The sequence below is a fragment of the Apodemus sylvaticus genome, chromosome 19, assembly GCF_947179515.1.
Source record: "Apodemus sylvaticus chromosome 19, mApoSyl1.1, whole genome shotgun sequence".
Lineage (NCBI taxonomy): Eukaryota > Metazoa > Chordata > Mammalia > Rodentia > Muridae > Apodemus > Apodemus sylvaticus.
Window position 1 is genome coordinate 2,387,483 of NC_067490.1, and position 70,155 is coordinate 2,457,637.

Consider the following 70,155-nt stretch of genomic DNA (forward strand, 5'->3'; position numbering starts at 1 on the left):
AAGAGGAAAAAAATCCATGCATAATATACACACCGTTAAATTACCTTGGTAGGTATACAGGCTAATTTTGCTTTGTGTGTTCATGCATGTGTGTGTGTGCTTGTCATCTTGACCTAAGCTAGGTCATCTGTGAAGAGAGAACCTCAACTGAGAAGATGCTCCCCCATCAGTTTTCTGAGGCAAGTCTATAGGACATTTTCTTTTAACTGAGCATTGACATGGGATGGCCCCGCCCACTGCAGGAGGTATAGCCTTGGGTAGTTTAAGAAAGCAGGCTGAGCAAGCCAGGTGAAGCAAGCCAGTAAGCAGCTTCCCTCTGCTTCAGTTCCTGCCTCGAGACTCCTCCCTGAGCTCCCGCCCTGACTTCCCTCAGCGATGGAGCATAAGTTATGGAGAGAAATAAGCTCTTTCCTTCACAAGTAGTTTTGGTGTGGTGTTCATCACAACCACGGAAACCTAACTGAGGTGGCAGAGGTCGATTAATTGATTAATTTATACTTCTTTCCCCATGCATTTTTAGCACATTGTCAATTATTGTTGTTGTTGTTGTTGATGATGATGATTTTATTATATTGTTTTGAGCCAGGGTCTCACTCTGTAACTTGGGCTGCACTCGTGGTCTGGTAGCTCTGCCAGCTCGGCTCATGTGTTCGGTCGACGCCCATCCCGCCATCTTGCTGGCTTGGCCCCCCAGTGCTCCCTTCTGGTCTGTCCTTATGAATATATTTGCATTATTTTATTCTTTTGAGAATTCTGTCTCCCTGTCTGCCTTTCTGTCTTAGTTTTCCTCCTCCCTTCTCTCCTTGCTTGGCAAGGACAGCACAGCCTGTCTTCTGCTTTGGCTGACACATCTGTCCTCGACCCCTTTAAGCTACAATCCACAAACCTGCTGCTTTGTTCAGCACCCCCTGCAGTCAGTGTCAGCCTCTCTCTAGGAAGGGAGACCTGTCGGTCAGAATAATTCAGGGGCCCTACTAAGTGAGGGCAGCAGAATACACAATAAACAACCCACTTTGTTCTAGGACTTCGTACTCTGCAGACTTTCTCTCCCAATCCTGGTCCACTTTCCCACACTTAAACAACCAACACTGACTCTCCAGGTAACTTGGCTTTTATAACACAGTGTTATCAAGGTGTTCTGCCTAGCAACAACTGATGCAAACTCTTCACTCTTGATTGGATAACAGTCTGAAGACAGTTCCAATCTCAGGGAGGATGTATATTACCTTTTTTTTTTTTTTCAGTTGTATAGAAGACAGTTCCATTCTAAAGAGGTGTATCGGTCTCTTCATTGCCCCTTTGTCCCCTCCAGAATGGGTGCTGGGAGGACCCCCTGGGTGGTGGCTCTTCTGGTGAACCTCATGAGGCCGGATTCCTTCATGATTGAAGGCAGAGACTCTCCAGGTAAGAGGAGAGGGGTTTGATTCTGGGTGTTTTCTGGAATCAGCATGGGGCTAACTCTCCCCACTCCCTGTGGACCAAAGTCTCAGCCTAGAGTGACTCTGGATTTTAGAGTCGCCCCACTGACCAGGAAGCTCTCATGTCCTCCTAGCACCCATGATGAACTGCCTGGAGAGGTCTTCCCATACCTGAGACACAGATGCCAGCGGAGGGAGGGAGGGAGGGAGGGAGGGAGGAGACATTTTCCCCTGTTGGGTCCCTTGTGCATCAACATCAGACACGAGAACCTTGAAAGCTGGAGTCTGGGAGCAGCTGAGCCTCCTCTACGAGCATCTGCTCCTGTTACGGCTTTCTGGTGAAATTAGAAACAACATCTCCCGCCAACTATTAAGCTCCTGGTTAGAGTTTATTAGCATCGTACTGAGAAGTTTTGAGGTGTAAGGGAAGTTTAAAGAACTCAGACAAGTTGAGTGTATTGTTATCTCTGGCCTCAGGTTGCTGTGTGCAACTTGTTTTCTTGGGGAGATGGGCTATGCAGATGCCGGCATTGTTAGACCATGAAATGCAGGGCTGTGAGCAGAAAACAGGATGTGGTGTGCTAAGAAAAGACTCCCTCTAATGTCAGAGTCTCATTAAATACAGAAGAGGAACAAGTCTGGGAGGAGCATCATCTTCCCCCGAGAACAAAAACTGCTCTGAGTTTATCACATTTGACAAATGGGAAGAAAAAATCAGCATGGAGTTTTAAATGATGATGAAAATTCAACACGTTTTTTCCTTAGCTTGTAAAGAGGGAAAAACAGAAAAGGGTAGACACGCTGGGGGACTGGAGGCTCACCTGAACTCAGAGGCCCTCAGAGGGGCCTGAATGGTCACGGCAGTCATGCTCCGGGAGGCTGAGCGACCCCGGGGGGGGGGGGGGGGGGAGGCTGCTGAGCTTAGGAGTGAGCAGACTCATAGCTCAAGCGAAAGCATCATCCTTCAAGTCGCGGCTTAGCCGCTTCATGGAGGCTTCCTGCCTTTTCATCCTCAAGTGCACAGGACTGAGCCTCCGCACGCCATCATCACAAGAAGTCTCTCTTCCTGTCCCGCCTCCTTTCTCCTCTTTCCTCCTCATCAACACCATTCCGAGTTTGCCTTCAATATGAGTGTAGTGTTCAGAAACAGAATGGCCACAAGATTGCTTAATAGTTAAAGCCACTTGCTGCCAAACCTGATGATCTGAGTTCAATCCCCAGGAACCACATGTTGGATTAGGTGTGTGTGTGTGTGTGTGTGTGTGTGTGTGTGTGTGTGTGAATAACGGGGGATGGAGAGGGGAGGGCAGGGAGGATGGGGATTGTGGAGAAAGGAGGACAGGGACTGTGGGGGGACAGGGACAGGGATGAGGGGAACCAGGGATGGAGGGCAGACAGGGGGGAGGATGGGGAGACAGGTGGGGGAATGATGGGGAGGAAGGACAAGGGGGTTAGGATGGGGGACACTGGGGTCGGGGACACTGGGGTTGGGGACACTGGGGATGGGGACACTGGGGATGGGGAGATAGGGGTAGGGGGGTGACATGGGGACTGGGCTGTTGAATGGGGGAACAGGATGGAACAGGACAGACTCACTCCTGAATACTGTTTTCCCTGTTCACATTTTAAATAAATGCCAATAAGCATTAAATGACATTTTGTGACTTTGCCTCTTAATGTTGTGCTTTTGAGCACTCTGACTTAGTGTACCAGGCACAGGCGTTCCCAGAGGTTCCTAATCCTTTTATGGTTTCCAGAGGATTTTGTGATCCAGGCAAAGGCGGACTGTTACTTCACCAATGGTACAGAAAAGGTGCGCTTCCTGGTCAGGTTCATCTTCAACCTGGAGGAGTATTTACATTTCGACAGTGACTTGGGGTTTTTTGTGGCACTGACGGAGTTGGGGGAACCTGATGCTGATCAGTGGAACAAACGCCTGGATCTCCTGGAGACGAGCAGAGCTGCTGTGAATATGGTCTGCAGGCAGAATTACAAGCTGGGAGCCCCCTTCACCGTGGAGAGAAATGGTGGGTAAAGGTGAGGTCTAGGGGTTCTCCATGAGAACCTTATAATAGGCACTTAAAAGGTTTTAAATTACAACTATCACCTGTCTGTCTGTCTGTCTGTCTGTCTGTCTATTATTTATCTGTGTATGTTCCATGCATGTCACAGTGCACATATGGAGGTCAGAGGACAATTTGAGGCAGTTGGTTCTCTCCTTCCATCATGAGGGTCTTAGAGATCAAACTCAGGTCATCAGACTTGGGGGCCTGTGACTACATTCTTGACTGTGAATTTTTGGCTTGGATTTTTCAAAACCTACTTTAATAAGGGTTCTTAAATGCTTCAACCTCCCTTCTAGCCACCAGAAGTCATGGAAAGGAAAGGTTAATAGGAAACAGAGGTTGTGGACCTGCTTAGAAATAGTTCTTTGGGGGTGATTCTAATCTTCATTGTCAGCAGTCCAGCCCTCTAGCAAACACCAACAGGAATCAACAGCCGCAGTCCCGTCCACTTGGCAATCACCACTCATAAATCAGCAGTGGCAGTTTGATCCAGAAGAAACCACAAGGCTCCGCCAATTGGCTGGAGTCTGTGGAAACAGGAAGAAGCTGCCGGAATATCACAAGAATATCTTGCAAGTTGCTCTCTATAAAGTCATGACAAGCAAAGACAAGCTATGCGATGCAAGGCAAACCAATACTAGGGTATACTCTAGATAATATTAGTCATTCTTGGATTTCTGACAGTGTTGCAGACTAGTAGTCTCATAGCCAGTCCAAGCTGTTTAGCTTTTAGAAAGATGATACAGACTTGAGAGTATGGCTTTTAGATGGCTTACAATATAAAGCCAGGACATTTGTCAGATGTAGGATTATAAGTCTTTTAAGTTTGGATAGATGACAGAGATACTATTTAATTGATAAAAATTGATGGACTGGGTGTTAGGTCTATCCTATACGCTATAAATTACAAAATGGTAATAGTTGCACTGAATTGATGCCTGAGATAAGAGCCTTTTAATTGGACAGAAAGGCGAAAGTGTTGTGGATAGCCCTGGGCTTGTATTTTGATGCTAATTCCACTCTTGGGAGGAGCTGCAGACTAGGAGTTAATCATGTATACTTGTGAACCTTCTCCCCACCTTAACTTCAAATAAAGGCTAGAGCCAATGATTGGGCAGGAGGAAGGAGGAGGAGCTGAGGGTTTGGGGAGGAGAAAAGGATAGAAGGGAAGGAGGAGGAGATATGGAGGATCGACACAGAGGATGGAGAAACCGTAAGTTTTGTGGCCTGGAGAAACCTCAGGTTAGATGGGATAATATAGATGGGAATAGAGTAGTGTAGGCTTGTATTGATGTTGATTGAGTTGAGATTTCTTTTACCGGGTAATTGGGTTGGAAAAATACCACAACAGGGTGTCGTCAGGAAAGACTAGTGCGGCGCGGCAAGGCAAACCAATGCCAGAGCCTCCTCCCACTGTCTCTGGGGTCATATTTATATTCTTTCCAGAACATCATACTTTCTCTCACTAGTTTGTTTCAGCAAAACAGTCTCTCACCCGTGTCAGCTTCACCCTATCACCTGTCTGTCCTGGCAAAACATCGTCTGACATAACTGAGTTTCCAAAGAAACCAGAAATTTCCTCTTCCTTTTAGAACCTCAGAGTTCTCAGGGTCTTTGAGAACTAGTGTACCCTTGAATACAGTGTGTGACTGTGGGGTGACCTGGCAGCATCTAAATCCTCCTTGTGGGCATCCACCCACACATGTTTCTCAGTCTATGGTGTTAGGTCCCCCACATTTCCAGCTTCTAGTTGGCTGGCCTGGGAGATGGGTCAGGGTGGCCACAGCCCCTATAGAATCTCTTGTCCTTCCTGTGCTTTTTGTTTCTTCTCTTGCCAGTGGCTCCGGAGGTGACAGTGTACCCAGAGAGGACCCCGTTGCCGCAGCAGCACAACCTGCTGCTCTGCTCTGTGACAGGCTTCTACCCTGGGGACATAAGTGTCCGGTGGTTCCGGAATGGACAGGAGGAGCGGTCTGGAGTCCTGTCCACTGGCCTTATTAGGAATGGAGACTGGACCTTCCAGACGACAGTAATGCTGGAAATGATCCCAGAACTTGGGGATGTCTACAGCTGCCTCGTGGAGCACCCCGGCCTCCCAAGACCTGTTTCTGTGATATGGAGTGAGCTTTATTTAGTTTTCTGTCTTCTGGGCCTTGGCCTGTATGGACTGTCACGTCTGTGTTCATCTTGATGACAAGTTCCCCTGCTCTAAGTGATAGGGCAGGAGAAAACAGGACAGACAACCATGTTTAGAATGTCCAGGAGATAGATAAGGAGGCTGTTAACTCCTAACATGCTTCTAACCCCAGGACTTGGTATCCTTTAGCACTTTAATCTCTAGGGACACTGTCGTGGGCTATACATGAGGGGTGGGCCTGAGAAGGGACACTGTCGTGGGCTATACATGAGGGGTGGGCCTGGAGAAGGGACACTGTCGTGGGCTATACATGAGGGGTGGGCCTGCAGAAGTGGCCTGGTGTATAACTGAGAGGACCTAAGTCTGATTCCCCGGTCTATGTAAAAAATCTAGGTGCTCTGATCCACGCTTGTAGTCCCAGGGCCTGGAAGGTAGAGGCAAGCAGATTCCCAGGGCTCACAGGCCAGCCAGCCTAGCCTACTTAGTGAGTTCTAGGTCAGTGAGGGACACTGAACTGCAGCAAAAACAGCAAAGAGGATGGCACATGAGGAAGGACACCAGAAGTTGACCTCTGGTATATGGGAGTATGTGCAAGCATGAGCGCGTGTACATGCGTGTGCACACACATACATGCATATGCTCATACATACATAAACTCATACACATACATACATAGATATACACACATTCATATAAACATAGACATAAACATTCACACACACACACACAGAATCAGTGGCAGATGGGAGGCAACTCCATTTCCTGACTTAACCCTGCCCTGAGCAGCACTGGGCTTTGGTGTAGGAGGTGGGGTCCAGCACTGAGAGCATCACACGGACTTTAAGTCTCGCTTTCCCACAGCGGCTCAGTCTGAATATTCCTGGATAAGGATCCTGAGTGGAGCTGCGGCGTTCCTGTTTGGACTAACTGTCTTCCTGGTGGGGGCTGTGGTCCATCTCAAGGCTCAGAAAGGTAGCGGCCTCTGGAGAGAGCCTTCCCACCTGCCCTGCGCTTCTCCACCTCCAGCTTCCTTTGTAAAGATCTGAGGGAGGGAGGGAGGGAGGGAGGGAGGGAGGGAGGGAGGGAGGGCAGGCTGGCTGCGCTCAGGCATCCCTGAGACAGGGTTTCCTAAAGCCAGGGGAGTGCAGGGTAAGCAAAGACAAGTGCTGACACTGAGGGCCACAACCTCCCCGCCCCCGCCCCACCCCAGGAAAACCACATTTGCTCCTGACTGGGGACCCCATTCCCTCTCTCTCCAGCGTCTGTGGAGACTCGGCCTGGTGATGAGGTGAGCACTCTGGTCCCTTGTCTCTGGCAGATCGTGGCCTTGTTCTTCAGTCAGAGCAAGCATCATGGAGTAGGAGAGGCAGAGGCGCCTCTGGCTGGGGGATCGTCTCCTGAGTGTCTGGAACTGGAGTGTGAAGCCTCCTGAGACCCTCCCTCTCTTCCTGCAGGCCTCAAGAGTGCTTCTCCCACCTCACACCTGGAAAGTTCCTAATGCAAGCTCCTCCCCCAGAGCCTGAAGTGTGACAAGGCTGGGGCCAGCCTTGGGTAAAGGATGCTGGCTCTGCAGCACGTGACATGTGGCCCTGGGTCTTCCCCTCCCTTCCTGTACCTCAGTGGTCCCTCGTTTCCAGGACACGGTCCAGAAATGTCCGTAGGACATAATTCATTCCAGACCCAAGTTGCTTTGGTCTCTGTGGCCCAATCCTAACCCTGTGACTGAGGAACCCTCAGCTTTTCTATCTTCCAACCACAGCTTCTAGTTTTCCATACAGTCACCTTAAAAATCCTTATTGTAAAAATAAAACAGTCACAGGTAACTACAGTGAATGTGCAAATCAATGAAGTGTTCAAGGCAAAACCCATGTAAGTCCCTGCTCAGGTTAAAATACAGACAGCGGCGGTCTCTGTAGAATTCCTCAGGCGCCTCAGAAATACACAACCACAGCACACACTATCCACGTGTGGTGATTGGACGCAGCCAAGCATATATCTCTGTATACAGCAGTCCATGGGCTCACACCCACAACACACACTATCCACGTGTGGTGATTGGACACAGCCAAGCATATATCTCTGTATACAGCAGTCCGTGGTCTTTCCTGTCTCCCAGACTTTCAGATGTTTTACCTCATCTTTCTTTCTGTCAGGATTAAAGCTGTTGAGAAGCCTCAGCCACCAAGCTGAAGAGTTTCCACCCTCAGATTTTGTTGTCTGCACACACCTGGTGCCACCTGACACACTCTCATGCGCTTTATGTTTTCTGTGAGTTAGCATCTGATGCATGGTAGGTTTGATTCTTTTGGAGTCTGGAGGAGGCCATGACTTTTTCTTGAGTCACAGTATATTCCTTTGCTTCTCTCTCTCTCTCTCTCTCTCTCTCTCTCTCTCTCTCTCTCTCTCTCTCTCTCTCTCTCTTTGTTTTTGTTTTTGTTTTTGTTTTTTTTTGAGACAGGGTTTCTCTGTGTATCCCTGGCTGTCCTGGAACTTACTCTTGTAGACCAGGCTGGCCTCAAACTCAGAAATTCTCCTGCCTCTGCCTCCCTGAGTGCTGGGATTACAGGCGTGGGTCACCACCGACTGGCTTGTTTTTCTTTTTACAATGTTACAACAACCATTGATACTAATCGCCCCATCTGCTCATTTCCGGGAATTGCTACATTGTGACAGTCTATTTCTAGGAATCTGTGTTTATTTATGGTACATTGTTGGCTCTGCTGCTATTACCTGCATTAGAAGTTCCAAGTGGATTATAGTGCAGTGATTCCAGCCTGCACAGTGCCACTGCTGCAGGATTTCTATACTTGCATTTCCCCTTTGTTAGCTTTTAAAACTTATCTGGATGTTTATGCACATATGCACACCACAGTGTGATATTTGTTGAAAAGAATTGAAGTCCTTTATTTACCTGGAATATACTGCACAGAATTGAAGTTGACTTAAAGAAATTGGCAGTAACTACAATTCATTACCATTTTTTTATGTTAGAAGCCCATTTTTTAAAAAGATATATTTATTATTATATCTAAGTACACTGTAGCTCTCTTCAGACACTCCAGAAGAGGGCGTCAGATCTCATTACGGATGGTTGTGAGCCACCATGTGGTTGCTGGGAATTGAACTCAGGACCTTCGGAGGAGCAGTCCACTGAAGTGGCTCTTAACCACTGGGACATCTCTCCAGCCCGAGGCCCATTTTTTTTTTTTTTGAAAAGGAACTTGGAATAAAATGCTATTACCATGATTGATCATTGCACATTGCACACAAATATTATTTTCACACTATACATACCTCATCCAAAGAACAGATAGTGAGGAATGCTTCAGATTAGCATTAAGTAGAACCCAGGTTAGGAAATTGCTCATTGTCAACCAAGCTGATTGATTGACAGGGGACATAGATGGAGGAGGGAGATGGGGTACCAGGGTCGCCAGGATTCAGGAGACACAGATGTGTCAGGAACATCTACAGTGAGGACATCTAGGACAATCACCTCTGGATATATCTCTGAGGGAGTTTGTAGGCAGGGGTTGAAGCTGCACCCTCTTAAATGTGGGTAGCACCCTTCCGTGGACTGGGGCCATGACTACACCAAAAGGAGAAAACTACCTAAGCAGAAATATTCTTCCCTCCTGCTTCCTCCCTGCTACCTCGAGGTCCTGATGTCATGACATTCCTCCCAACTGTGAACCAAATTAACCCCTCCTTTCCCAAAGGTTATGTCTGTCCATCTGGTTTTTGGTCAGGTGTTTTATCACCGCAACAGGAAAATTAACTAATCCAGTCAGAAGCAGAGGTGTAAGATCCTTACCAGGAGACTAAAGACAGTGAAGATGATCTTATCCCTGAAGTCAGTTTGTAAGATCCTTCTGGAAATGTCAATAAACAACCATCCTGTCCTTTTAGTTAATGTGAATTTCACAAGAAATGTGATTTATCTGGACTGAGCTACTGAAGCCATAGCTCAGTATTCCTGCATTCCTTTCTGTCTCTCTGTTTCTGTCTGTTTGTCTGTCCCCCTCTCTCCCTTCCCCTGTCTCTCACTCTCTTTCTCTCTTTCTGAAACAGGGTCTTACCATGTATCACTGGCTGTCCTGGAGCTCACAGAGATCGTACTGTCTACGAAGGAAATCTTCAGTGTCACACAGGATGCACACTATTTCCCACACAGTCTCTGTGGCTTTGGGAACAGTCAATGGTCTTACTTGACCACAGCTGTCCAGGTCTTCATTTCTGTCTCCATCTCCTGCTGAGTGGTTGGCATGAAGGGGTTGTGACCCATCTTAGCCACCTGGTGTCTGAATGACTGTGGTGGCCGACGCCTTCCCCCGTCTCACTGGCAGCATTTGTTTCCTATGTCACAGGAGTTTATAATGTTTATTCGTCTCTCTAAGGAACCATTTCTAGTTTTGATTCTTATTTTTCTATTTGTCAATTTTCCTTTATAATAATGTTTGCTCTACTTTTTTAATAATCTTTTTGTCTTCCTGTGCCTTCTTTTTATTTAATTTATTTCCTTTGTTAGTGCTCTCATGGTAAAAGTGCATATTACTAATTTTACATGCCTTTCCTGTAACAATGTATACATTTATAGGAACAAATTTCTTACTAAGGACTACTTTAACCAGATTCTGATCATTTCTACTTGTTGTTCACCTAACCTTGTCATCATTTCCTCTGTACTCTCAGGGCTTCTGTTTGAGTCAGACAAAACCTGAAGACTGTTAGGGACATCGTAGGTGGAAGAATACGATGGTGTCTGACAACACATCCACAAGACGACAGATACCTAACCCCAGCAAAGTCACACAGGTCTGTGATAGAATTGGCCTGGAGAAGAGACTCGAGGGTTCTTGGATCAATGGGCAGGGAAAAGCATCTTTGCAAAGTAATCATCCAGCTTGTTGTGTTCTTCACAACTTTAATTCCAGAACCTGGGAGGCAAAGACAGGTGGATGGATGTGTGAGTCAGAGGACAGCCTGGTCTACGTGGTGAATTCCGGGACAGTCAGAGCTGTCTCAAAAGTTGTTTTAAATTACACACACACACACACACACACACACATATATACACATATATATTATGCACATACACACTCACATATATGTATGCATATGTATATATATCTGATACATATAAACATACATATGCATATACAACAGTAAATATACATATACATCAATACATATACATATACGTATACATATAGCTATGTATGTACATTCCTTCTTGAGCTGGGTCATTATTTAGAAGTCTGTGTCTTTCCACACAGGTGCACTGTGTTCCACTGTTGCTGAGGGGTCTGATGAGGGAAACAGGAGGGGAAGGTCTTGAGGAAGCATTAATCTAGGGAGTGAAGCAGAGGCTTCAATGGTGGAAACTCCCAATATCACGGTTTTAAAGAGAAAAAGGAAGTGGGTAAAATTAATATTTTCAGAAACAGGAGTCATAAAATCAGACATCAAGGTCCCCCACATTGTTAATGAAACGGCACTGTGCCGTGTTAACACTAGAGGGCGACCTTGAGCTGAGAAATCCAGAAAGCCTTCAAGGTTCTTGTCCTGATAAGCTCACCTATTCTTGGAGTAACAGAAAATAGAAACAAATCGAACACAAAGCTATAGATGTGATCCCTCAAAGCTGATATTAACTATCATATATTGTCTCCAGACTAAGGACCAGAACAGAAGCAGCAGGTGCCAGCAGTGAGGATGGAGTGAATCGTACATTCACCACATGAAGGAAAATCCAAATTAAGACCTAGAATTTCAATTGATTGATTGAATTGATAGGAAACAAGAAGATGCAGAATGAGAAAAAAGATGCAGAATGAGTGTTTAAATGAGATCAAAGGAAAAGAAAATGACAGGTCTGCTCCTGCCCTTCTTCATGTGAGGAAGCCTGCCTGTCTGCAGATGGGAGCCTCACCTGGTTTCTTCCTCTCTCTGGGAGCCGAGAAGGCGATGGCCCCCTGTTGTTTCTTTTCCTCAGCTACTGCTAGAAAGTTTGCTTTCTTTAGAAATACTGTGTCCATTCTTTCCCCCAGTGTTGGGCATTGTCTAAGTTAGGGTTACTATTGCTGTGGTGAAACACCATGACCTAGTAATTTGGGAGAAAAATATTTATCTTATGCTTCTACATCACTGTTCATTAAAGGATGTTAGGACAGGAATTCAAACAGTGGAGAGGCCTGAAGAAGTGTTGCTTACTGGCTTGCTCTCCAAGGCATATTTTGACTGCTTTTTTTTTTTTTTTATAGAACCTAGGACCACCAGTCAGGGGTGGCTCCATCTCCAATCAATCACTAAGTAAGAAAATGCCTTATAGCCAGGATCTAGGAAGGCTTTTCCTAAATTGAAGTTCCCTCCTCTTAGATGACCCCAGCCCATGTCAGGTTAACACAAAATTAACCAGGAATCACAGCTGGTGGACAGGTAGGTAAAGAAACAAAGAACAACAAATAAGTAACTGGCCTTGATGGAGCTTGCCTTTAATCAATGCCAATTTTAGGCAGGGGCAGGCATATATATGTTTGAAATTAGTCTGGTATACAGAGCAAATTTCAGGACAGCCATGGTTTCACAGAGAAATGGGGATCCAAGGGGCGGAGGAGAGAAAAAAATATTGTGGGTGTTTAGTAAATATTATATTTTCTTGGGGAGACAGAAGGGATGAGACAGAGCACCCTGAGCAGAGAAAACTGTGGAAGGCAGGCGGGGAGGACAGAACCGCTAAAGAGATGCTTTCCTAACCTCCAGAATCCTCAGTGCCACAGGGTCAGAGACACAAGTCCTATTAGGTCTTTGTTTTCAAGTCCAGCTGTGACAAAATCCGTTGCCCCATGACAGTCCCAGGACATAACAGTTTTGAGTGTGATATGGGCCACAGGCCAGCAGGCGGCCACAGTGAACTTCCTACAGTCAGGGAAGGGTTGGGTCCCCTGTCCAGAGGCTGGCGGCCAGGTGACTCCCATCTCACCTAGTGCTTCCTCAGGGTTCCAGTGGTGATGCTGCCAGCTTGAGAGGAGGTTTTGGATGCCAGAGAAGCAAAGAAGCGCGAGACGGAGGAGCTTGAGTCCGCGTGACAGCACTGAGTAAAGTTACATGCTTAAAACTGAAGCCCGAGAAAGCGCTGAAGAGGCCACGGACTCTTGCGCTTGCTGAGAACCTGGGTTCACTTCCCAGCTGCACGCAGTGGCCCACGGTCTCCTGTAACTCCAGTCCCAGGAGATCTTCTGGGCTCCCCAGGCACTACACACTTGCATATGCAGGCACACATACACACCCACACACCCACTCACATACATATACACAACACACACACAACAAAACAAACATACATACATGCACAACACACACACAACACACACATACACCCCTACCACCACACTACACACACAGACACTCACACACACAACCCCCCCCCCCCACAGTGCAGAGACATATGTGCAGCCAAACAGTAATACAGGTGAGAGAATAATTCTAAACAAGCAAACACACAAACAACTCTATAAAAACAAACACTTCTGGACTGTCACTCAGTGACTCTCTTTCCACATAAGTTTTTCATAGTTTTTTGTCAAATATATTCTTGATATTTTAGTAAACCTGCCTGATATTTTATCATCTATATTTTAAAATTGTATAAGACTTAAAAATAAAACAATAGATACATGGTTTAAGGAAAGCAAGAGCCCTTCCTACATTTAGTGTTAAGAAAATATGTCTACACTCCTGTTTTATTGTAATTTAAACATGAATGGAACCTAAATTATGTCAAATGTTTTTGATTTTTTTTTTGTGGGGGAGGAGGGATAGCCAAGGATTGATGAGTTTGAAAGAATTGAAAATCACAGTTTTCTGTGCTGGTCAGATTTTTGTCAACTTGACACAAATTGAAGTCACCTGGGAAGAAGATGACTCAGCTGAGGAATTCTGATTGATGGAAGAGGGCCCAGCCTCTGTGGGTTGCACCACGAGGGTAGGTGGTCCTGGGTTCTACAAGAGGGCAGGCTGAGCAAGTCACCAGGAGCAAGGCAGTAGCAGAGTTCCTCATGGCTGCTGCTTCAGTTCCTGCCGTCAGGTTCCTGCCTTGAGTTCCTGCCCTGACTTCCTTCAGGATGGATTGAAGTCTGGGAGGTGAAATAAACCTTTCCTTCTCTAGTTGGTTTTGGCCAGAGTTTTATTACAGTGACAGAAAGCAAGCTAGGATATTTGTTTGCTCAAAAAGTGAAATTAAATTAGATGTTAATGCAAAATATATCACCAAAATTTTTTTTGTTTGTTTTTTGGATTTGTTTTTTTTCAAAGAGACAGGGTTTCTCTGTATAGCCCTGGTTGTCCTGGAACTCACTCTGTAGACCAGGCTGGCCTCTAACTCAGAAATTCACCTGCCTCTGCCTCCCAGAATGCTGGGTTTACAGGTGTGCACTACCACTGCCTGGCTCGTCACTAAATATTTGTAAGTGAAAAACTGGATTTCTTTTGAAAAAGGCACAGGAGAAATCAGTAGAGGAATTTAAAAGTGGTGGTGCACACCTTCAATCCCAGCACTCGGAGGCAGAGGCAGGAGGATCTCTGAGTTCCAGGCCAGCCTGGTCTACAGAGTGAGTTCCAGGACAGCCAGGGCTATGCAGAGAAACCCTGTCCTGAAAAAACAAAACACAAACAAAGAAACAAACAAACAAACTGAATGCAGCCTTTCTATTAACAGTGTCCACAGGCCAGAAATGAAGAGAAGGCTCAGGCCAGTGAGCTTAAGATTTTATCTTCAGAAATCAGGACAGGTAATATTAGCTTTAGCCCAAATGAACAGAAGAAAGGGATAACAAACAACATGAATAACTGCGGAAATCAGAGGCATCAGAGGGACAGTCAGTAAGGTTTGTGACCTCTGGTGAGACTGAGAGACAAGGCATTAGACAGACCGGGGAAGGGACCAAGGCTAGGTAATGAATGTTGGAATGTCCATGCTGGCTGGCTGCTTCCTCTGGCTTGAGCCTTTGTGTCCCAGTGACCTCCTGATGATGGAGTGGCTCACCAAGTTTAAGGCTGGATCAAGGACATGTCACCTGAGAGCTGTGGTCCAATCAACAGCCTGTCTGTCTTCAAACTGACCACGCCTATAGCAGAGGAGGAAAAACACTCCAGAACATTTAAAGAAGAGCCTGGATTTTCAGCCTCTGGAGTGTGTGTCCCAGTCCTCTACGCCCTGCTTTGCAGAGTCTTCTTCTCTGTGTGCCCTGTGTGTGTCTCCTCACTCCCAGCAACCACCGCCCTTTACCTGTCGATTCTGTGTGCCGTGGGTGAGGTTTCACAGAGCAGCACCTACCCTGCTGCCCTGTTCCACTTCAGACTTTTCTTGCCTTTTAATAATTCTTTAACTGGCTGAGAATTGAACTTAATCCAGACACTTAGATTGTATCATTTCAAGGCCTCTAGACTGTATCAAGACACACCAGGATAAAAGACAAACACAGTAATATCAAGAACAAGAGTAGGGACATAAATATATAGCTCTCAGAGATGTATGTTTAACAGTCTATGAAAAACTTTCTGTCTGTACATCAGACCACTCGGATGAAATGAAAACACTGTCTGTAAAATACAAAAGGCCGATGCCACGGCCACCCAAGATCACAGAATATGAGAACACGGTCGTGTCGCTAACAGGCTGAGCTTGTACTTAAAGCATTTCTGCAGAGTCAGCTCTGGTTCAGATGTTTGCACTGACAGAGTCTACTGGGTGTCTAAGGAAAGCATGACATCACTACAGATGGAAGAGAATTGTGTCCTGCTCACTGTATGGCTTAAATATTATTATTAATGGAAGTTTAATAAATAACATCAAATAAATAGACAAACAAACAAGTAAATAAATAAATAAATAAAGCTGGCTTGGTGACACATCTGTAATTTCAGTACTGGAAAGTCTGAATCAGGGCTGTTAAAGCCATTCTCAGAGCTCAGACACTACAAAGCGCGTGGTTGACTGGATTTGGTCATCTGCCCACCACTTGTCAGTCTCCTATGTAAAGCGACTTACAGACTCCACAGTGAGAAAAAGCCAAGGAAAGTCAACAACTTTATATCTATGTATTCATAATAAAAGACCAAAACTTTAAATGTATAATTTTTTTCTGATAATGCATCAAAAGTTTTTGATTGCAATACCACTCAAGATATTTTTTTAAAAGTCATAAATTTGACAAAAAAACAAATACAATCCGTATCCTAAAAACTATAAAACAGGGGTGAGGTAAATCATTGGACATTAAATGGTAGAAAGATGAGCCTTGTCTGTAGAGAAGACCAAGTGTTGGTGATAATCAGTTCTCTCTTAATTCGTATGTAGATTGGACACAGTTTCAATCTAAAAGTGTGTGACTTGTGACTTTATTGAAGAAATTGATATTTACATGGGAAATGCAAAAGATGGGATAGAAAGAACAATTTGCAAACAGAAGAACAATTTGCAAACAGAACAAAATGCAAAAGATGGGATAGAAAGAACAATTTGCAAACAGAAGCTAGATGGAGGTTGACGCTTGATTTTAAAGCTCTTTATACAGTTACATCAAGACAATGTGGTATGTATGTGTGTATGTATATATATATATATATACATATATATATATGCATGTATATGTATACATATATATGGTATATATTACATGTATTTAAAATACAAGTAATAATATAATCATCCTTTGATAATAGTACCCAGTGGGGAAATATTTTCTAAATAGTTGGTGTGGAAATAATTGAGTATCTACACACAAAACCGGCATCTATACCCTATCTCCAATGACAGCCCCAGGTGGATCACAGACGCCCAGGCTCCACTGTGAAATGTCCCCCACAGGAGCGCTTGCTTGGGCTTTTTGTCACCAGCTGGGGGCGCTGTTTTGAGAGGCTGTGGAACCTTAAGTGCAGTGGCCTAGCGAGCAGAAGTGGGTGTTGGACCTTGAAGGTGACATCCACTTCCGGTTCCAGTTCACTTCCTGCTCGGTGAAGACGTGACGAGCTGCCCAGGAAGTGGGAGCTGCTACAGAGGAAACTGCCATGAACGGCTCTGCCTTGTCTTCCCCGCCATGATGGACTGAGTCTCTCCTAATGATGAACAAAAATGAGCCTTTCCAACCTTGTTTCTGCCAGGCGTTCCTGACGTGAGAAGCGATATGGTAGTTTTAAACACAATAGAGAACACATAAAAGGAAAAAAAAAATCAAGAAAACAAGAGGAGAACACCGCGAGCCGATGGGGTGGTGGGTAATCAAGACCGGAAGTAGGCAAGGGACTGAGGAGGGCCTGGTGCGCAGGCCCAGCATCGTGTTCTTGTGAGAGCATGGAAAGCAGTGATAACGAAGCGATCTGTCTGCCTTCAGGTAAAAGCTAGAGGTGAGAATCAATGACACCAGAGGGAACTCGGGTGCTCCAGGGGACGCAGGGGAATTTGTAGATCATGGCGGGGATGGTGAAATGCGTCACTGATAGAATACGGTGTATAATGATGACCGCAGGAAGAGAGGATGGATCCAAGGGACAGAAAACAAAGGTTAGGATTTTTGTAGGATGAGTGTCCAAACCATCTGAAAGGTGTTCAGCGTGGAAACCGGATATGAGCTCACAGATGAACAAGTAGGCAATCTATGAACTGAACACAATTGTGCTACGAGGAAGACGGTGAAGAGATACAGGAAGCAGTGGGGAAGGAAGGGAGCCCTCTTCTGGCCTCCATGAGCATCTACACACCCGTGACATTCACTCACACAGACACACATACATGCACATAGATAAAAATGTTTTAAAAAATCCAGTCTACAAACGTCTTTGTTTGTTTGTTTTGTTTTTAACATTCTGGGGACTTTGTTTGTTTCTTTAGATTTTAGAATATGACCCCTCGTCCTTTACTGCACAATCCCACCTGTCTGTGATTTCCTAATAATCTCGTGTATCACTGCTTTTATGTAGGTTTCCTCCAGTTGCACTTCTTTCTTGCAGACCTTCTTGGTGACTTAGTCTGCCGGAGACTGGTGATGCTGCCGCACACTCCCTCCTCATTGGCTGGATCAGAAACCAACATCTGTGAAGCCTCTTTGTCATCGATGTCTTTATTTCTGCTTTAGTGGTAAGTGTGAGGTTTAAATTTTAGCGTTTTGGGGAAGGGAAACCTGTGTGGGAAGTTCCCCTTGTACGGGCGCATGCCTCCTGGAGTGTCCTGCTCCTGTGTCTACAGAATCATATGATTTCAAAGGGAGACCATGGGGTCCTCAATAGGACATAGAGCACTCTAAGCCTCAGTCAGACCATGGGTGCTCTAGAACTAGCTGTTGTGGAAGTATTCAGTGTTATCATCTTAATGTATGTCCCTTCCTGGAAATCTAGGAGACAGGTCCATGGGACAGGACTGACTCCGAGTCATCAGTGTGCATGCTCCTGGTTCATCTCTATCAATGGAATGGGATGGCTGTAGACCCATCAGGCAGTAGCTGGTTCTCACAGCTTCTTAGTCAACATTACTTCATGGTTTGCTAGGGTTGAGGAGAGAGCTGGGGGTAGGGGAAACAGCTAAAGGTTCTATTACCCCGTGGAGTTTAGAAGGGTGTAGAACTCTAGGAAAAAAAAAAAAACCGGCATCTGGTCCAGTCTTTCACCTCACTGAATATTAAAAACAAAACCCCAGGTCAAACTTGGTATCTTTCTGTCTTGTGCTGTTGGAACTGGGATCCTGTTCCCAAATCCACACGTGTCCTTTGGGGTCAGACACAGGAGCAGGTGCATGACCAGGTCCCCTGCAGTCGTAATAGTGTCTGCAGTGTCTCCTGTTGCTATCTCTCTGCTCTGCGGTTTCTCTGCGTTTACTGTGGAGAGAGAACCTCTTACCAAGTGCATCGCTGTGTACTCGGTGACTCACAGTTATCACTCTGATCCCCCGAGGTGGTGTTACGACAATCACTATTCATGTTTAGGGACGAGGAAGCTGGTGCAGAATCTCTAAGCAACTTGTGTGAAGTCTCAGGAGTCACAGATGATGCCGCAGGCGGCGTCCAAGCAGTCTGGTCTCAGAGGAGCGTGATGTAAGCGTCTGCCCCACGCCTCTCATTGCTGGTGGGCCGGCCTTTCATACAACCACTGTCACGACCCACATGGGACAACGGGACGAGCCTGCCTGGACTTTCCCCTCATTCTGCGTGGACCCTGTCTAAGGGATGGAAATCTGCTGCTGTTACTGAGTGTGCCCTTTCCTCTCAGGGCCTGAGGGGTGACGTCTGTGCAGACAGTTGTGTGGACTGCCCAGGTCCACAGGTGTTATGTCTGGTGTTGGCTTGAGTAGCTGTCTGACCAATAAAATCAAACCCTTTAGCTGTAACATCAGATGCACACGATGCAGGTGGGGCCATGGATGTACACAGTGACCCCTGCACAGGCTGTGGAATCAGAGGCTGTCCTTACAGTTTTCTTTTAGGTAGGGTCTTATTGTGTAGCCCAGGCTGACTTGTTACTTGCTATGTAGACCAGGCTGGCCTGGAACTCACAGAGATCCACCTGCCTCTGCCTCTGGATTGGGGGGATTAAAGGAATGTCCTGGCAGGTGGAGCTACACTCACCTTATGTAGACATTTAAAGATTAGACAGATATGTATGATTAGTAAACATTGTGTTTTTACATAACTAGTTAACCACAGTTGATTTAAACTGGAGATGCAGGGCCTAGAAGGCTGTAGTTTTGGTCAGAAGGGCCACAGGTGTTACCAGATGGCTCCCTCTGGCCAGTCACCAGGCCTGTCACCACTCTGATTTGTATCAATTCTCCCTCATGGCTGATACATTTGCTGATTTTACCAGGTCCTTGAAGCTATTTTATAATATTGTTGCCTTAAATTTTTTATGCAATTCTACAAGAGTTCAGATATTGCTTAGAATTCAGGGTTAGATTTAAATTTATTTTAACATGTGCTATCTTTTAGTTAGCATATATGGTGTCATATTGGACTTTTAGTATTATTTTCCTTATATATATTTTTAATTACACTGGGTTTTTCTATGTAGTTCTTCATGGCCTGACATGTGCTGTTAGACCAGAATAACTCCAAACTCATGGTAATCCTCCTCTTTCAACTTTGTAAGTGCTGGATCACAGGTGCAAACCACCACACCTGGCAATCATCATCATCATCATCATCATCATCATCATCATCATTAAAGTTTCAAGCTGGACTCCAGATCCTGTTTACATCTTTAGCTTCATGAAGCCGTTCCAGGAGCACTGTGGTGGTTTTTAGAACCAGTCTATAAGGTGTGAAGTTTGCTGTGGCTCGCAGTCCACAGGTGTCAGCCCATAGTTCCTTGGCTCTATTTCCTTTGGGTTGCAGTGCGGCAGATCATCATGGTGGGACACAGAGGGAAAGACTGCTCATCTTAGGACAACCTGGAAGGAAGGAAGAGGCCAGAGCCTCTACATCCCCAACACATCCAATGACGGATTCCCTTCTAGGTTCTGCCTCCTAAAGCTTCTGCCTTCTCTCAGTAATGTCCTGGGCAGCAGCCACGCCTTTGATAGGTGGATTCTCGGTAGCCATTCACCAGAGGCTGTAAGGCAGAGCGTGGTGCATGTTCAGGTTACCATAGGTCACACAGATGTTAACAAGTTACATCTGCTCAAACCGCTGCCTGTGGTGCACATTTCTTCTGCAAGTGAAGTTGAATCTTCTGAAGCTCAGATGGCCTGTGTACTGGCTGGTTTTGTGTCAACTTGACACAGGCTGGAGTTATCACAGAGAAAGGAGCTTCAGTTGGGGAAGTGCCTCCATGAGATCCAGCTGTGGGGCATTTTCTCAATTAGGGATCAAGGGGAGAGGACCCCTTGTGGGTGGTGCCTTCTCTGGGCTGTATTCTTGGGTTCTATAAGAAAGCAGGCTGAACAAGCCAGGGGAAGCAAGCCAGTAAGAAACATCCCTCCATGGCCTCTGCATCAGCTCCTGCTTCCTAACCTGCTTTAGTTCCAGTCCTGACTTCCTTTGGTGATGAACAGCAGTGTGGAAGTGTAAGCTGAACAAACCCTCTCCTTCCCAACTTCTTGGTCGTGACGTTTGTGCAGGAACAGAAACCCTGACTAAGACAGCATGTCTGTGCTCGCTCTGCTGTCTATGTGCCTCTGGCTTTTCTAAAATGTTACCTAAAGAGAAAAACTTGCATAACAATAAAACCCATACATTATATTTATAATGAAAGTTAATATAACTCATTGCTCAAGAGTTGAATAGTGGAAGTATGTAAATAACTTCAAACAGACTAAGGGAAACTTGGGGATAGTTGCTTGGTATATTTTTTATTAAAGGAAAACAACATCATTCTTAGCATTATATTAATAGTGTTGTGAGGAACCGTGGGCTTCTGCAGGTGCACTTCATCCCTAAGTGGATACAATCACGTCCTGGGTGACCCTTTTGGTGACAGTTGATGACTAGTTTCACACTTGGTCCCACTGACCAAGCACTGATTTCAAGGGGTGCTGGCTGAGGAGAGGGTTTCTTCTTGGGTTCCCTGGAAGAGGTCCACAGCCCTTTTCTCCTACACATATGAACTGACGATGTCCCCTGTAAAACTTTGGCCAGTATGAAAGGCAGTTTGTCTTCTGTTGCCAGATGGAGTCTACACTGCCCTCAGTCTAAGTTTCCTGTCTCCACACAGAACCACAGTGTGATTCAGGGAAGGCACCAGGGAATGAGGTTTTGGGATTCCCTTCCTTTCAAGCCAGGCCAGAAATGGGTGGCAGTCTTGCGTGAGACAGGAGCAACAGGAACCCTGCTGAGGACCCTACAGAAGGCTGGGCTGGCAGGAGCTGGCAGAAGCCCAAGGCACTGGTTCGCTAATGTGATATCAGCCAATCAGCAAAAGGAGTCCTGATGATGCTTCTGTTGCTAGGTGAAAGGCCTGTGTGAAGAGGCCTGGGAGATCTGAAATCCCCTGTGTGGCACAGGCTTCCCTTCACAGCCCCAGGACAAAGTCTAGGAGTTTTCCTCTTATGGAAGGTGTGGAAGAGTCAGAGGCTGCAGATTATTGTGTGGAGGTGTGAGGTGGGGGCTGCGGACACTGTGAACATCCCCCGCCACGGTCCCTGGACGGCCATGTTTGTCTGCTAACCCATTCCACATCTGAGTTGGTGTTTCTCCTTCATGCTGCACGTGTAGGCTGAGGAGACCCGTGTCCACCCTGAGCACAGCTGCTGGTGGGAGCCCGTGGCTGCTGTCCCTCTCTGGTCCTCTACACCAGGGCTCCAGTGTGGACCCTGAAATGCTGCAGTTCACCCGTGGCACCGGAGCCCTCACGGGAAGTCCTGCAGCCCATCTCTGCCCCGTTCTCTGTCCCCTGGTCAACTCTGCTCTCAGATCCTGTCCCTGTTTAACTAGGATCTAAGATGATAGAGACAGCGATGTGGTTCGAGGGAAAGAGACTTATTGTTTAGTCATGGGTGTTTGGCGGGCACTGCTCCAGCTGATGGATAATTAGACTCAGGAGTGTCGACCTGAGGAGAGACGCGTCGGAAGCACACGCTGGTGACTCTGTGGTTCGGGCTGGCACAGGTGGTTGTCCCTTCCTGAAGCTGCTGCTTTGCACCATTAGTCTTTGTCCTTGAAATTCCAGGCAGTGGCATCTGGAGCCCTAAAAGGTTATGGAGTTTTCCTTTGCTGACATGGTCATGGAGTACTTAAACAGCAGAAGATTCCATGAGAGAAGAGTTGGGTTGATGAACTTCTGCATTTTCATTGGAATACCGTGGATGCAGGGGATTCCTGTACGGGGAAGGTGGTGAGCCAGCGGGGCTGGGACACATTAGCGGCCATTTCCAGCACGTCCACACGGCAGCCCAGTGCTTTTCATTGTTAACCACATCACACCGCTCTTTCCTGTGAGCTTATCAAAACCCAGCGCACAGTGCAGGGAACGTGGCTTTGCACCTTAGGAAGTCCAGGAGTAGGAAGAGGCTCAGCGACTCCCCGAGAACTCTGCTTTCTCACCTGAGGCACCTCAGAGGGTGAGATATAACAAAAGAGAAGTTCTCTGTCGCCTAGTACATTTCTCCCACTACAACCTCAAGTCTAAGAACAGTAGATTTGAAATAATTATCCCAAACTTATCTATACTTGCCTCGCTTTTCTCTTTCGGGTCTTTAAACCCCAAACACAGACAGTGTGCAGTTTGGAAGTTTACTGTGTCACTGAGAGGAGCAGTCACCTCAAATGCTCATCCAATAGGGCTCATGAGAAAACAGACTTTGTCCTGCATAGAGAGCCTTTGTAAACAAAGTCTGCCCAGAGACAGATGACACGCTTCAGCTCCTGTGCTGATTGGTTCCTCACTTGGGACCAACCCTAACACTCTGGGTTTCAGATCACCCTAGGCTACAGAACTTTTCTTTTTGAGGGGACACAAGCAGGCGTGTGTCCTGGTGACTGCCGTTCCCTGTGCCTTAGAGATGGCTCTGCGGATCCCCAGCCTCCTCCTCTCAGCAGCTGTGGTGCTGATGGTGCTGAGCAGCCCGGGGACTGAGGGCGGAGACTCCCCGAGTAAGTGCGGGGCGGGGCTCTGCAGGCCAGCTCTCTGTGGGGACCAGTTCTGGGGGACCCTGGGGGCCCTGGGATGTGGGAGAGGGAATGGCGAAATCCTGATTTTAGAGCAGTCTTTTACCGTAGATTCGTTTCTCTAAAGAGAGGCTGATACTCCATTTTCATTTCTGTGTCCTAATGTAGAAGTTAGGATGGTGCCCACCGCACAGGGCGAGCCTGGCATAGAAGGAGGTAGAGTTTAAGTCTAAGACAGAGCGCGGGGTTGTGTGTGAGGAGACAACAGGGTTTATGATACCTCTCCATTTCCAGCCTCCAGCCCCACCCCAGCCCAGCCCGCTCCAGCACCTTGTCTGGAGGAAATGTCAGATTCTGGAACGGGAAAAGGCCAAGGTGGTCCGTGGTCCTAGGTTTTGAGGAGAATTCCTCATGTGGAGTGGAGGTTTTAGAGAGCGGACTTCAGGCGGCTAACTCTGAGAGAAGCCGGGGGTGGGGTGGGCATGGAATCTAAAGTGTTTGGTTAAATGGAAACAAGGACTCAGACTCTGAGTTGGTAAATTGAATTTCCAAGAAAGCACTGTACCTAGAAGTGAAATATGTGATGCATAGCCGGGATGGGGGTTGGGGGAAGGTCCTAGTTCGGAGACCGGAGAGTACCTTATAGAAAGGCCCAGTCCCCTAAGCCGGTCACAGAGGTGGCCTCCGTCTTGCAGTTACACTTAAGACTCCTGGAGTGACCGCGCAAGCGGGCAGTTCCCAGAGGTCGCCTGCACGCCCATTTGTCCGTTTTGTGGGGTCTCCTGAGAACGAGTGTCCCCTAGGGGCGGAGGTCAGGGCCGTGTGCACCGGGGAGAGAATCTCACGGGGCGGGGTGGGGGTCGCAGAAACGGCCGAATATTCTGTTCTTCTTTCCATCCTAGTTTTATTAGTTCGCTGAGAATTTCGTACAATTTTGGTCACAATCACCCCTTTTCCTACTCCACCCAGACCCACCCCGTCTCTAGCACTTTGGTGTTGCTTAATTCTTCTTTTCAAACGTAACCAAGTTCAATTTGTGCTTCCTGAGGTCGCCGCGTCCCTCCCTCGCCCTCCCTTCCCGGGTGGAACCGTCTGGAGGCGCGCGGTGCTCGGGGAAGCGGGGTTCACACGGGCCCCGTGTAAGCGCGGCCGGGGGCGGCGCAGCGACTGCCCGCCCCGAGCCCCGAGCCCCGGCGCCCCCGGAGAGCAGTCGCCCCACGCGGGACGCGCCAGCGCGGGCGTGGCCGCCGTGGTGTCCGTGGTCCCCGCTGTCCCCGGGCTGACCGCGTCCGTGTCCGTCCGTCCGCAGGGGATTTCGTGTACCAGGTCAAGGGTCAGTGCTACTTCACCAACGGGACGCAGCGCATACGGCTGGTGGTCAGAGAGGTCTACAACCTGGAGGAGTTCCTGCGCTTCGACAGCGACGTGGGCGAGTTCCGCGCGGTGACCGAGCTGGGGCGGCCGGACGCCGAGGACTTCAACAGCCGGAAGGAGATCCTGGAGCAGAGGCGGGCCGAGGTGGACACGGTGTGCAGACACAACTACGAGGGGTCGGAGGTCCGCACCTCCCTGCGGCGGCTTGGTGAGCGCGGCGGGCCGTGGGGGGCGCTGAGCCAGGGTTCGCGTGTGAGGAGCTCCATGGCCTCCTCCCTCCCGTCTGCCCCGCACCGCCTCTCGCCTCCCTGCGGTCGCCCTCCTGACTCACCTTTGCCCTGTGCCCTGTGTGGTGACCCCTGGCTCTGCAGTTACCTCAACCACCTCCACCTCAGGGAACCTAATGGCTTCCAGGGATGAGGGCGCTCGGGCGCGCTGTTAAACCTGGCATCCAGTGGTTATTCCTGCCCCTCTGCTTCCCTGACTTCCGCTTGTCCCTTGGAGGGCCGAGGTCTCCTGAGGACTGCCCGCTGCCTGGCGCCGACCTGAAGGCGTCCCTGTCATTTTCCTCTTTCTCTGAAGTACACTGTGTTGACTTGGGTCACACTAAACGTTTGCGATACAAAGTCTGAGGGACTCACTTCCGTTTCCATCACACTCCCTGATAGTCCCAGAGCCTCTCACACGTGATGACAACTAAAGCATCACGTTAGCCATCGTGTTCAGACCTACGTTAGGACCACCGGTTAACTCTAAAGGTTAACCTTTCCCCTCTTGCTTTCCGGCCTTGCTCTTCAACTGTTGGCAACTGATGCCTCACAGCAAGGAGATGCAGGAATTAATGCTCTTAACTGTGGAGGCAAAAAGTTGTAGACAGTAGAAAATGAGAGAACATAGTGTATTCTCAGCTCATTAAACAAGTATGTCTACTGTTTTCAATTTGAAGGGATAACAGAACTCTTCGAGAAAGCTTCTGAGGTAGTGCGCACAATATATACAAGTCAGTCAGGAAACACATCTGACTGTCAGGTTTTCTTTTGTTTGTCTGATTTACAAAGAAAGTTTATTTTTATATTTTTGTGTAAATAAAACTATTTTATTTACACATAAATGCACAGAGGGCTTACAAGGAGGGTTTCTGTGTAAAGTCCTGCTGTCTTGGAACTTGCACTGTAGGCCAGGCTGGGCTCCCACTAATAGAGATCCTCTTGGCTCTCCCTCCTGAGTGCACCACCACCTCCCGGTTTCTTTTACTACTTTTCACATTCTATAGGAACAGGCCCCTGACTGTTATTTTCCTACTGAGTTGAACTTGTCTTTGTGGAGTAGATCTTCATTCACTGTTAGAACGCAGGCATTCATTCCCACCCTGCCTCTTCCCCGAGGGGAGTGTCTCCATGTGGCCCCCATCTCACTCACTGTCTTTTCTGTCACCCAGAGCAGCCCAATGTCGCCATCTCCCTGACCAGGACAGAGGCCCTCAACCACCACAACTTGCTGGTCTGCTCGGTGACAGATTTCTACCCAGCCCAGATCAAAGTGCGCTGGTTCCGGAATGGCCAGGAGGAGACGGAGGGCATTGTGTCCACACAGCTTATTAAGAACGGGGACTGGACCTTCCAGGTTATGGTCATGCTGGAGATGACTCCTCAGCAGCGAGAGGTCTACACCTGCCACGTGGAGCACCCCAGCCTGGAGAGCCCCATCACTGTGGAGTGGCGTAAGGGAAACTTTTTTCTTTCACTGTGGGCCCCACATGACATGAAATTTTCAGTTATTACCCCGTCCCTCCAAGGCCACCCACTTTCCTCCCTCTGGTGCCACCCACCCCATCACTTGTCCTGCGTGGTCTGCTTCCACTACTGAGCTGAGAACTGCAGGACATTAGATCTCTCGCCTCACAGTCAGGGCATCAGGAGAGCCCTGCCCTCACTGTCTGCCCAGACAGCAGTTCTGGAGATCACGACACACACTGGGGCCCTGGAACTCGTCCCTAATATCCAGTGAAAGCTAGTGACTGGGTATTTTAGCTCAAGATTATAGATAAGTCTGTGGGGTGCAAACACCCACATACCCCTCCCCCACCCCACCCCACTGCTCAGAGCTCCTGGCCCTTCCTGGCCCTGGGTCAGAGCACAGAACTGAGTCTCTAGCTCATCCCCTTGTATGGCTCAGGCTGGACCGTGGGCTCCCACTCAGGGCTGTGGTTCCCTGTGGGGACAAAGGCTGACCCTGGGCTCTTCTCCCCAGGGGTGCAGTCTGAGTCTGCCCGGAGCAAGATGCTGAGCGGCATCGGGGGCTGCGTGCTCGGGGTGATCTTCCTCGGGCTCGGCCTTTTCATCCGTCACAGGAGTCAGAAAGGTGACAGGCTCTGGGGAACTGGGGTGGTGGGCTGCAGTGGGAGGAGCCGGGGCTCCTTGTGTGACTCCTGTCCTGTCCACCTCTCTGGGTGACTCCTGTCCCTGTCCTCCATTCTCACTGGCTTCTCTCAGGAAGCTTCAGGCAATGAGGGTCTTGCTTTCCCTCCTTCTGGTGACAGTTTCATCTATTTTTGTGGGACTGCTCAGGGTCTTAGTGAAATCAGACGAGGGGAGATCAGCTCCAGCTAAGCCTCAGGATGCATCACACCTCAGGCTGTGTGAGAAAACCCTGTGTTTGTAACAATGCCTTTCTCTGTGTGGCTTCCCTTTGCAGGACTCCGGGGGCCTCCGCCAACAGGTGATACTTCAGCTCTTATCTAGGGGTGGTGCAGGGGTGAGGGGGTGGGGGAAGGGTGTGAGGGAAGGGTGTGAGGGAAGGGTGTGAGGGAAGGGGGTGAGGCAGCTGTGCCTGGCACAGTCCTGGTTCACAGTCTGTCTGTGCTGTGGGGTTGAGAGGGTCACAGCCCCTGTGTCACAGTCAGTGTCTATAAGAAGCCCCAGGGGTTGTCCCCAGCAGGACTATGTGGTGTCTTGAGTGGAGCCTGAGCCATGGGTATAGACACCAGGAAGTTGCCTGCTCTGTGCCCCACACTGGAGACTGTGACCATGGATATTGACAGTGTTGGGAAGAAGGTGACGGTCCCACAGAGGACCAACTTACCCAAAGATCAGATCCTCCATATTCCCTGGGAGGGTGGTGGCTGCTCTTCCCCCTCCCACACGTGTGTGTCCTGTGAGGCTCTGTCCTCTCCTTAGCTGCTTTCACTTTTGCACAGGTGGTGGGGAGGAGACCGCATAGCCCGGACAGCAGCTGTCTGTGTCTAACTCTGTGGGATTCAGAAGAGTCAGGCATCTCCAGGGCGCTCCTGTAACCACTCCCTCTCTCCCACAGGGCTCCTACAGTGACTCAATGTTTTGACTGTGTTGACTTCTCACACTCTAAGGCCTGCATGTCCTGTTCCAGCTTCCTGTCTGCCAGCCTGCCTGCCACTATGTGATTCAGAGTCTAGCGTGGCGCCAGTGTACCCAGCAGCTCAGCTCCTGTGATCTGGAGTCCCCAGTCTCTGTCTGTAGCTCTGCCCCTGGCTGATTCCACAGACTTCATCTGTGTCTGCAGCACCCCACGCTTTCTGTCTCCACTCTGTAATAAACCAATTTAAGAGTATCCCCACCTAGATTACAAATAAACTCAGAGACTCAGACTATGGTTATTTTAGATTTTTAATCTCAGGGTCCTGGGTTCATGCCCCACATTGGGTGACAAAATGTAGTACAACCAATTTTAGCTTATCCCTGACTTGCTTACAAATAAATGAAACTCAGCTTATGGTTATTTTACTTGGCTTTGATAATTGCTGGGCATGGGGTCCCCCTAATCTACTTTTCTAGCTGCCGGCCTGGCTCACTCCTCAGTGGTGGACCCCAAATACTTGCTGTATCTCCTGGCCTTGTGCCTTGGTCCATCTCCCCTCATGGTGGCTTCTTCCCCTCCCTCCTTCTTCCTCCTCCTTCTCCTTCTTCACCCCCAACAGGTGACTCAAAACCCACCTACCTCTAATTCCTCCAGTAATTGGCTATAGCCAATTTTATGTAATCAATAGTTTTAAATTAAGGAACAAAATAGCACAGCAAATGTTTGTAACTGTGAAAATTTACTCATAGGCCTAGACTGTCAGGTATAGAATTTAGCATTATAATACATAGCAACAGACTAAACCTCAACACCACTGTTCCACTCAGGCTGCTAATGCATGGTAAACATTTACTTCTTTTTCATAATTAAACATATTCTGAACTATTGTATCCTGAACCTCCATAACTGAGTGGGTGGGTGGGGTCATGTGGGACAAGGTGACCCAGCCAAACTGTGGCTGGAAGTAGTGGTTTCTACAACAAAGGCGACCGAAGCACCATGGACTCCATGTAAGGGCGGGCAGAGGAGGCAGACCCCAGCTGTCGCGTGCTCACAGCCAGGACTTCTGCTGTGCAGTGAGCTGTTCTCGCCCCAGCCTCCTTCAGGCTGTTGAGGACACAGCATGTAATCATGGCAGAGCTGTCGGGGACAGATGCTGTGACCTCTCTGCAGTGTATCACATTTGTCCTGTGAGGTTGCACTAACTCACTGAGGTTCACCATTTTTGAAAGATTAAGTCAACAATGAAAGCACTTTTCGCGGTGACAAATGATAAAAAGCCAATTTAATCTTTTGTTGTTGTAAAGAAGCTGGTCTTAGTTTCAGATGTGACTAGACACATAACTGATGAGACAGTCATCTCCCCTCAGCTGTCCCTCCATCTGCCCTGTCTCCCTTCACTGCATCTCCTGTGTGCACACACGCCCTGTGCTGTCTCACCCCATGTGGACACTCGTGTCTGATTCACTGCCCTGAGCCTTTTCTCTGCATTTTCCTCTGTCTACTCCTCTGAGATTTGTTCTTTCCCCTGCAAAGTTTCTTTTGCATCTGTTTTCTGTTTCTCTTCCATTACCTCAAATCTCATCTCCTGTGTCTTTCTGACTCTGTTGTATGTCTACCAATGTTTTGACAATTTTAGGGAAATCCTTCCTGATGCATCCTGTGTAACACATTGGAAAACATTATCCTGTACACAGGGATACAAACAGCTGTCACTGTGTTCATCTCTTTTAAGGAAATGAATATTCAGAGCCTTGGCATGGACACAGTTACATCAGCCTCATGCAGCCCCTGGGTCTCCGGATTTCCTCACAGTGGGGCGGGGTTAAGAGGCAGTTGCAGTTTGGTTCTGGTAGGCTTTTAACAGTTTGTGTTGATGGTCAGTTTGGAGATCCATCTTTGGGCACATCTGTGAAGGCTTTCTGGATTCAATTGAGATGGGAAAACCTGCCCTAAAAGGGCTTAGGTCCCAGATGGGAAAAAACAGAGTAAAAGCAAGAGGGGCCTGGACACTCATCTCTCCGCTACCTGATGGTGGACTGCTGTGACCTCCATCCTGCCTCAGACCTTCCCTGTCACAACAAGCTGCACCTCCTTAAGCCAGAAGAACCCCGACTCCTGTCGCTCCTGTCAGGTGCTTTGGCAGAGCAATGTGAAATGTAACTAATGTGAAACCCAACAGAAGAGGGGCAGCCACCTGTGGGTCTTGGTCCCCTCACTGGAGGCGCCAGGTCACATGCCCACCATTGTCACACAGACACATGGTGTCATCACATGGAAATTCTTAGGGGACAGAGTCCTTGTCACCTGTGAACATGGGAGACCTCTGGATCTCGGTGCCATTCTCTACCTGTCCCTAGGGAAGTCACCGCACAGTGGCCCTTATGATGTGGTTTCAGCCCTGAGGGCTGGAGCACATCCACAGGTATTTTTGTTTTTGTTATTGTTAACACAGGTGAGCCTATACTCTTGGTCTATAGAGATGACTTTAGCAGGATTTTCCATTTGTGGACAGGGTCAGAATGAGGAAGTTTCTTTTTTTATCTTCTGTGGTCCAGGCTGCAATGCATGTTGTCATCCTGGGATACTATAGAGTGTACAGACTGCGCATGCTCCCCAAGGTTGTAGCCTGAGGTTTTCCAGAACAAGAAACACACACACACACACACACACACACACACACACACACACACACACAGTCCAGAGAGGCTGGAAGAGGGCACCAGATCCTCCAGAACTGTAGATATAGATGGCTATGTATAGGCATACATTTTTGCCAATGTACTTTTAATAAAAGTTCAACTTCTCTTCTAGTCTACCACCCAGCAGGGATAGTAGAAGAAAATTGTTATTAGGATATGGGGGAAATGGACCTGTTTAGTAATAGTCCTTTGGGGGCGAGCTCAATTATCTTTGGCAGCTGTTCAGACCCATAGCAACCCCCAAATATGAATCAGCAGCTGCAGAGCATTCCTCTTGGCAGGCAGAATCCACACACCAGCAGCTGTAGTTCTATCCTAAAGAAAACGCAAGGCTCACCAACCAGCCTGAGGACACTGAAGTAGCAATTAGCCACAGAATCCTCACAAGCAGCTCTTTGGCAAGTTTCTCTCAGTGGATTCATTACCACAAGTAGAGTTCAGCAACAGTATGTAAGGCAAACCAATACATGCGTGTCTTTATCCAAGAATAGTGAGGCAGAGCAAAGCAAACCAAAGCTCAGTGCTCATCCCCGACTGTCTGTGGGGTCATGTTTATACCCCTTCATCACAGGTCCTTTAACGTTTGCTATAGAAAACATCCTTTCACCTGTGTCGGCTTCAGGAAAACAGCCTTTCCAGTGTCTGCTTTAGCAAGACATCCTTTTACCTGTGTGCCCCAGCCAAACATCATTTGACATAACTGACTTTCCAAAGAAATTAGAAGTTTCCATTTCAATTATGAACCACAAGTGAGTGTTGGAGACCTAACTCATGGTCCCTGCAAGAGCAGCCATGGCTCTTAGCCTGTGAGCATCTGTCTACCTCCCTACTTCCCTATAGAAAAGCCTTGGTGTCTGGCTTTGAGTGAAATGTTTCAAGCTATTTATGTGTTTGGGACAATCAGTAGAGGATGAGAAATTGTTTTTGAGACTATTTAAACCTCGAAGAAATGTTTCTCTAGAGAATCTGCACTTGGTGCTGCATGAAGACTTGCAGCTATAGCAACCTTGGTCCTAAGACTTCTGGGAAACCTGGAGGGTTTTTAAACATTATTGTTTAATTCTCTATTATCTTTAATAAATCAGCACACACATCCATTCTAGACAGCTTTGCCTACTTTATGCCATGGAGGCCAGGTGCCAGACCTCCAAAGGAAGCAGCCCCAGGGGGCAAGGTCTAAAAACCAAAGGGGATGGTCCTTTCTCACTGCCCACCCATCACCTCCAGGACCAGCATACATTTGGTTTCACCTGAGACAGGACAGGAAATGACCACAGCCACAGGGCTGAATGCGCATACAAAGGGCTTGAGACTAAGTGTCTTGATTCCTTGACCTTCCCACATTTGTCTGTTTTTGGTTTCATCATTAAAAAACATAAAGTGACAATCAATGGCAGAGACCAGTTCTTGCATTGTCTTCTGTTAAAAATATAGTATGGGTATGGGTAGCCTTCTTGTTGGCCAGTCTGATTCACAAGGTATCTGCCGGCTTGTCCCTTGCAGGACTCTGGGCCTTGGTCCAGACTTTGAAGGCTGCAACATTGCACAGGTGCTTTTCAAAAAGTGAAATCTTGCAGGCCTTCAGGGTAGCAGCATCCAGCACCAGCACAGAGTCCAGGCCAAAGATGTCTCAGAGAAGCTGATTGTTCTGGAGGTGATAGTGCATGCTGGAGCCCAACACTTCTTTGAAGGCTGTGTAGATGCAGTGACAGGCCCAGCTGTCTATGTAGAGCACTTCCAGTCCAACGCGGATTGTTTCCTCACATTCACCACCCTCAACAAAGTGCAGCACAGCATGGAAAATGGAGTGCTGGCGCCGAGCAGGGCGGTGATGGCTTCGCTAGCAGTGCTCTACAGGTCCCCACATTCAGACAAGAGCTGGGGCAGCCGGAGCAGCTGCCTGTCAAGGGCATAGTTGACGTGGGTACTAGGACAGATGATGAGCAGCAATGCCCAGGCCTCCAGGGCAGCACAGAGCAGGCCATGTCGGTTGGCAGGAACCAGAGAAAGATCTGAACAACTAGTGGCACAGGACCAGCTGAAAACACCTTCCAAGCAGGTCCCGCTGGCTCTGTTTGTCCACAGCTTCTCCACCAAGGCAGTCCTCTGCGGCGGTCCTGAGAAGGCTGGGACATTCACTGGTGGTTCTCTGGGCCTCGCTGGCCACTTCATCCTCACTGGAACCAGAGTCAGCTTGAGTACTGCTCCTGGTACCTTTTCAAGTCTCACCCAGAAGCTCCCCTCACAGGACCTGCCATGACTCTGTCTGAGACCACTCAGTAAATGCTTTCAGTATTAGTCCTTGTGGAACTGTCACCACCCTATTAAAACCCCCAGACCCAAGCCACATTAAGGTGTCAGTCAGGTCAAAATTATGCTCGGCAGGCACTCTTTCTCGGCAGTTAATTGTTTACTGCAACAAGATATGCTTCTGGTTGAGGCTGATAAGAAGTCTCCAGACTGCTTCAGGCTCTTGGATGTCCACCCGATCCGGTCCAATTGATAGGGCCCCAATTCTGTACCTTTCCAATCACACTTCCCCATTTTACAGAACAGACAAGGTCTCTCTGCTAACTTCCTTGTGCAGCCTACCAAATGCACTAGTATTTGGCAAAAGGGCTTCATGCTCTTTCTAGTGTGGTTGTCTACCCCAGTGGTGATGGGAAAACCTAGGTCCTTAGTGCTGGTCAAATCACTGTTGCGGCTCAGGATTTGAAAAACAGCTAGCAATGAGCTCAAGTGAGGAGCACATGTCAAAGCCTGGAGTTTTGATTATGACTAGCTTTGGTCAAAAGGGAGTACAATTTTTGTGGGTTGTCTGTTCTCATGGGCAGCAAGGGCAAGATAACTTTGGTAGCTGGAAGCCACAATTAGCCGTATGTAATGTTTGAATAAGGTAACTAGAGTGAGCTAGCTGGTTGTCAATCTTTCTTAAAAAGGCTGGACCCCTCTATTCTTTGGGGAAATGAAGGCTTAGCATCTTGGTGAGCGTCTCTCTCTACTTTGGCATCTATGACCAACATCAATCAATAAATGTTGACCAACATTGTGGACCAAGAGGGACAGGAGTCTGGACTCACTGGGACTGGAGGTGCAAGTTGTGCTTACAAGGAGTTAAGTGTATTTCCAAGATTTGGACAGGGGCCATGGGAAATTTACCAGCTTGTCTGAGTAATTTCTCATCTCAGGAACAGAAGTATGTGCAGTTAATTCAATGAGCATCGGAAGTTAGCAGAGTGAAAGTGAAATAAAGATTATTGAGCTCTTTGCATTAATTGAAAACCCTTGTTTATGATTTCAATCATCTCTAAATGTTCAATTAAAATTGTTGTGGAAACAAATGCTAAGAGCTTTAAGATGAGCCCTGACAGTGCCCGCACTGCCACATTCTTTCTACAGAAAAGAATGGGGCTAAAACACATGGTTTAGTATTCAAGGAATCATTGCAAAGCGCAAGACAGAAATCAAGAAATGAAATTCTAACTAACTCCTATTATTATTTTCAATAAAACATAAACTATTCTCTAATATAAAATGTATTACTCTGTTCTACTTCTAATTTAGCTGCAGCCTTCCCTGTAGTCCTATTAGTAGAGAGCACAACTGGCCACACAGCACTACTTATCCCCACTGGCATGAGGACTGGTGGATTTTCCACAAAGCTCCAGTGAGTTTCAGTTTGTACCTGTGTCTATAATGACAGGACACACATAGTTCTCCAGATAGGACTTTCTGCATCTTTAGGGAAGATACAAACAGAACCTCTCATCCTGACCAACACTGGATCAGGACCTCTCCAAACTCCTGAAGATAATAACTCTTTCCATTTTACTAAACCCTCTGACTTCTTTGCACCTTTCCAATGTCTGTCTGCAAGAGAAAGATTATAATAAAAAATTTTAAAGTATAAAGAATAGCATGCAGAGAGGTAAACTCCCCCTTTTTTGTTTTTTCAAGATATTTTTTTTAACAGTAAGATTAGTTCTCTCCACTATAGCTTGCCCTTGAGGATTATATGGAATCCCTGCTTTATGAATAATATGAAAGTCTGCGCAAAATTTTTCAAAGGATCCACTGGTATATGCTGTACCATTATCGTTTTTTTTAAAACTGATTTGGGACGCCTATGTTTATGATATTTTACATGAACAAATTGTAGCTTCCCAAATAATGGGACATGAGTCACATTCATTTGCCAAATATCATTTGCTTTAAGACCTTGGGGATTCACTCTCAATTTGGGGTGTGTGTGAAATGAATTGAGCACATTGAGGGCACTGAGTAACAATTTGCATAGCTTGTTCTCAGTGACATCACAATGAAACTTCAAAGAATTTGCATTAAGATGAAATGTATTATGCATATTCAAGGCTTTATCATAATTGGTGGCCAAATTCAATGCAACCAATGGAGGTTGGGTATATAAATCTGCTTTATGATTGCCCTGTGCCAGGGGACCAGGTAATAATGAATGTCCTCGTATATGGCCCATGAATACTGGTTGTTTGCGCTGCCATAGAAGAGCTTGCACCTCTAACAGGCAAGAATGAATAGAGGAAACTGGTGCTACATAAGCTGCGGTTTCTAATGGTTCTATACCAAGCCCAGCCTGCCCTGCAGTGCAGTAGCCTGCATCTAGACCCTGTTGTATGAGGGTTGAATAACAAAAGGAACCTGAAAATTGAGGGTTCCTGGAAAAATTCTACTAGCTGTTTTTAGTAGTCTTGTCTACAAATTTTTGAAACAGTTTAAAAGGAGCCTGTTTGATACCAAATAAATTCCCATTGAGATCTCCTTTTCAATCTTTAGGAGCTAAATATTGCGTCTACCACTGTATCCAGCAAAGCTTGTGGAAAAGTGGCAACAGGCCTACACTGGCCATAGCTGTTTTTAACTTTTATCATTTTTGAAATCATCTTAATTATAAAATATGGGTGAGTTAAGAATCGTGAGCCTTCAATCAGGCTGCAAACTGCAGTTAGTGGTTCACTGGCAGTTGTTAACCTTAAATCTTGACTTTCTCTTGCAATATTAGAGCATAACTACAACTTTGGAAAGCAAAACCCAATTTTAAACAATCTCTTCTCTTTAAAAATCAATGGCAAATGCATTACTTTCACATTACAAAGTTTGTCTGCAAGTTCTTATGTTTGAATGCATGACAGTACAACTTATAATACCTCATTAAATAGACATTGTTTTAAATCTTATCCCTTATAAGTCTAATTTCTAGGATAAGATTTACATAAAATATTATGACAATTTAGAAATATCTTTAGAGACCTATTTTTCCTGAGTTGAGTCATGCCATGTGTTGTTGTTTAAGATAACTCTAACCCTGAGTTATCTGTTTTAAACTAATTTTTTGTTACCAATGTAATAATTTTTAATCATGCCCAATAATTTATAAGCCAATACTCTATAGTCAAGACATGCAAAATATATTTATACCTTTAAAACGATCAAACAAAAATGAAGTGACTACACAAATCTTATAAATTTAAACCAAGTAAATTTTTTTCTAGCTGTAATTTCAAGAGAAAAAGCACTTTGGACCCAATAATTACAATTGCAGAAATTTTTCTAGGAGAAATAACCATCAGCCTACTTGCCCTAGAACTGGAGAAGCTGCTGGCCCTTTTAAAAGCAGCTTCTCTCTAGCCATGCTTGACTCCTAGCTAAATGCAGGGCAGCTTAAATCAGCTTTAAGGTCTTGGGTCAGAGTTGAAGAACCAGGAAAAAGGACTATATCTTTTACTAAACTTATCGAAAGTCCTGAGGAAGCTTACAATGACTTTTGCAAATATCAAGTTCAGCAGTGCTAATATCAATAGAAGATCTAGATGTAAGAACTGTGCTACTTGAATCTTTGGCTTTTGAAAATGCAAATAAAGAATGTAAAAATTCAAGACAACCATTAAAAGCTCAAGGTACTTCGTTGTCTGGATGGATAAAAGCCACTGCTGACATTGGATCTGCTGTATACAACATAGCTTTAACTGGATAAGGTTTAGCTAATGATTTTATTTAACTCTCAGAGAACATGATGCTTTAACTGTGGGAAGCTTGGACATTTACAGTAAGAATGCAGATGTTTGCTTACTAAAGGGACCAAGGCAACTCTTATAAGGACAACGTTTAATTGGGGTTGGCTGACAGGTCCAGAGGTTCAGTCCATTACCATCAAGGCAGGAACATGGCCGCATCCAGGCAGACATGGTGCAGGCAGAGATGAGAGTTCTACCTCTTTATCTGAAGGATGCTAGCAGAAGACTAACTTGCAGGCAGCTAGAGTGAGGGTCTTAAAGCCCATGCCCACAGTGACATGCATAGTCCAACAGGGCCACAGCTTCTAATAGTGCCACTCCCTGGGCCAAGCCATCACAGTGCCTAAGTGGACAGATTAGATTTTAAACTTGACTATATTTTAGTTTTTCTGCTCTCCACTCATTCTCCTACTGGAATAATGTTACAAGATATTTGTGAGGGATCCTAAGGGCTTTTTCCAGTCCCACACCCTCCTTACAGCTTTCCCCTCCCACCTGGGATCAAGGCTAGGCCAAGTTCCATTCCCCCCACAGGAACATTCTTGAGTAAAAAATTCTCAGAATGTACTGACTGACAGTCACCTGGCCGTCTGGAAAGTCCCAGGTAGAGTTCAAATGTGTGTCATAGATAGACACATAGCCAATAGATTTAAAGGTCAATATGCTTAGCCAATAAGTTTGAACTATAACTTTGCTGATGTAACCTGTGCCCCCCAAAAGTATAAAAACTGCTTGTAACAGCCATATGTGGTTGCCTTCTAGTCACTCACCTGCAGGGACTACTTGAAGGTCAACCCAGATGCACAAGAAAATAAAACTCTTGCTTTTATATCAATCTGTGTCTTGGTGTCTCACTCGGGGTAATCTTAAAGTAAGTACCACTGACTGAGGGTCAGGTCTTACAATTTGAACAAGTTTCTAGTTAGCATGTAGCTCAGCCCTTAGCACACACTTTTAATCCTCTGGCTGGAATACAGACATGCCCTTAGTATTTACCTTTAATCCTCTACAATGAAGGTGTTTCAGTTTGGGTTTCCATTGTTGTGAACAGACACCGTGACCAAGGCAACACTTATAGGGGACAGCATTTCACTGGGGCAGGCTTACAGTCTCAGAGGTTCAGTCCATGATCATCATGGCAGGAAGCATGGCAGTGTCCAGGCAGGCATGGTGCTGGAGAAGGAACCTAGAGTCTTGATCTGAAGGCAACCAGGAGAAACTGACTCCCAGGCAGCTAGGAGGAGGGTCTCAAAGCCCATCCCCAAAGTGACACATTCCTCAACAAGGCCACGATTATTCTAACAAGGTCACATCTCGTAATAGTGCCACTCCCTGGGCCAAGTATATTCAAACCACCACAGAAGGTAAAGTTAACTGTAGAAGGAAGCAACCATGTTTGAAAGTGATGTTTAATTGAGTGGTAGAAAAAATGACAAACCAGAGAAAGATTTGACAGAATAGGTTATGCCTAACTCTCATGAGAAGAGAGAAGAAAGGGAGCTAAAGGGAGAGACAGTCAGTACATGAAGAGAGTACAGCACAGAATACAGTAGAGTTTGTGGAGAACAATTTGGATGGATGCCAGAAGAAAACCCAGATTGAATAAATCAGCTGGGAGAGGAGTTTGAGCCAGAACAGCTGAGTTGAACCAGCCAGCTAGAGATCAGAAAGAACAGGAAACGTAAGCTTATTCAACAGCAAGTCTCAGAGGCTGAAAATGTTCTAGGCTTAGATTAGATTGTACAGAGTCTAAAATCTTCCAGGACTAGGCCTAGGTTAGCAGACTGAGGCAGTAAGCCTTAGAGACAATTACATCAGGCAAATAAAAGAATAATTTTACAAAGAAAAGATAATATTTTAAAATGTATTTTTATCACATAAATAGTCAAAAAATTAAAAACCTATATTGACAGTTTCTGAATTAATGATTAAAGGCAGAATAAGATTACAAAAGCAAAAGACTTCACCTTATAAAAAGGACAAAATGAATTCTCCTACTGATAGTAAAAAAAAAAAATCACCAATCCTTGGACATTTAACCTTTTACACTGATGTAAATGAATGAGGGATGGCAGTTTATAAATCAGGAAATGCAAGTAAAATAGTTCAAAGTCTCTATTTTTTGTTTGAAAATCAGAATTGTATGCAATTCTTATGGTATTATTAGATTTTCCTGAAGCTCTCAATATAATTACTGATTCTTGATATACAGAAGTTGTTTTTCATGTAGAAAATATACTGAACTTATTCCTGATAACTCAGGATTAACCTTATTAGTTATGCAATTGCAACAGGTAAGTAGAGAGGGAAATTACCCATAGTATGTAACTAACTCATACTCATTCTCATACTGGATTGCCAGGACCGCTGCCACAAGGTAGTGATGAAATAGATCAATTGTTAATAGCTGTTATTATTAATGTGTTAGAATTAAAATGTATAAAATTAATAATGTGTTAGAAGCATCAAAATTTGGTGAAACACATCACATTAATAGTAAAAAGGCTTAACAAAGAGGTTCTCAGTAACATGGCAACAAGCTAAAAAGTAATCACAAAAAATTGTCTTAATCGTTTCTTATATAATCAAATTTCTTTACCTGCAAGCAGTAATCCTAAAGGTCAACAAAGACATGAAATTTGGCAAATGGATGTGCTTCATTTAGCAGAATTTGGAAAGCTAAAATATATACATCATACTACTGATACTTATTCAGAATTTCAATGATCAACACCTTAAGTTCTGAAAAGGCAGATTCTTTAATATTTAGTAATCATTTAACAATGAATAAAAATAATATTTAGTAATAAATAAATCATTAAAATTAAATGTAAAAATAAAATGGCACATTTGTTAGAAACAACTTATTATGGGGATACCATCACAAATTAAAACTGAAAATGTACCTGCTTATATTTATAATAAAATCAGATAATTTTTTTACATGATATAAAGCAGTATTATAGATATTACTCATAATCCTACAGGACAAGCAGTTGTTGAAAGATCTAATTGTATATTAAAAGAGATGCTTTTAAAACAGATAGTGGGAAAGAGAACTCATAGAGATAGGTTAAACAACACATTATTAACTTTAAATTTTTTATAGGAACAACAGCTGTTGAAAGGGATTGGATTATAAAAAACAAAACAAACAAACAAAACTCCTGAGTTAAACTACCCTGTCTATTACAAGGATGTCTTAACATCAGAATGGAAAGCAGGGAAGGTATTATGGTGGGACTGAGGATATGCCTTTGTTTCTTCAGGAGAAGGAAAACTGGAGTGAGAGAGGACTCATGGGATCCTTGGCTGATGACATGGATAGCATGGCTTTAAAAAGAAGGAAAGAAAGAAAGATACTGAAGCAGATGCCTGGTCCTCGTACACGGGGACAGCTTAAGAAATTGGCTGTTTGTGGTAACTGTACAAATAATAGAAACCAATTGTATTGGCCAGAGATGGTACCACCCACAAGGGGCCCTCCCACTTTGACCACTAATTGAGAAAATGCCCCATAGCTGGATCTCATGGAGGCACTTCCTCAACTGGTCTTAGTCAGGGTTTCTACTCCTGCACAAGCATCATGACCAAGAAGCAAGTTGGGGAGGAAAGGGTTTATTCAGCTTACACTTCCACACTGCTGTTCATCACCAAAGGAAGTCAGGACTGGAACTCAAGCAGGTCAGGAAGCAGGAGCTGATGCAGAGGCCATGGAGGGATGTTTCTTACTGGCTTGCTTCCCCTGGCTTGCTCAGCCTGCTCTCTTATAGAACCCAAGATGCCAGCCCAGAGATGGTACCACCCACAAGGGGCCCTTCTGCTTTGACCACTAATTGAGAAAATGCCCCATAGCTGGATCTCATGGAGGCACTTCCTCAACTGAAGCTCCTTTCTCTGTGATAATTCCAGCCTGTGTCAAGTTGACACAAAACCAGCCAGTACACCAATCATACATATTGAGCTTATATTCCTTGTCCTCTAATCAACATAGGCGTAAGTTGGAGGAGACATAGATATTCCAATGGTGACCAATGAATCTTTTTGGCTACCTGGTCCTTATGACCATCGTGGACCTGCTAAACCTGTGGAGGGTGGTGAAAAATGTAAATTATACTATGGGAATAAAAGGAATTCCTATTTGTATGGGTAATAGAATTCATTGCTTAAGCATAACTTCAAATTTGGTTATCTAGAATTGATTATAGCACTCCCCAGAATGCATATAGAAAACTCTTTATGCTTTGTGTATCTGGATTTGAGGGACAAAAAATTACTACCATTAGTTCCATAAATTTTTCTTTTTTAGATCAAAGACACATGTTATGGCTTGTGTGCCATTATGTTGTCTGTTACTGAAAGGACCTGTGCAATGGCACCCTAATGATTATCACATCACTTGTACATGCTGTACTCTTCATACCTGGGTTAATGCTAGTGTGCCTCTAAATGCTGCTTTTGAAAGTTTATTTATTATCAGAGCAAAGCCAGGAGTCTGGATATCAGTGAGGTTATCAAGACCATGGCAAGACTCATCATCTGTGATGATGTTAGTGTGTAAGCTTGCTGAAAGAATATTGACAAGAACTCGATGGATGGTGGGACTGATAATTGCTGTGGTCCTGGGAATCATCACATCAATTGCTATGGCTACCACAGCTGGAGTTGCTCTTCATGAAGAAGTTCAAACTCCTGAACTTGTTAAATGCTGGCATACACATTCTCATGAACTTTGGACCCAGCCAAGTAAGATAGACAGGGAAATAGTTGATGAAATAGCTGAATTAAGACAAGCTATAATACTCATTGGAGATCAATTAGAATTACTGAGAATAAATGAAATTGAAATGAGATTGAAATGTTACTTATTATACCTTTTAGATTCAATGACAGCAAATACGATGGAGAAAAGGTTAAAATGCATTTGTTGGGTTATCCTGAATCTTCCCAAATGATTTATAATTTGCAGCAAGAAATTATAGAACCATTTTCAAAGAAGCTGTCTAAAATAACAGGAATAGATGTTATGAAACATCTGCCGATTCAGTAATCAACAATTGATTGTGGTTCCAATTCCTCCACTCCTTCTTTCTTGTTGAGTGAACTATTTATAAAGTAGAACCAGTTCATCCCCGCACTTGTGCCTCTGCCCCAGTGACCTGGCTGGCCATACATTGGTGGGCAATGGCCGACCTGTTTTTATGTCATGGAGATTCTGACTATGAACCTCACAGACTCTCCACCCAGCTCACTAGGTTCCCACTGGCGAGTCACTACCACACAAATCCCATGCTTCAAATCCCCCACGGACATTGTGGAGCACCTCAGGCAAACCCATGTTTGGCTGCCGTAACTTTCTCTTTTGAATCCAGACAAGTAGTCGAGTGAAGGAAAATGTAACACAAACTTGGTTCAGAAATAATGGTAACTCAATCTCTGGGCACAACAACTAAAACCTAATTTTGTAAGCCTTATTAAAATCTGATCCCTTTGGTGATCCATCACAATACTAGGAAACTCTAGCGGCAATATCTTACCTCTCTGCTGTCCTGGTTCCAAAGAGACTCTCTCCTGCTTCCTCTCTCCTTCTGTTCAACCCGAAGTCCCACCTATTCACCCAGTGATTGGCTCCTTTATTTGTTAAGGGATTGGTTCACCAGAACAGCACCAGCCCCACAACACACTCTCACTGGAATAAAAGGATGAAGCAGAGTTCAGAAGGGGCAGGTTCCTGGTCCAGTTGAGAGCAAGTGCCTTGGGGGTGAGAGGAGAAGACCTTCTCTAAAGATATTAGTGTTACATCTCTTTTAGGCAAAAGGACTTCTCCGATGGTCCTCAATGAAACAGTCCTATGAGACAATCTTAGCATAAGCACATAACCTGTATTTGGGGTGGACTTAGATGCAGACACCTTATTCAAGGTGAACCAAGGGTTATATAGGTTTGGGGAAGGGGTTTAGAATATCCAAGGTGGGCAAAGGTCATTGGCTGAAGGGAATTCTCATTAGTGTGGGAATCTCAGGTGCAGGACTGTATGATGCTCCTCAGGTAGGCATTGTGGGGTCCTGGATCCTCCAGGTAGAGAAGAGGAAGCCCTGCTAACAAAGGGAGTTTGCCATTTGCACTGAGCTCAGGGCTTTCTGGTAATGGCAGACTTCAATCTTAGTAGCAGGGTTTTCTACCATGTGGAGACACACTGTCATACAATGTGAGTGAAGATCACCTTTACATCTCCCCCTTTGAGTTCAAGAAATGGCCAGTTTGGTCTACAGGACTACATAGTGAGACTGTTTCAACAAACAAACAGAAGACAAACAAACTGCAAAACACCCAGACTCTGCTGTTAAGTGGGAGTCAGGTGACTAGAATGGTGGTACAAAGGGTGTAGCAACTCTGCATTGTCTCCTGCATCACAAATGTGGCTTCATCTGCTGGGGGCCAGCCATGGCATCAGGTCCTGAGGCAGGCAGTAAAAAAGGGAGAATGGAATTGGTGATTGTGGCCAAAGCTACTTTATCTTTGGCAATTTCTATCGGCCAAAAGCTGCTTACTTTTTACAATTTCTACCTTCTTTAACTCTTTGCTATTCTGTGGTCCAAAGTCACTGGTTTCTGGCAATTTAACTCCTTCTGATAGAAGCAGGGGATTAAGAAAAAAAAGCTTAGATATCTGAGCCCTTTTCTCCCTGGCTCAAGGGCCTCTCGATAGCCAGCAGAGCATCTCTGAGTTTGTTATTTCTTCCTGAGCCAGAGAGAAAAGGAAAGGAAGTGTAACTTTAATTTTTTTTAAAAAAACCTATTTTTAATGATGGTTCTCTAATGCTTTAACCTCCCTTGTAGTCCACTCACCAGAGGTAGTGGAAAAGAAAGGATATGAGGGTTGGGAGAATGGTCCTGTTTAGAAAGGTTCCCTGGAGCAACTCCCATCTGTGTTATCTGAAAATCAGCAGTTCAGTTTACAGGTTAGCAGGCAGTGGAAGCTTGATCCACTCACAAACACTGCATGGATACACCAGCAGTCCAGTTTGGGAGAGTCTGGATAGCAGTACAAATCAGCATTGGTTACACGACCTAGCAGAGACATCCAGGCTTCAGCGTCAACACAGCGCAAGTCAACAGGAGGGACCCGGAGGGATGCCAGGAAAAGTTTTTGGCTATGTCTCTCTCAGCAAAGCAAAGATTAGCAAAGACACAAGACCAACAAATGTTGCACAACTAGCTCTATAAGCAAGCCTAGCTCAATCTTTGTCCCTGTCCCTCGAGTCCTATTTATACTATCCAAACATCACATGTCTGCTACAGGTCTTGCCTCTGCATGTGAGTCTGTCTCAGCTGACATCATCCTGACAATCACCCCGAGTCTGTGGAAGTGGCAATAAACTGTAGCACACTATCAGAAGTTTTTTGATGCATTTCTCTCTGTGGAGTCCTGACAAATGCAGCTCAACTATGCCATGTAAGGCAGACTAATACATGTGTGCTGGTAGCAAAGAATCCTTCATCACGTGTCCTTTCACCCGCTTGCTTTAGCAGAACATCCTCCCTCCTGTGTCTGCTTCAGTGAAATGTTCCTTCACAAGTCTGCCTTAGTCTTGACAAATCTGTGTCCACTTCAGGGAATCACCCCTTCACCTGTTTGCTCCAGCAAAATATCATACAACTGATTTTCCAAAGAACACTGAAGTTTGCCCTTCAGGAGGAAAGGGAGAAAGTCAAGCACACAGGTTGTGGCTGCCCTGGTGCTCTTTGTATTCTTATGTTTATTTTGCTTCCTTAAGAGGGGCTGCCCTGATGAGGAGTGGACAACATACTTAGGAGATTTCATGTGAAACTTCTCCCCGTTTTACCTGGTCTAGAGCCTGTGATTGGGAAGTAGAGGGGAAAGGTGGGGCTGGAGGTTTTAGAGAATGGAGGAAGGATAGGGGATGGGGAGGAAGAGATGGAGGAAGAAGAGGTGGAAGGAAGATGGAGTAGAACCATAAATAGCGAAGTGTCTTGAAGCTGGGGAATAGATTAGTGAGGCGGTAGATCTGCCCAGTCTAGGCACACAGCTCATAAATATTATAACTGAGTTGTGTTTTTGCATGGGCTTATTGGGGTTGGAGATTTACTACAACACACACACACACACACACACACACACACACACACACACACACACACTTTGGCAGGGCCTGACCACCTGTTTCATCAGTTCTACAAGTGTTCATGAATACTTATATACATACACATATACCTACATTTATGTATGAGCATACATATAGACAGAGAGACATAAACATATATGCATTTGGAATAGTCTCCAAAGCCACACTTTATTTCTTTTCCCTGCTCTTTTCATAACTTCTTACACAAAGGTTCTTTATAAAATTACCTTATACATGGGATGTTACACAAAAGGGGAGTTACAAGAAGGTTGTATATATTAAGTTCAAAGCAGTATTTCATTCTGTATGCTCATTATAAGTTCTGTGGCCTCATCCTTGAACCTGACCTAGAATTAGTATATTTCCTCAATCACACATCTGTTCCAAACCTGCTTTTCTTCTTAGTACAATTATGAAAGCTCATTGCCTTCCTCATTATATGCAGACTTTACTTGCTATTCTATGAGGAGGAGGCATATAATATTCTTGATTCTAACTTTATTACATCTTTTTGGCAAAACAACTAAAGCCATCTCCTTAAACTTTCTTCCTAAAATTATTTGAACCAAATCAGGAATGCTATAAAGTCATTGATTCATCTAAACAGCATTAATTCAAGAAAGCTCATGTTCATGTTTATCTCCAGGAAATTTGCCCAATAGGGTGGGCTGATGCCCAGGAATCATTAGGCTGTGTAATAATAGAAGGAAAGATATGTCAGTAGCAAGAAGCAATCCTGGGATGAAGTCTCCGGGCTGTGCCTCTTCAGATGAAGTGGAGGGCCAGGTCCACAAAACTCAGGTGCTTGCCATAGCCTTTCTAGATGGCTTCTGTCAGTCATCACTGCAGTGATGGTGTGTGCGGAGTTACAAGCTCCACAGCCTAAGGCTCTTAAATGATGTAATTACTCTTCACTGAATTAAGCCACTGAGATTTAATCACTACCATGAACTAAGAATTATTGCAGAATGATGTCCCTCCAGATTATCATGGAATATTTCGCTTAAGGAGGAGAGTTAATAGTTGAGTCAACTGAGTTAAAGACTGTTAAGAGATGCCACATGATTATGTCACATGATTGTAGTTTGTGTCTGTTGTGAGAACATTTGAAATATGCTCTTGTAGTAATTCTCAAGCATATAATGCACTATTATTAATGATAGACAGTATGAAGTATAATAGATTCTAGAAATTGCCCTTTCAATCTCACCAAACTTTACAATGTTTGACTGACATCTCTCCTTTCCTCTTTCTTCCTCTAATCTGACCCTCTTCCCTGGCCACATAGTAAGTTCCTGACCTCTGTGCATATTATAAATGAACCACAAAGGTCTGAAGGTTCTAATTAACTTTAGCATATAAAATGACATCTTGGCAGTCCCACACATACATATGTGGTGGACTTTGCTTTTGTTTATTCCCTGTACCACCCTCTTCATTCCTCCATAAAATTTTCCCACCAGATAATCCCTGCTTTCATTTTATAACACAGGCCATTCCTTGAAACAATGTAATAATGAATATAAATATCAAATATTGGGATTTTTTAAATCAATTACTGCAAAGAATCTATAATACTTTCCAAACTGTAGATGGGACAAGACATGCTAGATAATTTACTCAATGATGTGGAGTATAATGTGTTAGCTGTGATGTGCTGAGCTAAGAAATATTAGATAATTTACTCTACAATGTAAAGTTTAAGCTGATAGCTGTAATGTGCCGAGCTCCGTCCTTGGTACAGGCTTCCTTGCACTGAGCTGTGCCGTGTTTCTATTGTGCTGATGTTTTGTGTCTTCTCTATTACATTCACTGGTACAGCTGGCATGGACAGAAGTGCCCTCAGCTTTTGTAAGAACCCTCAGTGTCTTCCTAGTGCTAACCATGCAGCCAGCAGTAGTAGGGTGGAAAAGCTTGGGTAAAATGCTTAAAACAATTGAAACAGCACAGAGATTGTTAGGAGACAGTTAGGAGAAGAACCCATACAAAGTAAAGAAAAAATAAGAAAAGGCTACACAAAATCTCATATAAGGTGACATAAACCTCAAGTGAGTCTTGGACACACCCAGGGGAGTCTGGGATACCCATCTGTTGACCCAGTTCCTCTGGAGGTGTTTTTCCTGGAGAATGGTGGGGACAGCGTGGACAGTGTGGACAAGGTGGACAGTGTGGACTGTGTGGGGACAGTGTGGACTGGGGACAGTGTGGACAGAATGGACTGTGGACAGTATGGACAGTTGGGACAGTATGGACAGTGTGGACAGGGTGGACAGGGTGGATAGGGTGGACAGTGGGGACAGTGTGGAGAGTTGGGACAGTGTGGACAGTGTGGACAGTGTGGAGAGTTGGGACAGTGTGAACTGTGTGGACAGGGTAGACAGTGTGGACAATGTGGACAGTGTGGACTGTGTGGGGACAGTGTGGACTGGGGACAGTGTGGACTGGGGACAGTGTGGACAAAATGGACTGTGGACAGTATGGACAGTTGGGACAGTATGGACAGTGTGGACAGGGTGGACAGTGTGGATAGGGTGGACAGTGGGGACAGTGTGGAGAGTTGGGATGGTGTGGACAGTGTGGACAGTGTGGACAGTGTGGAGAGTTGGGACAGTGTGAACTGTGTGGACAGGGTAGACAGTATGGACAATGTGGACAGTGTGGACAGTGAGGATAGTGTGGACAGTGTGGACTGTGTGGGACAGTGTGGACTGGGGACAGTGTGGGGACAGAGTGGACAGAATAAGCTGTGGACAGTGTGGACAATGTGGATAGTGTGGACACTGTGAATGGTGTGGGGACAGTGGGGACAGTAGGGACAGTGTGGACTGTGGACATGGTGTAGACTCTGGGGACTGTGGGGACAGTGTGGATGGACAGTGTAGAATGTGGAGACTGTGGGTGGACAGTGGGGACAGTGGGGGCAGTGGGAATGGTGGGGACAGTGGGGATGCTGGAGGACAGGGTGCCCACCACTGCTGCCGTACACTGTAAACCATGCTGTCTGTCTGGGAGTTTGCTCCCACAAGGCCATGCCTCCATCACTAGGAGGAGTGAGGGTGCAGGCTTGGGGCAAGGTTCTGCTGCTCCCAGGACACAGGGTGTATTAGTCAGGGTTCTCTAGAGTCACAGAATGTGTGAGCATAGTTAGGGAACTTGTCGATGACTTACAGCCTGTAGTCCAACTCCCAACAATGGTCAGCAGCAGCCGTGGATGGAAGTCCAAGGATCTAGCAGTTGCTCAGTCCCACGAGACAAGCAGGCAAGGAAGAGTGAGTAAATCTTCCTTCTTCCAATGTCCTTATATAGATCTCCAGCAGAGGGTGTAGCCCAGATTAAAGGCTATAGGTCTCCAGCAGAGGGTGTGGCCCAGATTAAAGGTTGTAGGTCTCCAGCAGAGGGTGTGGCCCAGATTAAAGTCTGTAGGTCTCCAGCAGAGGGTGTGGCCCAGATTAAAGGCATGTGCTACTGCACCTTTAATCCCAGATGACCTTCAACTCAGAGATCTTGTCTTAATCTTCTGGAATTCATAGTGCTTTAAGATTTCCATGCCAAGATCCAGATCAGAAACTTGTATCTCTGATTGGTGAGTCTTCCAATTCTTGATTGTAGTTCATTCCAGATATAGTCAAATTGACAACCAGGAATAGCCACTACACATGGTATCTACAGGGGATTCCATGAGCCCCATTTGACCTATTCTGCCTAGAGACATTCTTTAGCCTCCAGCATCCTTTTGTAGTGCACAGAGATCTCTGTAGCATCTATCCCAGCTTCCTTTAGGAGGTGGGGCCCCACACCTCTGGCCTCTGAAAACCTGTGGTTTCTGTTCCCTCCCTTGTACCCATGTATTTAACCAGGTGTTTACACTGTTGCCCTTTTCTGATGCTCTCATAACCACCCTCCACTTCTTTTCCTGCTTTGAGAATTCTTTTCTTCTTTTTGTGAGAACAAAGGAAATATACCCCGTCACCATCAAAACCTCAAAGCTTTCTTCACCATGTATTATTTTAATGGTTATTTGTACATTTTATGAATGTCTAAAATACAGTCATAGCCATGCACTGCCTGATAAAGTTTTGGTTAATGATGGGCCACATATCCATCTGTGAGCCTAAAGGATACTGTCATTGTTGTAACTCAACAGACCCCTGAGGGTCTGAGCTCAGGCGCACAACCCCTCAGCACACAGCTTGATGAAAGACTGATGCAAGAGCATGAGGTTTATTGTTCCACGTACGTGGGGTCACTCATCCTCGCAGGGAGAGTCACCCCGAACACAGAAAGCAGACATCCACATACCCACATACGTGGGGTTGCTCAGCCACGCAGGCAGAGTCAACCCTGAACACAGAAAGCATGCATCTTTTATACCCTATTTGCAAGGGGTGGGTTACTACGAGTAATATATTTTTAAATTTACAGGTCAAGAGGGACTTTTGCAATAAGATTGTTGACAGTTTGTGGGACTCAGTAGCAGGAGGGGCAGGGGGGTGATTCAGGGAACTGTTACTTTTATTTTGTCTTGTCTTAGAATGGCCATAATACCTTGGGCACTTTGTATGTTAAAACTTTGTTTATGCTCTCAAAAACTCCACTTTCTAGCTACCAGCGAAGGTCAGGAGCCCGTCAGCTCTTCAGTCAGCCTGATCTCTGTATTTCTTAAAGGGGAAGCTACAGACCAAGCTTTCAGCAGCTCCTCACAGAGAGGCACTGTCACTGGGAGGGAGCCTTGCTCTCCACATCATCTCAACGTGGAGAGTGAACTCTGTAGGAGTTACTTCTCTTGGTGCTGCTACAGATTAAGTGACAATAGCATCTTATGGGGGGAGGGAGGGAAGGAGGGAGGAAGAAGGGTTTGCTTTGGCCCACAGTTTTTGGGGGTACACAACCTATCATGGCGGGGTACACAAGGGGAACATGAGGTGCTTGACCACATTACATTCACATTCAGGATGCAGAGAGAGGTAAGGGCTGTCTCACATTCATTTTGACCAACCCACAAGACACTGCTGCCTGTATTCAGGTTGACTTTTGCCACTTCACATAAATATTTCTGGAAATGACACCAGAGACACACAAGAGGTATGTCACCTTTTCGAGAATAAAAGACTTTGAGAGCAATTTTGACTTTTGATAACATTTGTAAAACATTTATCCCTTTTGAGATTTAAAGTTCATTTCATACTAGTTCTTTCTCTTCTTCTTCTTCTTCTTCTTCTTCTTCTTCTTCTTCTTCTTCTTCTTCTTCTCTCTCTCTCTCTCTCTCTCTCTCTCTCTCTCTCTCTCTCTGTAATTTTTTTTAGACAGGGCCTTCCTATAAAGCTCCAGTTTGCCTTGTGCAGACCAAGTTGCCCTTAAACTTGTGAGGACTCTCCTGCTCTGTCTCTGGCATGCTGGAATTACTGATGTATACCCTGTGCCTTGTTATTTTCTTACAGCAAGTGTACATTGAGGCAGATTTCACATCCTACCTCCCTGATCCTGACTGGAGACAAAAGAGAGTGGTCAGGGCTGGGAACAAAAAGATTGAAAGTTCAACCTTGGTTAAAATACCAAAGCATTCTGGGCTGCATTTGGTTGTTCCTGTGACACTGGACATGGGGTTACATGGGCCTAGCGCCAGTAAGCTCCAAAATGAAATACAGGAAAACAAAAAAACAAAATCCAGTAGACAACTTATAAGAAATTTATTGGTTTTTGTGGAACAATTGAACAGGGTCTCTGAGAGATTCTACATTAGATACAACTTTGAAGATGCCAAAAAACAAAACTCAGATCAGGGGAGAATTTGAAGGGCGCGTGGGCTATGATTAGAGACAGCCTTAGGGCCAGGGGAAAAAGACAGATGGGAGACACTTGAAGAAAAGAAAGAACACTATGAACTGGGTCAGAAAACACACTGTTCCACGTCACCCAGCACACCACTTCTTCCTTGGAGAGGGCCACACTCCTGCAATGAAACAGACAGGGGACAGATGGGTTCCAGAGACTCCAGCAGTGTTCCAGCCATGTTTCCATGTCTCCCTTTCCTTTCCTTCCCCCTGTGTGGTGTCTTTGTCTCCCACATATACAAACCCTTACCTTCCTTTCCAGGGTGTGACTCATAAGGGCCCTGGGTGTCTTGAGGTACCATTGGATCGCAGGCCTTGAATGATGAAGATGGTGCCCACCACGATGCCCACGAGGCCCACAGACAACCCCAGGGCACAGACCACAGTCTCTGTCAGCTCTGACATGGGGGCTGGAATCTCAGGTTCTGAGAAAGACAAGTTTCAGAGTCAGAAGGGAGTATGTTCATGCATGTGTAAAATAGGGCCAGTGGGGGCGGGGGAGTTAATCTACAGAGACTTTGGGGGTTGGGCTTGAAATCTAGCCTTAGAAACTCTTTAAGAATGGAAAGTGAGTTTTGGTCACTACAGCCAGAAGAAATGCTGTTCTAGAGATGACAATGAATTAGAAAGTGCCAGAGGTGGGCAGAGCTCATACACACCCCAGTGTTTCAGAGCCGGCTCATCCAGGCCCCAGTGATCCACCTTGCAGTCATAAATGTCATCGTCAGAAGGGATGAAGGTGAGGTAAGACATCTTGTGGAAGGTATGGTCACGGTTGGCGAGGAAGCTGGTCTCATAAACACCTTCTGTGACTGACTTGCTGTTTCTCATCCACGTGATGTTGATCACAGGAGGGAAGATGTTTTTCACAAAGCAGATGAGGGTGTTGGGCTGACCCAGCAGCACAGGGGACTTGGGGAACACGGTCGCCTCAGGAACCTCTGGAAGGGAGATGGTCTGGATGTTAAAGGCTGACAGGACCTTCTCTCCCCGAAGCGCTGCACTGTCTGGGGAGGGAGCCCTCTTGACCATAGTCGCACACATGATGGTCACAGAGCCTGATCGTCCCCTCTGCTTGGAGCTAATGTACCCTGCATCCACTTTATCCCTGTGCCCCTCTCTCTCGGGTTAGGTAGGATGTCTGTCAGGGCTTTTTCTAAAGATTCAAGGAGTGCATTGTGGGAACTATGAGCTGTATGTTACATGAAATGTGTGATTCATAAGAAGAGAGAGGATGAATATTCCGCGATGAAGAGATCTGGGTGCTCCTTGGAATGGAGAGGACTTTATAGAACCATTTATACACGGATCATATCTACCATGCCCAGGGAAGGGAGGGAGGATCAGGGTGATGAACACTTACTGTTGGTGGCTGGGGTTGAATTTGACCTCTTAATCAGGATGTCCAAGTTGTGTTTTGCTATAGCCATGTTTTGCAGTGCACCTTGGGGGTCAAAGTTTCTCAGTTGTGCAAACTCAGGAAGCTTCCAGACAGTCTCCTTCTTATCCAAGTCCACATAGAACTCCTCATCACCATCAAATTCATGTGTGTACTGGCCATTGGGTCCATAAGTCTGATATACATTTATACCATAGTTGCCTATGTGGTCGGCTGATGGATTTAGGTGGATAGTGGAAAAATAGAAAACAGGAAGAAAAAAAGGACATTATTAGCAGGGTGGTGGTGGCACATGCCTGTAATCCCAGCCCTTGGGAGGCAGAGGCAGGCGAATTTCTGAGTTCGAGGCCAGCCTGGTCTACAGAGTGAGTTCCAGGACAGCCAGGACTACACAGAGAAACCCTGTCTTGAAAAACCAAAAAAGAACAAAAAACAAACAAAAAACCCAAAAAACCCAAAAAACCCCCAAAAACCAAACCAAAACATAAAACGTTATTAAACAAACTGATAGAAAATGGTTTTTCAAAAATACCATGGACTTCATTTTTTTTTTTTGGTTCATTTCCACCACCCGCTCCTCCCTCCCACTCTCAGTGTGGGTTACAGTCCAGTCTTTCCCTCTGTGACATGCGCTACATAACAGTGGAGTGTCACGCGTTTGATTTCTGCCATCCTGACCGCCCTGTCTACTGTCTGTTACACAGTCGGCTCAAGCTGAGACGCTTACAACGGAGCGGAGGGAGGAAGCTTTCTGTTGAAAGATTCAGTCAGCGTATTTCCTTCTCTTAGTAGGTTTGTATCTCATTGATCTTCTATCAGCTAATAACATTACACTTCATTTTCCTTCAAAAGAGGGCATTTTTCACACAAGGAATTTTCTTCTTTTTAACATAGGAAAAGCATATAGAATCTTATATAAACAGAACAGTGACATCATGGCAAAGTGTGTGGAAATTGTTTCATCTAAAGTTCTTGCACTAACTGGGGACCCACAGGATAATGTTCTGCTTTCTTCTGGAATAAAGGAAATGGAGATTCTATTGGATTTCATGCTTCTGTCAGCCCTCACCTCTTATTATTTTTTCTAAACCAACACTGATGTTCACTTGTAGATTTACTGTGAACTAAGTGTTTTCCTCAGACAGTGAGTGTGTGTGAGCCACCAGTGCTGACAACTGAACCCAGAGGGTGCTAAGTAAACACCAGCAAGGCACAGATGCTAGTGCTTACTTTTTTAAAAAACATATTCTCTTCCTTCTTTATTTGTTGAGCTCCAGCAAGTGTCAGATACAGTGCTGTTCAAGGGGTGACTGGGCAGCCAGGCCTGGGCTCCGCAGGCACCACCCTGGTGAATGTGAGGAGAGCAGGGCCAGTCGACAGACAGCGTGCATGTACGGTGCTGTGAGGGGCTGAGGGCAACGTACAGTCTGCCGTTCTGCACAGCGACTGCCAATCAAAACTAATGACACCATCTCCTCAGGGCCCTGCAGATTACAGGGGCCTCTTACTCACAGAAATGAAGGCTGTTGTTGCTGCTGTTGTTGTATTTCTGTTTGCTGAAACCCTCCTGTACTCTGAAGGTTTCTGCTCAGTTTTAATTAATAGGTGTCTAACTGCACTCTGACCCAACCCTTCTGACTGTCTGTCCACGTTTCCCTGCTCCTCTGGCCCTTCCCTGCCCAGTGTGGCCATCTTGGTTGGTGTTATCAGCCAATAACACACCACACCTCTCCCCCAGAGCTCCCTTATCCACTGTTAATAAACCTTCCCACATCTTTTCCAGCTGTGGATGTACACAGTGTTCACTTCAGGGGTGCTTGTCCTGGGCCTCAGGTGTTGCTGCGGACTCCACGCTGCCTCCTGCTGGTTCACTCTGCCCTCAGCTGGGTCCTCTCCCCACAGTGGCCTTTCTGCCTCCTGACCTCCATCTGTGTCCCTCACTCCACACGCTCCCCAGGGGCAGGCCGCAGGTTTATTTACTTCAGCACCGACTTGTTAGCGGAGCAAATGCTTTGCAGAGCGAGCATGAGTGATGATTGCTAGTTCTGAGGCCCACGGAGACTCTGGGAATGGCGGACAGGCGGCAGAACCATGTGGAAGTCAGGGTCGGGGTGACCTGGGCTGCGTTAGGACCTGTGTGTCCCATGCATTTAACTCTGGGACCCTTCCTTGATGAAAATATTGAAAGTCATATTCTATGTATAAGAAAGATATAATATAGGATAAATTGAAATAAAACTTTTTTTTTAGACCTTGAAACTTCCCATTTTTCTTTTAAATTAAAAAGAAATGGGAAAATTTTCATGAAGCCCTCCAGTTATGTGGTTCCTCAGAACTGTGCCCACTGTGCCTGCTCACACTGGATTGGGGCACCCTAGTGTGACAATGAAGAAAGAAATTAGGGACAAGAAGCCAACCCCCTTGGAGAAGGAGGTGAGACTTCCACCTCCCACCAAAGCCGCGCAGAGGGCAGCCATGCTTCACAAGGGCGCTCAGCCCCTTTCACTTCCTGTTTCAGACATTTGAGTTTTCAGCTGCTATTTTATACAGCTCCTGTTCATGTCTGTAAAACAGTGTGGAGTTAAGCAGGGATCTGAGAGAGGACAGGGACTGTCAGCAGAGTGTGGGGGAGGTGGGCAACCCAGGCAGAGGGAGGGCCACAGGTATGCAGTTTGGGTTGTTGTTATAGAACCTCAGGAGGTAAAAATAGGCTGTGGAACAGGCAACTCACATTCCTTACTTTGTTACAGAAATATTCAATTGTATCTATAATGGAAGCAAAAAGGCAATAGCATTTATAGGCATTTACTAATGTGGATACTTTTTTGAGACATGAGCTCACTGCACTCAGGCTGTCCTTGAACTCACGAACCTCCTGCTTCAGCACCTAAGCTCTGTAGTTCCTGACACCCACTGCCAGGCACACCGTGGTTTTCACTGTTTTAAAATGACATCTACATATTTATTTGACTTGACACTTGTGAGGTGACACAGGAGGAAATCCAAAGTCCTCAAGATTGTCTGGTAACATGGTGAGCTCCCTCTCTCTCTTCCCACCGGGACCAGCTCCTAACTTGAAACCGGTGTGTGTAAACCCCAACAAAAGGGAAGTGTTTGCTGTATATTTGTGTACATGATTCACAAGGAAATGCTTTCCTTAGAATACACTGTAGGTACAAAGGCTTCAGAAATTTTAGAGTAACAGTAATTACTCAAATTAGATTTTCAGTAATGAAAATCATTCATTCGTAGAAACACTCCCAATTTCTTCCTTCCCTCACTGGGTCCACTGTTAGGATCACGGCTTGGTAGATCATGATCCTGTGATCATGAGCTGTGCTCACCGACCAGAGCCTCCTGAAGAAGGGATCCCACAGCTGTTAGACCTCTTACTACTGGGAATGTGCATCTCCCTCTTCTGTGGATTTCCCATTGCCCGGCTCCAGGCACCACTCAGCTGCACAACTCACCCTCAATGTCCTCTTCACCTCCACAGCGGCTGAGCATGGTGGTCAGGGCGAGGGCCCCCAGAATCAGAGCTCTGCTACGCGGCATCCTGTTCCCTGGGTGGTCTCTGCAGCTGCTCTCCTGAGTCTTCAAGAGATTGTGAAGATCCAGCTAAGGAGATATCAACACCCAAACCCAACTAGCCAGACCCAATCAGAAAATTCCTTTCTGATGACGTCACAGTTGCCAGCTGCAGACTTTGTATTGAGAGGCCTGGAAGAGGCAGGGGGAACTCCCTGGACCTGCTGCAGGCTCTGCTCAGAGAGGACCTGAGGGAATGCTGGGAAGGAAGGGGGTTCCGGGTCAGACTCTTTCTGTTGTGCTTATGTGCGCAGATGGCGAGAGAGGAGAGGATTTCTGAACAGACAGGTGAACTCACCCACAATAATACTGTTCTTCATAACTGTCTGGGCTGCACTGTGCAGAAAGTCTCCCCTGAATGTATTCCTTTCCTGGTGCTTCTCCAGCTGGACACCAGCTCCTCTCTCGGGCTTGCATGCATTACGAGTTAGCTGGGGTTTTTGTTTGTTTGTTTTGTTTTGTTTTTGCTTTCCCTTTATTTCTTTCCATAGTGTGTATAGAGTACTCCAAATTGTGAGTTGATCCACCTCTGCAAGGTGTCCCCACAGACCGTGGCCAGTCAATTTCTTGCTCTTTCTGCTTGTGTGAACCTGGTTGGTGAGCTTCTTTGCTCTGGGCAGAAGCCCCAGTGTTACCAGTAGGAACCCAGAGCTGTGAGGACCTGTCAGGCGCCTACAGGAGTGCACAGTGCTTTATCCAGATTTCCCCTCTTCTTTTGAGTAATCTTTGATTCTAGAGGAAACTTGGGGACACTGAACACACATGAGAAAGTTCTGGGTAGCTCAATTATTCTTAAAATATTTTTTAATGTAAGAATGTTCAGGGTCATGTTGAAAGGAATTTCAGTGTAACTTAGAAAAGTATCTTTCTTTCCCAAACTACTGGATTTTCCAATTTTTTTGCCCTTTTAAGTGACTATTTCAGACAAGTATGGGAGTCTGAGGATTAAGTCTTGGCAACTATTGTGGGTTCTACTGCTTATAGAAGTCTGAGTTTTTCTCACTCTGTGGAGGCCACAAGCTCCTGGACATCTGGGACCAGCTCTTCTGTCCTGAGATGAGAGGCAGAGACTGGGGAGCGGTGGGGTGAGACACCCCAGCACCTCCCGGACACGATGACCTAGGGGCTGGCTCTGGCTTTAGCCTCACTGTGGGCTTGGCTCCTTCTAGGCAAATGTATTAGGTAATCATGGAGTTTGTCTACTTGCCCCCACTTGGTGGTGGAATAATGGAAAATTCTCTTTAGATAATGTAGTGACTGGATTTGAAGGTCTAGGCTATAGGCTCTTGTTACTCAACCAAGTACTCAGGTTTCTGTGGAGGTATTCTGTAGGTGTGATTAATTCTGTAAGCAGATGATGTTAAGAAAGAGAGATGATCCTGGACAATCAGGCTGAGCTGGCCACAGCTGGGAAGACTTAGTAGCAAGTGGAGGCTTGTCTGAGTCACTGTGTCCTCTGCTTGCCTTGAGTTCCCATCTTCCCCTGGGACCTTGGCCATGCGTGTTCACCCCACAGCTGCATAAGCAGAAGCAACAGGTTCCTTAGAATGGCGTCCCACCAGCTTTCCATCCTTGGCTCCAACAGGCCTTTACTGGGAGGCCCAGGGATTTGGCTGGTGATATTTCTCTTTTCCTTTCTCTGGTTAGGATAACGGGAGAGGAGTTACTTACAGGCACATGGTGACCCAAGGCAGCCACACACTAGGCCACCCCTGCGTAGGCAATGACTCACAAAAGCTGCATCCCTGACATCCCTGCACTTGCAGGCAGCTGTAGGAGAGCGCGCTGTGGAGAATCTGTGGCCAGTTCTGACAGCAGACCTCTACTCAGGCACAGAAAGGAAAGCTACAGACAGAATTAAAGCAGAGGTGAGGGGCGGAGAGCCGGCTCAGCAGAGAAGAGCACTGGCTGCTCTTGCTGAGGATGCGAGTTCAGGTCCCAGCACCCAGACGGCAGCTCACAACCAGTTGTAACTCCAGAGCCTTCAGCCCAGTGGTGGAAGTTATGATTCCTATGTTTATTTAGGGGTCTGATGACAGAGCAAAACCAAAACAAAAGCATTGACCTCCGCAGGCTGGCCTCAACCTTGAAATCCTCCTGCTTCAGTCTCGGAAGTGTGGAATACAGCGCCCCCTAGAGCAGTGGTTCTCAACTGTCCATAGCTCTACTGCTGTGACCCTTTAATATTGCTCACGTTGTGCTGACCCCAACCATAAAAATATTTTGTTGCTGCTTCATAACTGTAGTTTTTCTACTGTTACAAATCATAATGCAAATATCTGAGATGCAGGACATCTGATATGCGACCTCTGTGAAAGGGTTGGGCTGAGTGAGAACTACTGACCTAGAGCTGCCGTGTCTGGCTCTGAAGCCAAGGTTACCATGGATGAGGCCAGTGTTAGCATTTGACTGCTTTGTGCAAGGGAGGCAGGACTGTGGGCATTAATATAATTAGTTGGCTTCTTTTCTTTTCTTTTCTCTTCTTTTCTTTCTTTCTCTCTCTCTCTCTTTTTCTCTTTCTTTCTTTACCATTCCTATTGGTTTTCAGATTTTTGCTGCTAGTTTTGGAATTTAATTATTTGATTTTTATCATATTTCTATCCAGGACCCTGGGCCAGTGCTTCAACTTTCCACGTTTCACTGAATACGTTAGAAAGTTTTGTTACACAAGTCTCCTTTACGCCAGCTTTTGTGGGCTTTGTGGCATGAAATGCCTATGTCTGTCCTGTGGCTCTGTCCTGTGAGTTCCAACAGCCTGTTCTTCCGGAGACAAGTGATGCCGCCCACACCTGCTCCTCATTGGCCGAAGAGAATGCATTCAGTGCCTGCTGCTTAGGCTGAGGCTGGGGCAGTGAGTTCCCGTTAGCTTCTGAGGTCAGCTTCTGCTTCCTTGTGAAGGTGATTCACCAGCTGGGGAGTGAGGGGCAGAGGGCAGAGGACCCAGCTACACTGCGGAGACACCCTATTGTCCAGAACCTACCTTTAGAACTAACTCCTTATTACAGCGCTGTAATTATTATCATTGTTATTATAGATATTATAAAATAAACGAAAACATTGTCTCCATATATGAACAATAAAAATAAGCAGAAGTCTGGAAACATTAAGCAAGTGTTAATGGGAAAGCTAATTATTTTACAAAATCACTCTGGTCTTAGACTTGCATGCTCGTGTGTGCGTGTGCGTGCACGTGTGCGTGCGCGCGCGTGTGTGTGCACGTGCATGCGTGTGCATGTGTGCGTGCGTGTGTGTAGTCATTTTTCATATTGGTTTCTAGAAAAACAGCTTCAACTTTATAAAACTTCATGTAGATGTTGAATGAACCTGCTTTAAATATATAGATTATATTTTATCTTTGAGAACATAGAAATCTCTTTCAGCCTCAAAAATTTTAGTAATAGTTTAATAATTCATTTGATTTCTTATTAAACACATAAATTTATATATCACTATGTTTAATAGATATCCTCCCCCCAATAACTAGATATTCTTTCTATATTTCCTTATACTGTCTAATTCTAGCGTTGCTTGGATCCGGTTTCTGCACCGTTTCCTTGTGGAAGTGAGTCTTGACAGAAGTGGGGTGGCCGAGTGTGGCGGTAGGGAGATACGGGTGGAACTCAGTCGTGGGCGTGTCCTTCTGAGGGCCTTGTCTGGAAAAGGTTCTCCGTGAGGTGAGGGTCAGCGGGAGGCTGTGTAGACGGGCACTGCCTTGAACTCTGGGCCACAGCCAAGGTTTGGTGTCGGACCATGAAGGTGGTCTGTGGTCTGTGCTGTGGTTGAGCCGGGTTTAAACCCCGGTGACCCAGTGGAGATTTCTACGAGGGATGGAAGGTCTGTCAGCTACACTCGCAGACACTAGGCTCCTGACACCACGAGGCCGCAGCTCTTTAATCCTGTGGCCATCACAGGGCAACACCCCAAGCCCCTGGTATTCTGACTGGACTCCACCCGCACAGTTACCTGGGTACAGCCAGGTAGGCCTGGCCCACTGTAAAAGAGGATTCTTGCCCCTCCTCCTCCTCCTCCTCCTCCTCCTCCTCCTCCTCCTCCTCCTCCTCCTCCTCCTCCTCCTCCTCCTCTCTCCTCCTCCTCCTCCTCTCTCCTCCTCCTCCTCCTCCTCCTCTCTCCTCCTCCTCCTCCTCTCTCCTCCTCCTCCTCCTCCTCCTCCTCCTCCTCCTCCTCCTCCGCCTCCTCCTTCTCCCCCCCCTCCCCCTCTTGAGCTCTTATCTTTCTCCCTCTCCCCACATGGCCATGGCTGCCTCTACTTTTCTACAATAAAGCTGTAAAGCCATGAAAAGCCTCCCAGTGTTTCCAGCCTGGACCAAGGACTCGCCCTCTCTCGGGAACCACCCAGTGCCCTCCCCCACCCCCACTCTCACCTCTTCCCCTTTCGGCCCCAGGGCTGACCAAGCTGCTCCCGGGGGCCCCCACTTTGTTCTCAGCTCTTCCTCAGTATCCCGGGAGTGTCCTGCGATGCCCGAGAGGCTGAGAACCCTTGAGACTGCACACTTTTCTCACCCTCCTGAGTGGGGTCCGGTGCCCTCACACGGCCCGGATGTCTGCCCCGCAGTGGCAGCCCGTGGGGTCACAAAGCAGTCTCCCGCGTCCACCCAGCCAGAGCCGGAGAGCTCTGGCGGGATGCGCGTTTTTCCCCCATTCCCCTTTTTCCCACCACCTGAACCCTACAGTTTGAGGTCTGCCTGGCACACACCCTCAGATCTGAATCAAAGGTGAGGCTGTAAACAGGAGCAACTTAAAGACTTCAAGTGACCCCTCTTCCATCATGGAACGCAAGGGCACTAGTTGTGTGTCTGTTCAGTCCCAGTGAGTGTCAGGATGCCCCAGGTTAGCTCTGCTCTGCTTACTAAACTGCCGGAGAGGAGTTGGAGAGAAGGCTCTATGGTTAGAGCACTGGCTGCTCTGGCAGAGGACCCTGGTTCCGTTCCCAGCACCCACAAGGTGACTCATAATGATCTGTAACTCCAGTTCCAGGACATCTGACCCCCTCTTCTGGCGTCCTCAGCCACTGCACGCATGTGGTACACAACACACACACACACACACACACACACACACACAGGCAAAAACACTTATTCTCATACAAATAAATAATTTAAAAATACCGTATGTTCCCCAAATCAACTGCATTGGTCTGAGTCAGATCCTCATGGTTCGGGCTGTGTTAATGGCAGGGCTGAGGGGAACACACCAAGGTGTGTACTGGAGCTTATTCTGAAAGTGACCATGGCCATGCGGAATCAAAGCACACACAGCCCCTATTCCCACTCAGTATGGAGAAGTCTAGTCTTCCAGTGGCTCGTGACCCCTGAGACTTTCTCTCCAGAGTCAGCAGGTTTTCATCTGCCGAGATGGTGAGAAAACAAAGACTTTGTGAGGTTACCCAGCAGCCACAATGATCATAGTCACCAATGACACAATAGTTAATGGTAATACGATGATAATGGTGGTGATGGTGATGATGACGATGACGATGATGGTGATGATGATGTCCATATGTGTGTGAGGAAGATCCTTTCTGTTACTTCCCTTTTCCATCCTACCCAGGTAGCTTAAGTTCCGAGTGACCTCCAGACTGGCAGTTGTGATGTACCCTGGTCCTGAGGGGAATTTGCACCGCACTTCCTCTTGTGGACCCCACGCATGTCAAAGTATCCAGTCGATTCCTCCAGAGAAGTGACTCACAGGAACCTGCCACCTACACCCTTGGCCGACTTCCCCTTCTGTGGGCTTCTCACGTGCAGCAAAGGCCTGTTCCCTCCCACCTCTGACACAGTGTCAGGTGCAGGTGCACGGCTGGGGTGCCTGGTGCATCCCACCTCTGACACAGTGTCAGGTGCACGGCTGGGGTGCCCTGTTCCCTCCCACCTCTGACACAGTGTCAGGTGCACGGCTGGGGTGCCCGGTGCATCCAGCATCACTGAGCTGCAGGCAGTATAGACTTCTCTCTCACAAGAATGCAATGAATCAGAATAGAAATTCAGCCAGATTTGCTTGGAACTATTAGGAACGTTGAGGCTAGAAATACCCTTTAGTTTCATCAAAACCCAAACAAACGTTCTTGAGCACAGACCCCAAGAAGCACGCTTGGGGTTTGCACTCAACCTGGGGTCTGAACAGGAGTTCTGCACTTGGCCTGAGCCTGGAACTTTCCTCCTGAAAGTTTCCTTATTTGGAGAGGAAAGAATAAAACCCCACCAGGACTCACCTGTGTCTCCTTGTGGACAGTGAGTTAATGTTTTTCACGGGGGGGGCGGCGGGTGTGTGTGTGTGTGCCCATGTCTGCCTCTGTGAGGAATTACAGCAATACAAAATCTGGGTGGTATCATGGGCACATTGTTTTAGTTCCAAGAATAGTTAGATAAAATATAACATGAGGCCTGGTGGTGGTGGTGCACGCCTGTAATCCCAGCGCTCTGGGAGGCAGAGGCAGGCGGATTTCTGAGTTCAAGGCCAGCCTGGTCTACAGAGTGAGCTCCAGGACAGCCAGGGCTACACAGAGAAACCCTGTCTTGAAAAAAACAAATCCAAATATATATATAACACGAGAATGGGAAATGTGACATAAAGATGGTCAAAGATTGTAAAGGAAGTGGACAACAGATTTGAGTGTTTAACTCAGGGAACCTGGCAGTCCTGCAGCAGGGAAAGAGAGGCAGAGAGTTGACACTGGCAGCTGGGGCGGCTCCAGCAGGTGGTGGCAGGAATTCTGCTTCAGACACAACTGCCCTGAAGTAAGTTTTCTCAAGTCCATAAACCTTAGGTCCTTGGGGCCCAAGTGGGACTCAGAATACAGCCTGTGCAGTGCCTCAGTAGGTGAAGTCGCCACCCCCAAGCCTGAGTTGTGTCTCTGGGACTCACAAAGTGGAGGGAGAGTGGCTTCTGTAAGTTGTCTTCTGACCTACACACACACACACACAAGCACACACACACACACACAATAAATAAATATAAAAGCTATTATTTTGGCTTTATGGGTTATTTCTTCACCCAGGTCCTTGATGTCTTCCCATTTATTTATAATTTGCTGTTTTCTTTTTGGTAAAAGGTCATTTCTTATTTAATCTTGATTGTCTGGTTTTCCTATGAAAATTATTCTTTGCTCCCGGGTGATAAGGGCACCGATCCCTTCCCCACAGCGTTGGCCATGTCTTCTCGGCTGGGGAGTCTGCCAGGGGCAGCTGATGTGGCCTCTCCGCCTTGCCTATTAGCTGGAAAGAAAAGTGATTGAGAAGCTGCCATGTCTGCACGTGGATGTGGTCTATGCAAAGCTTTAGGGCTTTCTTCTCCCTCCTCAACCCCAGCCTTAGCGAAACAGCCGCTTCCCCACCTGGACAGCCCCTTCCTGCAAGCATCAAGCATATTGTTTATTTTCTGAGGTTCTCAATGAAAAGTTTAGACAGCTATGTGTCTTTTGTTCAGCTCAACAATCTTCACATAAGACATGAGAACAAAACTATTCTTAAATAATAGCATTTAGAGAGTGTAGCCCAAAGCTGTGATTGCTCCGAAGGCAACAACAGTGAGATGATATAATTTTTTTTTAAACAGGATGCTTGCTGGTCAAGAGGAAAATGCGTAGGACTTTATCCAGATACTCTAACAAGCTAATTTAAAAAAAATATTTTCATTTTATATATATGAGTGTTTGGCCTGCATGCATGCTTGTATACCACATGCATGTAGAGCCCTAGGAGGCCAGAAGAGAGGGTTGACTCTCCTGGCACTGGAGGTACAGATGGCTGTGAGCTGCCACGTGGGTTCCTGGAAACAAAGTCCTCTGGAAGAGCACCAGTTGTGTTAACCACTAGGCCATCTCCCAGCACCCAAACTAATATAGTTTTTTAAAATTCCTAGAATTTGGGCTTAGGAAGAGTTGGTTTGAACTATAAAAATAATCCTTGGATTACTAAAGATGATTAATTCTTAGTATCTCATCCAGTTAGTTGATTTAAAATATTTATTCAGTAATAGGAAATGTATTAGATGCTAAAGATCCAACAGATGAAAAAAATATAGTAAAGATTTTTTGAGATTAGCCGGGATGGGAGCACAGGCTGCCTTGCTAGGGCACGTGCAGACTCGACTCCTCCACCCTGTCCCATGACAGGTGTGACCTGAGACGTATCCAGGTCCCACCTCATCCGCCCAGGCACAACGCATCCTTAGCAGTGGGGGTGAGAAATACAGTCACTTCCTTCCTTCCCCTTACGTTGAGCAGGGACTTCCCACAGATGCAGGAAGAATGGCGGATGCCCATTCCAACCCAGAGAATTTCACATACGAAATCCTCCCTCTCTACTCAGCTTCGCGACCCAAGCTGTGGTCCCTTGCCACCGCAGAACTTCCTCTTTCCCACTAATCCAGCTTGTCAGCGACTTCCCCTCCGCCTATCAGTGCCCCCTCCTCCTTATACACTTTCTCCTGAAAGCTGGGCTGGCTCAAAACAGCCCTTCATAGCAGTTACATCTGCTGGATACAGGTGACGCTACCGTGCTCTCTGTTCCTATTGGTCAGAATGAAAAAAAAAAAGGCCGATGTTCGACGGGGATTTCCAAAGATGTCCTTTTTTTTTTTTTTAAATGCGTCAGTGCAGAAAATGCTGGACTGTTTTCCCAAATAGGAACTAGCTAGCCAGAACTGAGACCCACGAGGTGGATTCTGGATTTGAGGGTGAGACCTGTGGGTGCCACCTCTGACAAAAAAAAAAAAAAAAAAAAAAAAAAGATAGGAGGGGGAAGGAGGGAGGAAGGAAGGAACGAACGAAAGGCTCATTCTTTCCTTTTCTTCAAGTTATATTTTCTAGTACAATTTATGAGAATATTGGCCGCTCAGCAAATCCAAACCCTCCAGTTCCACTCGTCAGTTCCTAGCCCTACCCAGGGATCCGGAATGATTCCCGCTGATTCGCGGTGTCTGCAGTTACAGGATTCATTTGCCTTTGCTGGCTGCTTCTACTCTGTGTATTCCTGCCATTTCTTAAGGACGGCAGGACTCTCCCTGTGGTGACACGCCCTGTGTCACCCCTGTGAAATCATTGCATGGCCCACTCTTCTTTGCCCCAGCTGGTCTCTTAACTTGAAACATACGCATTTCTCTTCTTTCTGCTTTGTATCCCAGTTTGGCCTCAAACTCACTATGTGGGGCGAGGTCAACCTTGAACCTCCCATTCTCTTGCCCCCCCTCCCCAGAGCTGTCCTTACTGGCGTGTGCGACCACCCCAGGCTCACGTGACGCTGGGGAATCGAACCCTGGGCTTCATGCACTCTAGGCAAGCACTCTACACACAGACTATCTCTCCAGCACACAGATCTCCAATATAAAAATCTTTATTGTTCCCATGGACTTATTCATAGTAAAACAACTTTGCTTTTACAACCTCATAGCCCCAATCTGTACTCTTACTTCGCTTTCTAAACAAACCTATTGCAGCTCTCTATGCATGTCGGCACAGAGCCCTTACACTAGCCCTGGACTCTCAGGAAATGAGATGTGCTGACCCCAGTCACATCTATGATGCCACTGGCCTGGAGAATGTTTGCACAATTGGAATATCAGTGCATTAATATCATACTTGCAAAGGGAAAAGGGCTATAAATATCTTTTTTTTACTTTGTTTTTCTTTCTTTTCATTTATTTTTTTCTGATATGTGGCCTAACTCTTTAGCCCAGGCTGACCTGGAACTCACATTTAGCTAAAGCTGGCCTTGAACTGGTGGCAATCTTTCTGCCTGCTGGGATTAGCTGTGTGAGTCACCATACTACCTTTGTATATTTTTTTTTAGATGTCAGGATGCAGTTCTCTTGTTCCTACAAACTTTGCAGTGTGAAGCGTCACTTGCAGGCTGTTACCTGAGTGAATGAGGTGATCGCCTCCTGAGACCTGCGGGTTACATCTCTCGGCATTGCTCCTGATGCTGAGATTTCCGTGGACAGAAGGCGGGAGGCGTGCCTCGCTCAGTCTCTTGTCTCAGAGGTTTTAACTTCCTAGCAGTAATGAGACACCAGCATCGCCACCACCCCCCTTCCACCCAGTGCTGCATGGGGGTGTCCATCACAGCTCATGACCGAGCGCCCCATTCTATACTTGACATCCAGTCGAGTCAGGCTTGAAGTGAACAGTGGGGTGTTCTTAGCAGTCTGCAGCCACACCCTGTTTCTTCCCACTCACCCCAGGTGTTAGATCCGCCGCCTCCCACATCAGCCATCCCTACTCTACAGTCCCCTGGGGTCTTGGAAGCCAGCCAATCCTAGGGTTATTGTAACAGCATCATTTACTGCAGATTAACGAGCTGCTTCCACCACTGGCTGCACAGGGAAGAAACCAACAGCAACAGAGGTTTCCACAAAGTGCAACTTTTCTGTACCTATGAACTTCCAACAACGTGGCTGCCTAAACAACAGCCAGTGCTAGTACTAGCTGACATGCTAACATGGACAGGGGAAATCTCACAGGGCTCCACCCCCTAAGGTAAGTGCTCCAGGCAATTGCTGGTTGCTGCAAGAAAATCCTTATCCCCCAGGGGTGGAGTCCCTTAACTGCCAAAGTGCTTGCCCCTAACCACCACATACAAGCAACACTGCATGGGCTCAGGTTTGTTAGGTTTTACACATATATGTTACAGTGATGGGAAGGAAGCTGTGGAATTGAGAGTGAGTGGGGCGGGGTGACATGTGCGAGGTTAGAAGAGGGAGAGAATGAAATGAGGTGATACAGCAAACTAAATGAAAGTAAAAAAAATTTATAAAAAGAGGTGCAGTTTGAAGCGCAAGACTGAGTCTTTGGATGCTACCTCCACAGGAGGTCTAGTGCCTCAGTTTCTCTTCCTGCTCCTCAGGAGTGCTTTGCACGAGTTTGCAGGAGAGCCAGTGCTGATGCTCTTTGTGTACCTTGAGGAAACTGCTCCCACTCGGCATTCCATCGCTGTAAGGAAATGCGGGATGCAGGCTGCTGATGTAGAAAAGAGGGTTGCTCGTCCCATAGTTGTCGAGACACTTGTTCAGGCAGCCACACTGGCTCATTACGGTGAGGGACCAACAGCAGATATGGGTGGCAATGTTGTAGATGTGTGGTAGGGAAGTGGAAAGGGGGGCAGAGTCAGAGAGAGACAGAGTCATATATACATATATATATATGTATATATATATATGTATATTCATATATGTATATATATAGAGAGAGAGAGAAGGGGGGAGGGAGAGAGACAGAGATACACAGAGACAGAGTCGCACACAGAGAAACAGACATCGGAGAGACAGACACACACACAGACGCAGACAGAGACAGAGGCAGACTGAGAGAGGCCAGCCAGTCACACTCCCTTTGTAAGGGTCTCTCAGAACTTGAGAGGTCGCAGCCTCCTCACAGCCTCAATTCCTCCCAACAGCTCTCATGACTTTGCTTTCTTGTTTATTTTATTCTGTAGCCCAGGCTGTCCCGGAATTCACTATATAGCCCAGGCTGTCCTGGAACTCATGACAAGCCTCCTGTCTCAACCTCCTGAGTAACGGGTTCTGACTTGGCTCTGCTTGTAAAAGGTTCCACAGTATCCTTTGACACCATTTTCCTGGAGACAGAGCCTTCCCTTCGGGGATTCCCAAACACCACACACCTGCAGCCCCAGCTGTGGGGTTTACGATTTACAACTGCGCTGTTCATCTAAGATCAGCTTCTTCCAAAGTAAGTGACCACTCCCCTGGGCGGCCTCCTTATCCCATGACGTCTGTGGTCTGGGCTTCTCCCCAGTTCACTGCATCTTCCCAGGAGAATCCCTGCTGCTCCTGCTCAGGTAGCTCCGCCTGAGCTAAACCACCCTCCCCTCTTCAGGACTCACTATGCAAATGAGCTCCTTCAAGAGGTCTAGCTTGTTTGAATGCATTCCATTGCTTCTCTCCTCTCCTCCCCTCCCCTGCCCTCCCCTCCCCTCTCCTCTCCTCTCCTCCCCTCTCCTCTCCTCTCCTCTCCTCCCCTCCCCTCCCCTCTCCTCCCCTCCCCTCTCCTCTCCTCTCCTCTCCTCCCCTCCCCTCCCCTCTCCTCCCCTCTCCTCTCCTTCCCTCTCCTCTCCTCTCCTCTCCTCTCCTCTCCTCTCCTCCCCTCCCCTCTACTCCCCTCCCCTCTCCTCTCCTCTCCTCTCCTCCACTCCCCTCTCCTCTCCTCCCCTCTCCTCCCCTCCCCTCTCCTCCCCTCCCCTCCCCTCTCCTCCCCTCCCCTCTCCTCCCCTCTCCTCTCTCCTCCCCTCCCCTCCTCTCTCCTCCCCTCCTCTCCTCCCCTCCCCTCCTCTCCTCCCCTCCCCTCCCCTCCCCTCCCCTTCCCTTCATTTTGATGTGTATAAGGTCTGTGTGACACATGTATACCTTCTGCCTACAGAACTCAGTAGAGGGCATCAGATCCCCTGGAACTGGGTGGTTTCAGCTGGTTATGAGCTAACACATGTGTGCTCAGAACTGGACCTGGTTCCTCTGTAAGAGCAGCCAGTGCTCTTAGCTACGCCCATCTCTCCAGCCCTCTCTATGTTTTTAAATATTAGTTTGAAATGTTGTAATCTGTATTTTCACTGTAATTTATAAATATCTATACTTTAAGGATTTGTTTTATTTGCGTGCATGTGTGTGTGTGTGTGTGCATGTGTCATGAGTCCCTGGAAATGGGTACTGGCCCCTGAGCGCTGTCTGTCTGTAAGAGCCTGTTTTGCATTACTCAGTGGACACTCTTTCCTCACAGGCCTGTCAGTCAGGTCCTAATTCTTCCATGGAAGGAAATTCTCAGCCATAAAAAATAGATAAGCATGTGGCCCGGGAGAGGGCTCAGCGGTAGAGTCCTTAGAACTGTGAGGTTCTAAGTTCAAACTCCAACGCGGAGCAATGCACAAAGTCAACTTCAACTGTCACAGCCAGCTTCTCTCCAGATTCACAAAGAACCTTCTGGTCACGCGTGTCTGCTGGAGACAGCTGACGCTGCCTCCCCTCCCCTCCTCATTGGTCACGGGAGTTACCTGAGACAGGAGGGGATTTCCAGTGACTTCCTCTCCAGTGTCTCACCGAATCCAGGAACCTCACCTTGCTAAAGGAAGGGTTGGTCCCTTTGGGTGCCACCTACGAAGGGAAGGCCCCTATACTCGTCCCATATTTTGCAGCCCAGTTTTTACAACACCCTTGAGAAACAAAGAGAAGCGCAGAAAGTCTCCCTCCTGTGTGCTCTTATAGTCGCTGCGTCCAGCGCTTTCCCAACAGCCGTTCCTGCGAGGGTTCTACCAGTTAACACTCTTTCTACTAGTGCCACCTTTCTGAAAGATGTAGCTATTTATTTGTTTGTTTGTTTGTTTGTTTATTTTTTTGCCAAAAGTTCATCACCTTTCATAATGGACTTCAACAGCAGCTGCCACGGAGCACCCACCTCAGCTTAGGGACTTCCTACTCCTCGTCAGGATTCCTCCCCGCCCAGCCCCTCCCCGCCCGCACCTCACACGCACCTTTAATGTGTTGTTCTTTCTCCACTATCTCTTGTCCCTAACCAACCTGAGACGTGGCCTTTTCACCAGCCCCAGAGCTCACCTCCTCTGCAGCACAGCCATACAAATCCTCCTTTGTGGAGGGGGTATTTCAGACAAGGTCTAATTCTGCACCCCAGGATGGCCTGAAACTCTCCCAGATTGGCCTCAAATTCGCAGTAGTCCTCCTGTCTCAGCCTCCCGTGTGCTGGGATTGCAGACAACCACCATGTCCAGCTAAATCTTTCTTAATGTAAATATTTGGTTTGGTTTTAATTTTAACCATTCTGTTTTGTCTGAAAAAGTAATACAGCCGTGGGGCTGGGGAGATGGCTCAGTGGTTAAGGGCATGCTCTGCTGTTTCAGGGGACCCGAGCTCACCACATTAAGGTGCTCTAACTCTAGCTCCAGGAAATCCGATGCCTTCTTCCTCCACTGGCATTTTGTGCACATGAGGCACACAACTCACACACACACACACACACACACACACACACACTATACACACACTCACACACACACACACTCACACACATTCACACACACACACTACACACATACTCACACACTATACACATACACATACACACACACACACACCAAATAAATAAGTAAATAAATAAAATCATTTTAAAATAACCAAACCAGGTCAGGGTTGGAGAATCTGCTTAGAATGCTCAGGGGCACAGATTCAGTCCCAAGAACAGAAAGACAAAAAAAAAAAGATAGGAACCCCCTTGTGTTCTTATCAGTTCCCATAGACATGTCTAATACACATCTTGTTACACTATTTTTATCAATTTTATTAGAATGTTTTTACTGTGGGTCCCAGCGTCTTGTGACGTCAGAGCTCGGTCAGCTTTTTCTATCCTAGCTCTGAACTCACAGGGATCACTGACAATTGTGACTTGAGTGTGTGCGCGAGGCCGCATGTGTAACACATGTATCGGCCCCTCATTTAAACCCCGCTGGCTGGTGAGTGATTACAGCAGACACACAACATGTTGACACTTTCTGA

The 70,155-nt window shown here is 46.5% G+C and overlaps 3 protein-coding genes, 1 long non-coding RNA gene and 1 pseudogene across 7 annotated transcripts; 3 read left to right on the forward strand and 2 right to left on the reverse strand.

Annotated features, from left to right (window-relative positions):
* Positions 1-1,239: 1,239 nt before the first annotated feature.
* LOC127669415 (HLA class II histocompatibility antigen, DO beta chain) lies at positions 1,240-7,449 on the forward strand. 4 transcript variants are annotated; one of them, XM_052163352.1, is made up of 6 exons: positions 1,241-1,404; positions 3,176-3,445; positions 5,323-5,604; positions 6,483-6,593; positions 6,832-6,909; positions 7,076-7,449. In XM_052163352.1, exons 1-5 carry the CDS (start codon positions 1,314-1,316, stop codon positions 6,903-6,905), a joined length of 828 nt encoding a protein of 275 aa, XP_052019312.1. In that variant the 5' UTR covers positions 1,241-1,313; the 3' UTR covers positions 6,906-6,909; positions 7,076-7,449. The 4 variants fall into 4 exon arrangements, with proteins under 4 accessions (XP_052019311.1, XP_052019312.1, XP_052019310.1 ...); XM_052163350.1 differs by having other exon boundaries at positions 6,881-6,909; XM_052163351.1 differs by lacking the exons at positions 6,832-6,909; positions 7,076-7,449 and adding an exon at positions 6,940-7,063 and having other exon boundaries at positions 1,240-1,404.
* A 9,240-nt stretch (positions 7,450-16,689) lies between these two features.
* LOC127669439 (uncharacterized) lies at positions 16,690-20,802 on the forward strand. Its single transcript, XR_007974363.1, has 3 exons — positions 16,690-17,011; positions 17,628-17,754; positions 18,596-20,802. It is a non-coding gene; the product is annotated as an uncharacterized LOC127669439 (long non-coding RNA).
* A 2,224-nt stretch (positions 20,803-23,026) lies between these two features.
* On the forward strand, positions 23,027-28,205 carry LOC127669417 (H-2 class II histocompatibility antigen, A-D beta chain-like). The gene is made up of 6 exons (XM_052163356.1): positions 23,027-23,194; positions 24,519-24,791; positions 26,022-26,303; positions 26,834-26,944; positions 27,278-27,301; positions 27,896-28,205. The coding sequence occupies exons 1-6, from the start codon at positions 23,104-23,106 to the stop codon at positions 27,907-27,909; spliced, it is 795 nt and encodes a 264-aa protein (XP_052019316.1). The 5' UTR covers positions 23,027-23,103; the 3' UTR covers positions 27,910-28,205.
* A 3,884-nt stretch (positions 28,206-32,089) lies between these two features.
* LOC127670108 (interferon-related developmental regulator 2-like) lies at positions 32,090-32,790 on the reverse strand (annotated as a pseudogene).
* A 17,691-nt stretch (positions 32,791-50,481) lies between these two features.
* On the reverse strand, positions 50,482-55,657 carry LOC127669419 (H-2 class II histocompatibility antigen, A-K alpha chain). The gene is made up of 5 exons (XM_052163358.1): positions 55,512-55,657; positions 52,006-52,254; positions 51,302-51,583; positions 50,893-51,067; positions 50,482-50,761 (listed from the first exon to the last, which is right to left on the reverse strand). The coding sequence occupies exons 1-4, from the start codon at positions 55,594-55,596 to the stop codon at positions 50,913-50,915; spliced, it is 771 nt and encodes a 256-aa protein (XP_052019318.1). The 5' UTR covers positions 55,597-55,657; the 3' UTR covers positions 50,482-50,761; positions 50,893-50,912.
* Positions 55,658-70,155: the final 14,498 nt, after the last annotated feature.

Excerpts from the sequence above, each read along its gene's own strand:
- LOC127669415 (XM_052163350.1), top strand. The coding sequence starts at position 1,314 with ATGGGTGCTGGGAGGACCCCCTGGGTGGTGGCTCTTCTGGTGAACCTC. Across the intron at positions 5,605-6,482 it reads ACCTGTTTCTGTGATATGGA|CGGCTCAGTCTGAATATTCC; the intron begins GTGAGCTTTATT and ends GCTTTCCCACAG. Across the intron at positions 6,910-7,075 it reads AGACTCGGCCTGGTGATGAG|GCCTCAAGAGTGCTTCTCCC; the intron begins GTGAGCACTCTG and ends CTCTTCCTGCAG.
- LOC127669417 (XM_052163356.1), top strand. The coding sequence starts at position 23,104 with ATGGCTCTGCGGATCCCCAGCCTCCTCCTCTCAGCAGCTGTGGTGCTG. Across the intron at positions 23,195-24,518 it reads TGAGGGCGGAGACTCCCCGA|GGGATTTCGTGTACCAGGTC; the intron begins GTAAGTGCGGGG and ends GTCCGTCCGCAG. Across the intron at positions 24,792-26,021 it reads CACCTCCCTGCGGCGGCTTG|AGCAGCCCAATGTCGCCATC; the intron begins GTGAGCGCGGCG and ends TCTGTCACCCAG.
- LOC127669419 (XM_052163358.1), bottom strand. The coding sequence starts at position 55,596 with ATGCCGCGTAGCAGAGCTCTGATTCTGGGGGCCCTCGCCCTGACCACC. Across the intron at positions 52,255-55,511 it reads AGGTGAAGAGGACATTGAGG|CCGACCACATAGGCAACTAT; the intron begins GTGAGTTGTGCA and ends TAAATCCATCAG. Across the intron at positions 51,068-51,301 it reads GCCGGCTCTGAAACACTGGG|AACCTGAGATTCCAGCCCCC; the intron begins GTGTGTATGAGC and ends TGTCTTTCTCAG.